This window comes from Brachycentrus maculatus, unplaced genomic scaffold (assembly GCF_059751285.1).
Source record: "Brachycentrus maculatus isolate JH-2025_06_01 unplaced genomic scaffold, ASM5975128v1 h1tg000071l, whole genome shotgun sequence".
NCBI classification, from domain to species: Eukaryota; Metazoa; Arthropoda; class Insecta; order Trichoptera; family Brachycentridae; genus Brachycentrus; species Brachycentrus maculatus.
The window spans coordinates 43,156-115,244 of NW_028280825.1; the positions used below are offsets into that span (position 1 = coordinate 43,156).

Genomic DNA, 72,089 nt, shown 5'->3' on the forward strand with positions numbered 1-72,089 from the left:
CTTTAAAAACGCTCTCCTGAAAAATCAAGTTTTTTGATTTATGACGTTCTTGAAAGGAGTGAGCGATATAGTCAAAAGTTTTTCACCAACTTTAACAAAAATATAAAAAGAAAATCTCGATTCCAAATTTAACAAAATAATAAACATAACTAAAAACTAACTAAGCATCACACCGCTTCCTCACAGGGGCAGGCAGAGAGATTAGAACTCCACACCAATTTGACTTTGCAAACAATCTTCGCTTCTTCCATATGTATGCATCACGCAGAGTATTAATAAAGTGTCAAAATTTTATGCTGCATTCACTTTCCAGTTCAGCAGATAGCTTTAAAGACACACTATGACGATTTTTTAATGATTCATTAACTGAAATTCAGTCTTTGCGACTTGAAGTGATCCCTTTTCTATTCTGGCAGTTTTGGGCAGTTTTCATAAAAACCAGATTCAAAAAATATTTAAAAAATGGTTTGGACCGCACACTGGGAGTTTTTAATTTTTTTTTTGACTATTTTTACCCTCGTCAACCCTTCTGAATTCAATAAAATTATTTGTGACCGCTCAGTTTCACTGAAATCACGTTTTGTTTGGCATTTTAATATAAAATAAAGAATCATTTTTTGACATCTCATCAAAGATGAAGAAGAATATGGAAGTCTGGGCATTTACGGGGCTGACGACCGTAATAGGCTGGTTTAAGTGATCACTTTACACACGTGTAACATTCACCAACTCTACCCATTATTGACAACCACACTACTCAAATTCTTGGAAATTCTATATATATGAACTTATTTAGAAACCTTGTTCTTGAATAACTAGAACTTCAAACATCATTCATTTACATCTCCCCAATAGATGTCTCTAGTGAAGTTCTAGTGATGACAAAAAATGGCACTTTTTCACTGATTGAAATAACTGGAGAACAATGTTTCACATATAAAACTGACCCTTGAAATTAGTAAAAAGAGTGTTTTGTAATAAACCACGCCCCTAACTGACGTAGGTCAGGAAAACAGGTAAAAAGTAGTACGCAATATCCATAAAAATACGATACAATCCTAAAAGATTGCAAGAATTCATATTTAAAGACATAAACCAATTCTGTAAGGGTCTATACATGCATAAAAATGGAAAATATGTAATTGTCCCCAAACGAGTTTTGTATAAACTCATAGGAATATAAAGCCGTGTATGTGTACTTTAATATTTTTTAAATAATTAAATTTGTCCGCCTCCGTAGTGTAATGGTCAGCACGCTCGGCTACCGTTCTGGAGGTCTCGGGTTCGATTCCCAAGGGGGGTAAAATAAATATAAGTGATTTTTTCACTGTAATATTTATTCAATATTACCATGGACTGGTACCTGAAGCGGAGGGCTGATCACCTTTCCTTCATGTGTAAACGATCAAGATAACACTGCGTTTATATGACACAGTGCCCTATGCACCATTGGGGTGCGGATAAGGGTTTTATTTTTATTATTATTAAATTTAAACAAACTTGTTTACGAAAGTGGTTCGAGATTAATTTCCTTGATTGTATCATATATCAATTGATCGCCAATCACTATCTGATTCCCATCAAAAGCTTGCAAGTTTTTTTTTACTTCTTACTTATAAAATGTCTCGAGAGAAACTTGTTTAAAAATAATATGAGGATAGAAAGACATAAAAAGATTAATCGGTAAATCGCCGACAGAATATAAATTTAAATAATAATAATGAAAAAACTTGTGATGTAATAAGAAGTATATCCATGTTTAAGTATGTAATGAAAAAACTCATATTTTGTTACTTTCTTCTTTAGACTGTGGTCGAAGAGGTTGATGACATTCGCAAAAAAATAACAAATAAAAAAATCAACTGAATATGTATGTAACATATGATACACTATATGTATTCAAACCCTTATCCGCACCCCAATGGTGCATAGGGCACTGCATCATATAAACGCAGTGTTATCTTGATCGTTAACACATGAAGGAAAGGTGATCAGCCCTCCGCTTCAGGTACCAGTCCAGGGTAATATTGAATAAATATAAGAGTGAAAAAATGGTAATATTGATTAAATATAAGAGTGAAAAAATCACTTTTATTTATTTGACCCCCCGGAGAATCGAACCCGGGACCTCCGGTACGGTAGCCGAGCGTGATGACCGTTACACTACGGAGGCGGATACACTATATACAATAATATTATGGTATGAGAATGGTAACTGGTAGAAATTGAGTCAAAATTAGTTTCGTGGTATTCGATATCTGGTCTAGACATACAGCGAAAAGATTAAGTGTTATACATAGTCTAAAAAAGTTAAACATACCTTCTGGGGTGACACGTTCTGGGGTGACACGTTTTTCGATCATTTTCAAAGACCGTACGATGCATAATGCATCGAAACATGTCGTTCACTCCTTTCAATAACGTCATATATCAAAAATCGTAAATTTTCAGTTGTGCATGTTTTCGCAATGACCAGAAAATGTACTATATCCCAGCAAAAGCGGCATATTTTTAACTCAATATTTACCCGCTACGGGATAAAAGTGTTGTTTTTGCATTTCGAAGAAAAGATATTGTTTAATTATTATTTTTTAAATATACTTAATATTTTTCAAATGGAGAAAAAACATTCAGGTTTCACCTAAAAAGATCTGTTGCGCAGTAAAAAGTTCAATAAGTGGCTTGATATTTATTTTTAATACATTTTACTATATTTTTAAACTTTACAACCGATCTCCTGAAATATCTAGTTTTATTTTATATTTGAAGTTGTTGAAAGGAGTGAGCGATATGTCAAACATTTAAAATACATGTACATATTTTTAATATATTTTTAATCATATATATTTTTCATACATTTTTTTATATTTATTTATATGAAAAAACTCAATTTTTTAAAATCTCGCTAAGGTAAATCATATAATATATTGTAAATTTTTATATATTTTTAATACATTTTATTACAATTTAAAACATTAAACCCGATATCTTGAAATATCTAGTTTTTTATTATTTATGACATTGTTCAAAGGAGTGAGCGATATGTGCGTACTGACCCATAATTATTTATTTATGAAAATGCTAAACTATGATCCTTTTATACCAAGATGGAAGCAAAAATTCACGTTAAACCTAATGCAGCAAAATAAATCATTTTGTAACCCACCCATAACATAAACGATAATAATGAATGATAATTAACTTATAAATCCATTATAACATTAATTATAATGTTTATCATTGTGAACATCTCAATTAATCATCAACCGACTTTCCCGTTCGATTACCAACATGAAATAAATATCCCTTCAAAAGATAAAAATGCAGGATTTGGGTCAATTGGTAAGATGCATTTATGAAATATATACACAATATTGATTTTATCTAAAATCTGAATCAACCAACTTAAAATAAAAAACGTGGCAATGCTTTATTGCAAAAGAATGGGTATTTTAAATTATCGTTATCTTAATTTTTATGACAGTTAAGACTGCTGGGACTTGTGTTAAATATTGCAGGTGCCAAAATAAAAAGTTTAGTATCGGGTGGTATTAAGTGTAGCAACAATTTAAATAAAAATATATAAAAATTAAATAAATTCAAGTTCATAAAAAAACGATTTTACATACATATATGTTAATTGAAATAGAAAACGAAAAAAATACAAAGAGCAAAGCCTATTATAAAATTTATTAAGTACAAACAATAAACATTCAGTGGATGTCCCTATCCACAAGCACTAGAGCTAAGTTCCTTTATTGGAGAGAACAACGTGACTAATATTTTATTATCTAATAATATGTTTTAAGTAGAAATGTCTAGTAAAATAATTAAATTATAATATTTTTGTAACTAAAATAAAAAAATATATATTAAAAAAACCTTCATTAACGATTTTCCCCACATTCCTCTGTGGAAACGCATTTCAACGGCGTTCACTCTCATTTTTAATCAATATAAAATATTTATGATTGAAATATTATTATTATTTTTTTTTTTTTCATTATTGAATATATTAAACGTTTAATTAAACACTTATTATTTGAGTCTACTAAGTTGTATTTTATTGTTTAAAAAATACATAAAAACCAATTTTGTGACAATTGTTACGCCTTGTTATGGCTTTTTCAAACGAATGTTTCAAACATTCGTTTGAAAATGCCATAACTAGGCGAAACAATTATCGAAAAAAATATTTTATGGGTTTTTTTAACAATAAAATACAACTTATGAGACTTAAAAAATCAGTGTTTGACTTAACATTTAATATATAAATTAAAAACGAGTTCTACAAATTGAACGCTAAATTTATAAATTAAAAGATAAATTTCATTAATTGATTCGGCAGTCACTTTGTGGTAAATTTTTCCCTTTTAAATTAAAGTTTTCCTTGGTAAATACCACTATTTCTTAAAATCCATTGTGACACGTGTTTCGATACCTTCCGCATTATTTTCAAATACCGTAACAAGGTAATTGAAAATGATACTGAATGCATCGAAACACGTGTCACAATAGATAAAAATAGTTTTATATTAATATTTAAAGCATTTACTTTGTGGATAGTCATTTTTACTTATTTATTTTTTTACAAAAATGTTAATAATATAAGTATATAACCACTCGTAACAATCGGTGGGTATGTATGAGGAGATGCATGAACGTGGAAGAGGCGAAGAATGTTTGCAAAGACAGAGTAGTGTGGCGCTTTATTCTCTCTGCCTACCCCTGCGGGGAAGCGGCGTGATGATAAGTTAATTAGTTATATAACCACTAACCGAGATTTTTATGTCTACCTGTTTCGAGACGTACCCTACCCCTGCATGCATGTTTAACTTCGGCTCGTAACGCATGTTTGTGCTGAAACCTTTAGTGCATGTTGGTCTTCGGTACGACCAAAAATTGAAATAGTTGTATTTGATAAATAAAACTTAAATTTAAAATAAATAATAAAATAAATTAGGTTCACCATGGGTTGTCCGTCATAATATAGAACATTTTGTTTATCATTAATCAAAATACGTTCAGTTACTGTCTTGTTATATAACGCAAGAAGCAATTTCTTTTCATACAAAATGATGTTCAAAAGTGTGAGAAAGATGTAATCTCCTTATTACGAGGAAGTGGATTGTTACAATATAAATACGACGACCTAAAAATGTACGGACTTCTCAACCATCAAATTTTGTTAACATCTAAATATAAGATCGAAAACATCGGAAAGAAAAAAAAATACTCGAATTGAAATACGGCATAGTATTATTTTTGTAATATGTTCATGTAATTGAAGACAATAGAATATTTTACCTAAGAAAAAAGTTTTGTGTAGTAATTTTGTTTTTTTATTTTTTAATATATTATAGGTACTAAAATATAATTTAATTCATTTACTAGATATTTCTACATACAACTAGTTACGCCGTGCCTCTCCAAAAAAGAAACTAAGCTTATGTACTTGGAGGGGGACCTAAACTAAATGTTTATTTTTATAATTAATGTTTATACTAAATAAATTATATAAAAGTGATATTATTTTTTGACATCTCATCAAAGATGAAGGGGAATATGGAAGTCTGGGCATTTGCGGGGATGACGACCGTCATAGGCTGGTATAGTGATCACTTTACACACGTGTAACATTCACCAATTCTACCCATTATTGACAACTACACTACTCAAATGCGTGGAAGTTCTATATAAATGAACAAATTCAGAAACATTGTTATTGCATCACTAGAACTTCACTAGAGACATCTATTGTTGAGATGTAAAGAAGCTTTTTACTAAGCAGAAACTCTTATATCACTATGTGAGGTCCGAATCCTGGATTATAATTTTCATCTTTTCATTTTTATTATTTTAGCTTATAATTTGACCAGTTAATTTATTTACAACATTTTGATTGTGTCCAAATTTGAGTGTGTGTACCAAGTATTTGGACACACTTAAAATGTTGTAGATATATGCTTCCTCTGCGTTAAGGCATAATATTGATGTGTCTACCTTATTTAAGTCTTACTCATCTAGTATATAATAATATAATATAATAATAGAGAATATTGCATATTCTTCTTCATCTTTGTTAAGATATCAGTATAATCATAAAATTTACGATCGCTTTTAATCACTTACACATTGATACGTTGAAAATCAATCAATATTCTTTCAATTTTAATTTGTAAAGTCTGATAGATATATCTCATGTCACAATCATTCCGAAACTAATATAAGAGGAGCAGACTCCAATAACATAGCGAGATAAGATGAATAGAATCGTTTCGAAAGAGAATATCGTGTATTGTATGAAGAAAGTGATAGTTGAATCTTGTATATTATGTTTGGGATTATTTCTAATTTAAAAGAGATTAATTTAATAACATATGACGAGTCATAAAGAGGAGAACGCGTGGGACTAATTATATATGCAGGTTTTTATACCATTTAGAAAAAATGATGAAAGAAAATTTAAATAATAATACTAGTTTAACATATATCGCTCACTCCTTTCAAAAACCTCATAAATCAAAAAACTTGATTTTTCAAGAGAGCATTTTTAAAGTTTAAAAATATAACACAATGTATTAAAAAGAAATGTCAAGCCACTTATTGAACTTTTTACTGTGCAACAGATCTTTTTAGGTAAAACCTGAATATTTTTTCTCTATTTGAAAAATATTAAGTATATTTAAAAAAATTATTTAACATTACCTTTTTTTCAAAATGCAAAAACAACACTTTTTGCCCTGTAGCGGGTATATATTAAGTTAAAAATATGCTTCTTTTGCTGGGTTATAGTACATTTTCTGAGCATTCTGAAAACATCCACAACTGAAAATTATCCATTTTTGATTTATGACGTTCTTGAAAGGAGTGAGCGATATGTGAACTTTTTTCAACGTATGGTGACTGCATATTCGATTTATACACGTTACATTTATTTGATACTGGCTGCATCTGGCTACACGATGCTGTGGCCTTAGTCCGGTTAGATAGAAAATAGAAAGAGCATTCTTCTAATACGATTTATTTCATAATGCTTGTAGAGTTATAAAAATAAATAAAATCTTTGAAAAAATAATAAAAAACGAAACAATTGAAAATGCTAAGTGGCAGCAGCTGTCAAGAAGCAGGATGTCCATCATGATCGTGTTATGCGTTGGGTGTGTTGAAGTAACATTCAACAAAATATTTGCAACAAAATCTTAATCTCTAAAGTTTTTCACAAGCAAAATGAAACATTTTTTTTTACAAAAACATACATATATATATATATATATATATATATATATATATATATATATATATATATATATATATATATATATATATATATATATATATATATATATATATATTATATATATATATATATATATATATATATATATATGTATATATATATATATATATATATATATATATATAAAAAAAAAATTTTTAAATAGTATTGTGGACCGAAACGACAGCGCCATTTATTGATCGTAGCACCAACTTACGAAAACTATACCTCCTCGTGGCAGACAGCGTGCTTCTTGACAGCTACTGTCACATGGCATTTGCAATCGCATTGTTATTTAAGAGATTTTTAATATTTTCATTCCTCCTCAACATTGTAGGATTACACACATTAGAAATGGGTATTTAAAATTTTTAAATGTTTTCCATTTACCAGACTAAATTTAAGTATATATATATATATATATATATATATATATATATATATATATATATATATATATATATATATATATATATATATATATATATATATATATATATATATATATATATATATATATATATATATATATATATATATATATATATATATATATATATATATATATATATATATATATATATATATATATATATATATATATATATATATATATATATATATATATATATATATATATATATATATATATATATATATATATATATATATATATATATATATATATATATATATATATATATATATATATATATATATATATATATATATATATATATATATATATATATATATATATATATATACAATATATATAAATAAATTTATATATGTATATATATATATATATATATATATATATATATATGTATATATATATAAATATATATATATATATATACATTTATATATATATATATATATATATATATATATATATATATATATATATATATATATATATATATATATATATATATATATATATATATAAATATATGTATATATATGCCTATAATGATGACTTATTTTTAATGGCAGCAAGCAGGTGTCACCAAATTTTTTTATATCTGTCAATTAAACTCTTATGGGATGTGCGTTTATTTATCATGCAACTAAAAGTTTCTACTCAATTATATTTTTAATAATACACTTAAACTCACCAACAAAATTAAACGAAATTTAGAAGCAACCACAAAACACAAAAATGAAATACGTGTATGAACTGTAGTTAACGGGTGATGGTACTAATAAATATACCACTTCCATGCGCACATGTGACCACAAAATATCGAAAAATTTATAGGATGTTTAATTTCAAATAAAGATATTGAGAATTAATATAACAGTTAAATTATCATGGCTGGCCGTCTATTGCATAAGATATTGTTGTATAAATTATAGTTTTATCTACTTTGAAAATATATTGAACGTTATATTTTATACGTTTATATAAAATATATAAACATATATGGTAATATTTTACATTATTTTTTATATCTCAACAAAGATGAATCGAATGATGAATGATGACCTCACATACTAATATAAGAGTTTCTGCTTAATAAAAAGCTTCTTTACATCTCACCAATAGATGTCTCTAGTGAAGTTCTAGTGATTCAAGAACAACGTTTCTAAATTGGTTCATATATATAGAGCTTCCAAGAATTTGAGTAGTGTGGTTGTCAATAATGGGTAGAATTGGTGAATGTTACACGTGTGTAAAGTGATCACTTAATCCAGCATATGACGGTCGTCGGCCCCGTAAATGCCCAGACTTCCATATTCTTCTTCATCTTTGATGAGATGTCAAAAAATAATATGAAAGATGAATCGCATTGACAGGGCTTACGACCGTCATAGGATGGTTTAAGATATCACTTTACAAACGTGTAACTCACGATTTACAACCACACTTTTCAAATTTTTGAAACTTCTTGATATATTGATCAAACTCGGAACACAGTGCTTGCTTCACTAAATCTTCACTAGAGACATCTATAGTAAAGTACCTGTAAATGCCCAGACATTCATATTCTTCTTCTTTGTCTAGTTGTTTAAAATAACTCCTTATTGGAGATAAACCAGATTTGTGAACAAGTATTTGGACACATTCAAAATTTTAAAAGATTATACACTCTTTCGATATAACTTTAAAAATATGTATCTACATTTTTAATCGCTTATTTTAATTTTTAAATAAAATTTCATCGAACCGATAATTTTCTGCAAGCTTGCTTTTTTTTAATTATACAGTATTAATTTTCATCCTAATAATTACAAAATGTATTTTTCAAACAGTATGTCAGAGATATTTAATGCCATATGAAGCGAAAGTAGATTTAATATATAATTAACATTTTTTTGTATGCAAAAAAATGTGCATTTAATCTAATAATTCACTCGGCTCATCGCAAAAGAAAAGTTGTACAAAATAAAGATATGGCGTTTCATAACGACACAAAAAAACATTTTCACTACAACTAATAATATTATTAATTAAAATTACAAAAGGCTCCATATTATTTCAATAAAAAAAATTAGACATCACTCAACATATCAAAGAAAATAATTTGCAAGTAAGTCAACATTTCGTCCGCCTCCGTAGTGTAATGGTCAGCACGCTCGGCTACCGTTCTGGAGGTCCCGGGTTCGATTCCCAAGGGGGGTAAAATAAATATAAGGGATTTTTTCACTGTAATATTGAATAAATATTATTATAATAATATTTATTCAATATTATTTATTCAATATTATTACCCTGGACTGGGTACCCGAAGCGGAGGGCTGATCACCTTTCCTTCATGTGTAAACGATCAAGATAACACTGCGTTTATATGTCGCAGTGCCCTATGCATCATTGGGGTGCGGATAAGGGTTTTATTATTATTTATTAAGTCAACATTTTGAGTGTGTCCAAATACTTGTTCACAAATCTGTATTATCTGCAATTAGGAGTTATTTTTTATATTTTTTTTTAACATCTTAACAAAGATGAAGAAGAATATGGAATTCTGGACATTTACGAGGAATGCCCAGACATCTATATTCCTCTTCATATATTTTATGATGTCAAAAATAATATAAAAAATAACTCGTGATTGAAAATAATCCAGATTTGTGAACAAGTTTTTTGACACACTCAAAATGTTATGGATAAATTAACAGGTAAAATTATAAGCTTATATAAAAATTAAAACGGATATTTTCTAGCGTTTCTCATGTATGTGATTACATTCCAGGATTTGGACCTCACATACAAATGAACGAGTTTCTCCTCAATAAAAAGCTTCTTTCATCTCACCATAGATGTCTCTAGTGAAATTCTAGTGAATTCAATCATTCTGTTATAAATTTGAACAATATATACATATAGAAGTTCCAAGAATTCGAGTGGTTATCAATCATGGGTAGACTTGGTGAATGTTACAGTATTTAAAATGATCACTTAAACCAGCCTATGATGGTCGCAAGCCCCGTGAATGCCCAGACTTCCATATTTTTTTCATCTTTGATGAGATATCAAAAATAATATGTCAAATACGAAAGTAAAAAAGATAAAAAATTAAACAAAACTAACACAGGGTAAAACTTTAAATATAAAACAACAAATCAACTACTACTTCTATTTACCTTTATTATAATAGTGCATAGGGCACTGCATCAAATTAATGGAACGTTAAGTGAATCTTCAACTATATGAAGGCAAGATAATCCAGTTCTGTGCGTCGAATATTTTCAGGATTAAAACTACTACCATCATGCAGTTTCTCTGTAGGGGTAGCTAGAAAAGGAAGGAACGCCAGACTTCCATATTCTTCTTCATCTTTGTGGATATGTCAACATTCACCATTCTACCTATGATTAATTAAAAAACGAATGTGAGTTAGTCAACAAAAATATGTGTTTTTTTTTAAATGGCAGCAGTATTCTATAATATTCCAAAATGTCTAAAATTACATGATCATCGCTCATGTGGAACACCAAAAGGTCACATAGATCGTAAGAAATCTGGTAGAAAATGTTAGAAAACGATTATGAGGTCAGCGGTACAACCCCCTCTCTTACTTCTTAATTCTTATTAATATTTGAGAAAATTTGATAAATTAAATTAACCTGTTTTTTTTTTTTTTTATGTTTTTCATATTATTTTTTGACATCTCATCAAAGATGAAGGTTTCGGTCCTCACATACTAACAAGTTTCTGCTAAGTAAAAATGATGTTTCTTTTCATCTCGGCAATAGATGTATCTAATGAAGTTCTAGTGATTCAAGAACAACGTTTCGAAATTGGTTCATATATATAGAATTTCCAAGAATTTGAGTGGCGTGGTGTGGCGTTCGATTCTCTCTGCCTACCCCTGCGGGGAAGCGGCGTGATGGTTAGTTGGTTAGTTTTAGAATTCGAGTAGTGTGGTTGTCAATAATGGGTAAAATTTGTGAATGTTACACGTGTGTAAAGTGATCACTTAAACTAGCCTTTGACGGTCATCAGCCCCGTAAATGCCCAGACTTCTATATTCTTCTTCATCTTTGATGAGATGTCAAAAAATAATATATTTCTACGAGTTAATGTATTACCTTTTACCGAAATTAAGTAAAATTACTGTATTTACAGTAATTCAATACCATTTCGTAAACCGAAGGTAATCTTTAAGAATTGCACAAGTTTTTTTTTAACAATCTTTTAATAGCCATCTCCAACCTTTCTCTAAATTTACTTCAAATACCAAATCATTTCTTGTGTAATATGTTATTATCTAAGTTAATTTCATATAAAATTTATGGTAAGTCAATTGAGTGATTTATTTATGGCATTAAAAGTTTCTGTTATTCCCTTCGTCGTTTTTTTTAAAGAATAACCCGCAAAGCGCCTTACTTTTAGAGGCTTGTCTGCAGGTAGGATAGTAAGGATAGGGTAGGTAAATGTGAAAACACATAACAAACACCCAATTCAATTGAAAATAAATCTTTCTTGAATTTATTTAGTAACTGGCGGGAATCGAACCCGCGACGCCAGTTTCGCAGTCGAGTGTCTACCCAATTACGCTACGGCGCCTGTGAACAACTAAGAGAAAAATTATAAAAAGTAAAGTATTCTCTGAATAAGGTATATATATATATATATATATATATATATATATATATATATATATATATATATATATATATATATATATATATATATATATATATATATATATATATATATATATATATATATATATATATATATATATATATATATATATATATATATATATATATATATATATATAACGTGGTAATATTTTCCTTTTGAAAATTAAGTGTAAATAATATGTAAAGTGGGTGTATAATAATAAAATAAACAATGTGTTGCTTTGTAATTAAAGTTTATAATTAAAGTTTATTCTTAATTTATCTTTATAATAATTTTTATATCTATCTATCTATCTATCTATCTGATTCTGACAGTTAATAATATTATCGGAAGTCTTTTGTTTTATTCTGTGCGACGCATGCGGCATCTGGTGGTAGAACTGTTTTATGTAGGTACTTTTTGTAAGTACTTAATAAAATGTATAGGTAGGTACCTAGTTATTTTATTACATCTCCCCCCTTGGGGATGAAAATTCATAGTAAAATTTTCACTCGTCCTCCGGATCATCTTCTTGTAGTGAAGGGACTGGTATAAGTTTAGTGATATGATAAAGTTTTTTTTTTTTTTTCTTTCATTCTTTTTTTTCCTTTTTTTTTCTTTTTTTTTCTTTTTTTTTTCTTTCTTGTTTTTTTTTCTTTCTTTTTTTTCCGTTCTTTTTTCTTTCTTTCTTTTTTTTGTATTTTTTTTCTTGACCCTTTTAAAGTAGACACAGTTTTTTTCAATCCAATTGTTTTTTTCTTTTGAATTCCTTCATTTTTATTCAGATCTCTTAAAGTATCTTCTAATATAACCAAATGTACAACTTTTAATTGTTCATCTGCATTTTCATTCGATTCTAAAACAGGATTCCTGCTTAGACAATCTACTTCTAAATTCTTCCTTCCTGGAGTATATTTTGTTTTATATTTTGTAGTATTTTTTTCTACTTTATTTTTATTTTCATTCTTCAAGCACTGTTTCTGTGTTATTTGCATGTCTTCATTTTTATTCTTATATTTTAAAATATCTTCTAATTTAACCAAATTAACAACTTTTAATTGTTCATCTGCATTTTCATTCGATTTTAATACTGGATTCCTGCTTAGACAATCTACTTCTAAATTCTTCTTTCCTGGAGTATATTTGATTTTATCTTTCGTAGAAGTTTTTTCTACTTTATTTTTATTTTCATTTTTCAAGCACTGTTTCTGTGTTATTTGAATGTCTTCATTTTTATTCTGATCTTTTAAAATATCATCTAATTTAACCAAATTTACAACTTTTAATTGTTCATTTGCATTTTCCTTCGATTCTAATACTGGATTCCTGCTCATACAATCTGCTTCGAAATTTTTCTTTTCTGGAGTATATTTTATTTTATATTTTGTAGAAATTTTTTCCACATTATTTTTATTTTCATTCTTCAAGCACTGTTTCTGTGTAATTTGTAAAACTTCATTTTTATTATTAATCTTATCATCCTCTTTTGTTTTAAACCAGCACGTTGCTTCAGAGTGATATCGAGTTCCCTTATTTAAATTTTCACAAATCTTACATGGACTTTTATCTTTAATTTTATCACTAGTTCTTAGATTTCCACGTCTTCTTTGATTATCTTCTAATCGTTTTCTTTGATCATCTTCTAATTTTTCTCTCTCACTCCGAACATATTGTAGTAATTGTTTTAATACATCTAATGTTTCATCATCCATTTCCAATTAACAAAATTGTCGTTTTATAACGTGGTAATATTTTCCTTTTGAAAATTAAGTGTAAATAATATGTAAAGTGGGTGTATAATAATAAAATAAACAATGTGTTGCTTTGTAATTAAAGTTTATAATTAAAGTTTATTCTTAATTTATCTTTATAATAATTTTTATATCTATCTATCTATCTATCTATCTGATTCTGACAGTTAATAATATTATCGGAAGTCTTTTGTTTTATTCTGTGCGACGCATGCGGCATCTGGTGGTAGAACTGTTTTATGTAGGTACTTTTTGTAAGTACTTAATAAAATGTATAGGTAGGTACCTAGTTATTTTATTACATATATATATATATATATATATATATATATATATATATATATATATATATATATATATATATATATATATATATATATATATATATATTAATATATTAATAGAAAATTAATGAATAACCTGTCACAAAACGTAGAAAAGGACTGATATTACGCTACGTAAAAACAAATTACAAAAAAATATTCATATAATTTAATTGAGCTTATATAAATATATGTATATACATATATATATAGATATATATATATTTATATATATATATATATATATATATATATATATATATATATATATATATATATATATATATATATATATATATATATATGTATATATATATATACAAATATAAATATATATATATATATGTATATATATATATATATATATATATATATATATATATATATATATATATATATATATATATATATATATATATATATATATATTACCTTATTCTCCATCAAATGGTGCATCCTATTGATGCAGTGTTATCTTGAACGTCACTCACATGAAGGCAAAGTTATCAATACCTACCGTGGTTCGGGTACCAATAAAAGGTAAATATTAGTATGAAAAATCAAACAAAATTATAAAAGTGAATGTGGTTTGTTAAGAGAAGAAGAGTAAGACCGAGGAAAACTCGGCATTATCAAGTATTTTAAATACTTGTGCGTGGTTAAGTCAGGAGTCGGAATAATCGGCGGGTACGTATGAGGACATTCATGAATGTGGAAGAGGCGAAAAATATTTAACACATAGTGGTGTGGTGTTCTCTCCACTTACTCCTGCATATGAATAAATCGTCTACATATCTGATAAACAATTATCACACGTATAATTTTAATGTGTTTTTAATAATAAAATACAATTTAGTAGACTCAAAAAATCAGATATTTTATTTCTTGTTTCGGCATTCACTTTATGGCAAGACATGATGAAATTGTAAAAGAAAAACACTTGTTTATTAACACTTAAGTTTATTTTTCCTCTCCCTAACTTACTCCTCTCCTTATGTATAGAACAGATAATTATTTGTTATGTTTCAGTTTATATTTAGAACTGAAGATGGAAGCATAGCTTCCGAAACTAGTCGTCATAATAAAATAAACTGAAGTGGTAAAAAACAAGTGTTTTTCTTTTACAATTTCAAAAAATCGGTGTTTATTTTAACATTTAATATATATGTATTTATATATATATATATATATATATATATATATATATATACATATATATTTATATATATATATATATATATATATATATATATATATATATATATATATATATATATATATATATATATATATATATATATATATATATATATATATATATATATATATATATATATATATATATATATATATATAAAAAACTAACTAAACTAACTAACCATCACGCCGCTTCCCCGCAGGGGTAGGCAGAGAGAATCGAACGCCACATCACTCTGTCTTTGCAAACATTCTTTGCCTCTTCTACATTCATGCATCTCCTCATACATACCCGACGATTATTACGACTCCTGACCCGTAATAATATATATATATATATATATATATATATATATATATATATATATATATATTAAAATGGAGTTTCACAAATTAAATGCCAAATCTATAAATAAATAACTCTTTAGTCGCTTACAAGTAGATTGCTTCGACACAGTTAAACCCTGTGTTTTATTTAATGTGTTTTATTTAACTTTTGTTTTCATTGAAATAATTACTAGTTCACATAACGTCGTAGTAACTAGTGAAATTTATTAGGTAAATAAATTAAATGGTTACCGTTTTGTAGAATTTCAAACGTCATTAATTTACCAATCGCGCTCGCCTCGAAGCTTATTTTGTTTATGGTGTATTGCTACGTTAATGACTTTGAAATATATCTCTCAAAAATCCAGGTGTCTTCTAATCCAGTGATCTTCAAAGTGGGGCACGCGGAAGCTTCTAGGGGTTAAGCAGAAAAAAAATGAGCTCCTTTCCTTTTAATAACTCTTTTCTTTTCAAAACCATATAATTATTTCGAAAACACAATTTATTTTTTCTTATTTATTTTTTCAAGAGAAAAACTTGGTTTTCCGGCTCCGTAGTGTAATGGTCAGCACGCTCGGCTACCGTTCTGGAGGTCCCGGGTTCGATTCCCAGGGGGGGTCAAATAAATACAAGTGATTTTTTCACTGTTATATTTATTCAATATTACCCTGGACTGGTACCTGAAGTGGAGGGCTGATCACCTTTCCTTCATGTGTAAACGATCAAGATAACACTGTGTTTATATGACGCAGTGCCCTATGCACCATTGGGGTGCGGATAAGGGTTTTTATATATATTATATTTTTTCAATGCGAAAACGGTGTTAAGAAAAAACAATGATGTTGAAAAAACAAAAAATAAAATGTTACCTGGATAAAGAAAAAAAAAGCTTGCGACTTAACGAATACTGGGCCTTAATGGTCCGCAGTTAAAAAAGTTTAAAATCACTGTTTTAATCTATGTTGAAATTTTACAATACCTGATGAAAAATTCAGGGCAGATAAATAACTTTGATAGTATATTCATTCATTTTACATTATGTTATATAAGATTAGATAAGATTGGGAAATGAGTAGTGCTTCTTTGGGAAAAAAATCATGGGCCCATTAACTAAATCTAGTACCTTTTAAGAAACGTTGTGCATTTTTTATATCCATCCTTCAAACAGAGTCTGAAATGAGGTATACAGGAAAGATATATACTTCAAACAGAGTCTCAAATGAGATATATTTTTATAAAATGAGATATACTTCAAACAGAGTCTCAAATGAGATATATTTTTATAAAATGAGTTAAACTTCAAACAGAGTCTCAAATGAGATATATTTTTTATAAAATGAGATATACTTTAAACAGAGCCTCAAATGAGATATATTTTTTATAAAATGAGATATACTTCAAACGGAGTCTGAAATGAGATGTATTTTTTATAAAATGAGATATACTTCGAACAGAGTCTCAAATGAGATATATTTTTTTATAAATGTTCGAAGTTGCAATGTTGTTGCTCTTACAGTAACATTTACGAATCTGATACAGAGGCTTCATGACAGACCTCTCTTGCAAAGTAAATATATTTTAAGAACGTGTTTTGAAAATTATTAAAATTGTGAAACAAAATTGTTTCCCGGTATTTCTGTGAATTTATATTTTAAATCTTTCAATGTCCCTGTCACTGCCAATCTAAATAAATATAAAACCATCACTAAAAGTGTCTAGAAGTGCCCTAGTGCGGGCAGTGAAAGGGGTCAGTAATTAGTAAGTTCAGTTAGTCAGCTAGATTTGAAGGATGATGATTTGAGGAATGAATTTTGACTGCATTCTGTTTACTTTCATCCTTCTTTTTCCAACTTCTTATCATTACTTCCTTCCTTCTCCTTCTACCCTTTTTTTTGTTTTTTTGTTTAATCTCTGAATGATTTCTAATAGTTTTATAACATAAATGTGGAATTGTTTAATTGTTTTTTTTTTAACGTAACTATTTTTTGTTAATGTAATGTAATGTTTATTATTGTTAATGTAACTATTGTTTATTATATCAATTTTTTATATGTAAGCTGTACAATTCCCGAATAAATAAAATAAAAAAATAAAATTACTGAAAATGTAGTAAAAAAAAGGCATTTTTTATCATTATAAAATAAAACAACTTTGTTTTAACCACTTTTTATTAGTACAATTTTTCCCAACTGTTTCGACAAGAACGTTGTCATCCTCAAGGTTTATGTACTAATTCTAAAACATTGAAACATTCATAGTTATTTACCCTTCCCTTAAGTTTTTGGTACCATAAGGGAAGGGTAATTAACTATGAGTATTTCAATGTTTTAGAATTATTAAAAGTATCTGCGAAAAACATTCAAGAAATGCATTTTATTATGTTTAGCTGGGCTTTAATATTATTTTTTGATATCTCATCAAAGATGAAGAAGAATATGGAACGCTGGGCATTTACGGGGCTGACGACCGCCATAGGCTGGTTTAAGTGATCACTTTACACACGTGTAACATTCACCAATTCTACCCATTATTGACAAGCACACTACTTAAATTCTTGGAAGTTCTATATATATGAACCAATTTAGAAACCTTGTTCTTGAATCACTAGAACTTCACTAGAGACATCTATTGGTGAGATGTAAAGAAGCTTTTTACTAAGCAGAAACTCTTATATTAGTATGTGAGGTCCAAATCCTGGATTATAATCACACACATGAGAAACGCCAGAAAATACCATTTTCATTTTTATTATTTATTTAAGCTAATAATTTGGGCTTTTATATGATAAAATAAACCTTATACAATTATAGTTTTAATTTTTAAAAAAATGTTTTGTTTCGAAATATGTCACGACTTTGAAAATATGCAATATTTACGAAAGTCATTGAACAACTCACACCTGTATAATAATTACACCATACTTGTATGAATTTGGTGCGTGAATGCTAAAAAAATAATATTTACCAAATAAATATTGGTATTAAGATGGGAGTTTTAATTTTCTGGCGATCATTAATTAGAATTCTATAAAAAGGAGGCTTACCCTGTCGACAAAGGTTCTTATTTCTTTTTTCAATCTATAATATACTTTTAAATAAAAAAAATATTTTTTATTTTTTCAAAATCTTAATTCTGTTAAACTTACACACCGAATGTTTTAAAAATTTTAATCCACTAGCATTGTACATTTACAACATTACAAAAATAATGCAATATGGACGTTCGAAAATGGGCAGAATTGTGAACGTTACACAAGTGTGTAAAGCGTTCAATTATGCCAGCCAAATGCCACTTCGTAATCCCCGGGATACTCATACCACGTTCTTCCGTATATAAAAGGAAGATATTTCATATTTTATTTGAGTTTAAGTTGGTAAACACCAAACAAAATGGATAGAATAGATATTACCTCAAAGTGACTACCGAATCAAATAATGATAGATTTTTCATCTAAAGGCGGAATAATCGATAGCCCGCAACTTAATTTTTTATTTTAATTAATTTGTTTCTTAAAACACTAACTAACTAACTTAAATTTAAAACACCTTAAAACACCTAAACTAACTTAAACTTAAAACTTAAAACACCGTTCTTTTATTTAAAAAATCTTCATCTTTACGTGTCGTGTCGACGTTGTCTATCGCGTGCGAGAAAATGTCCCTATTTTGGGCAGTCCGAAACATCTCTGTTTCCTGTCCACTCGTGTATATTATGGAGCCCGGAAATCAGCTTTTATTCCAATACCCCAGTCGATGATGATGATGATACCGAACCTTGATGACCACTTCCAGTAGCTTTTTGTATTGAAAAAATAAGTTTTTCTTCGAAATAAATATATGGTATGGAAAAAAATAGTTACGAGTTATTAAAAGGAAAAGAATTAAATAAAAATTATAAAAAGTATATTTTCAATATATATTCTAAAAAAAATCATACGAGTATTTTAAAATAAAATTTTGTGCGAACAGCACTTGTGATTTCTCTCGCCACTGGTCGCGTATTGAGTTTGTATATTTGAGAGTTAACCCTTAAGTTGATACACCTATAATATCAATTTATCATCTGTAGTATAAATAATCTAATGTCTGTCATAATACATAATAATAAATTAATAAAAAGTATTATTGAACATTTAGGATTTTTTACGGAGAGTGTGGAAGTTTTTGGTAAGGAAATGTAATTAATTAACTAACTAACTAACTAACCATCACGCCGCTTCCCCGCAGGGGTAGGCAGAGAGAATAGAGCGCCACACAACTCTGTCCTTGCAAACATTCTTCGCCTCTTCCACGTTCATGCATCTCCTCATACATACCCGCCGATTGTTACGACTCCTAACCTAACCACTTTCAAGTATTTGGCATACCTGATCGTGCCATGTTTTTCTCGGTCTTCCTCTGCTTCTTTTCCCACTAACATTCGCCTCATAAATTTGTTTTACCGTTCTTTCCTCACTCATTCGTTCTACATGTCCAAACCATTTCAACACACCTTTCTTAATTTTATCGATAATGCTTATCTCAGCTTTGCATTCCTTCCTTATTTCACTATTCGCACATCTATCATACATCGTTTTGTCGCACATTCTTCTGAGAGATCGCATTTCGACTGCATTCAGTCTACTTTCATCCTTTTTTTGCTAACTCCATGTTTCACTTCCATACATTAGAGTTGGAACCAGGACTCCGTTGTGCACTGCCAGTTTAGCTTTCGCTGATAGGTTTTTATTTGCTATAACTGATTTCAGTGCACCATTCACTTTGTTCCCAGCAATGTAATTAATTATGAGTATTTTAATGTTTTTAATGTTTTAGAATTTAATAAACCCTGATGATGGCAAGGTTTTTGTCGAAACCGGTAGGTTAAAGTGTACTTATAATAAAAAAGTAGTTAAAACAAAGTTGTTTAATTTTTTAAAGTATGATTGTATGGCCTAAATCTCTGAATTCTTAGATCGCTTCTTAAGACAAATGCAATATATCACCTAGTCAATATTTTCACGATAATGTCAAGGGTATGAACTACTAAGACTTCATTAGTTTATAATAATAAAAATAAAGTGCTTATTGATTTATTTAGTTTAAAGTCAGTAATTTATTTGACTCCATATACGTAGACAAAGGCACTTTAGAGGCCCAAATTATCTGCTAATGAGGTAAATCTTTTCATCCAACACTATTTCTCTTAATCAAAAGTGATTGTATTCATCAATGTGTTTTTCAATTATCTTGCATTCCATGCCATCATTAAATTCCTGGAAGGTTAGGCTGATTATTTTATGATACCGTTCAAAAATGTCATTACAATTAGCTACCATGACTGTGTTTGATTCAATATAAGAAAAGTAATGGTCTTAATTATGAAAATTAAATTTAAATACTGACTAACGTATTTTTTTGTGTATATATATATATATATATATATATATATATATATATATATATATATATATATATATATATATATATATATATATATATATATGTGTATGTGTGTGTGTGTGTGTGTGTGTATAGCGTATTTGAGTACAAAGTACTCACAACTATACGAAATATTAATCACATGCGTTTTTAGTCGACCCGAGGACCAATATGCACTACTTGGGGCCGAAGACTGTACTAATGAAGTGTGTGAATATTGTTATGGCAGTGACGTGTAGTGTTGTTTGTATTCTTAATTAGTGCTTGTCCTGGCGAAGAGACGGATAAATGTCGTACTATACTGACATGACATTTACTACCATTTTGTAAAAATGACTGTCCACAAATAAGTTCATTAAAATACATCGTTAACCAATCAATTTCAATTATAATCAGAGTATGATCTAACATCTTTCTTCACTTTATCAAAAATATCATAATGAGTTGACAATACTGCAACGAATTTCAAAATAAATTTTCAATGTTTTAAATCAGTTCCGTCATCTTCGCGCAGCACTTCAATAGTGATCGTGTAATATATATGTACGTATACACAGGGTGACGCAAAATGAATCACCCTATCGGAGGATGTTATAATTTTCGCAAGCGGCGTTGTATGTATATCAATCATATTTGACATTTGTGAACAAGGCAGCTGCAGAATACAAACATATTGATAAAATGCCACAAATGTGTATTAACACTGGCGGCAGCCACTTGATGGATATCATCTTTTCTAAATTACTGAAAAAAATGTAATGGTCCAATTAAATAATTTATTAACAACTTTTTTTTTATATTATCCACTGACACTTTGTGATGGAATTACATTTTAATATATTATTAGATTAAAACCAATATTTTTAGCTTTTCCACTTTATTTTTATTTGACCAGCAACCGGGTTTCGTCGTTACCGACATCATCAGACTGGTCTGATGATGTCGGTAACGATGAAACCCAGGATGTCAGTAACGACGGAACCAGACACCAGTCTGATGATGTCGGTAACGATGAAACCTGGTCGCTGGTCAAATAAAAATAAAGTGGAAAAGCTAAAATTATTGGTTTTAATCTAATAATATATTTATTAACAACGTTGTAATGTTATCACTAAAACCAGCCTATGACGCTTTTAATCCCCATAAATGCCCAGACTTTCATATTCTTCTTCATCTATGTTAAGATGTCAAAAAATGATACTAAGATTTTTATCACTAAAAATATTTTATTTATTTTACAAAAAAGTTATTTAAAAACGAAATTGGATGGTTAATTTTGTATTTTTCTAAATTTTTTGTTTTTTGCTGCTTTTTTAATAGCAAATATTAAATTTAATTAACGTACGACGCCAATTGCAAAAATTTCAAAATCCTCCTATAAGATGATTCATTTTGCGCCACTCTGTATATTTCATTACGAAAATTATATCAATCTTGCATACAATCACTGCATGACATTTAACATTTTTACTTTTTCTTGTGATTAGCTGAAATTTTAATCTCTGGTAATCTCATTTGCGAATTTCTTTTATTAATCGACCAGAAATCTGACAATTTCCATCGATTTTAATTCGGATTTTAATTCGGATTTTCGATAGTCGAATGATGATACAATTGGAATTAGAAAATGATAATGGTGCCATGTGTTTGGTACACGGTGCAACAGAAAATAAACAAAAACATTAAATATTTATTACTACTTTAACTACTACGCCGTTTCTCTGCAGGAGATGTGCAGAGAGGATAGAACGCCACACTCTTCTATCCTGACATACACTCCTAGCTTCCTTCACAGTCATACGTGCCTTCCGATAACGTAGACTTTTGACACCACCAGATTTTAGGTTCTGATTGACCTTTCTCTTCTCCCGTTGATATTTGCCAAAATATTAGTCATTCTTTCGTTATCCATTCGCTCCACATGTTCATAACCCCTTAAATAACTTTTCTTACATCTTCTGACATTCATCTGAGGGAGCGCATTGAAGGAAATAATTGTTTCATTTTGGACTAAGTAGAATCTACTTAGTCCAAAAATGCAAAAAAAAACGTACTTCAAAAATATGTCCCTTACTGTGTTTTGAGTTTGGACAGCCGAGGTGTCGTGTGAAGATAAGATATCACTTTATTATTATTATTAAAACCCTTATCCGCACCCCAATGGTGCATAGGGCACTGCTTCATATAAATGCAGTGTTATCTTGATCGTTTACGCATGAAGGAAAGGTGATCAGCCCTCCACTTCAGGTACCAGTCCAAGGATATATTGAATAAATAAAACAGTGAAAAAATCACTTATATTTATTAGACCCCCTGGGAATCGAACCCGGCACCTCCAGAACGGTAGCCGAGAGTGCTGACGATTACACTTCGGAGGCGGACATAAACTATAACTAAACAAAAATTATTTTCAAGACACCTACGAATTTCCAGACAACCAGTACTTTTATTATGACATCAATTTCCCGAGTATTTTAATTATATTATTAAAATTTTACTCTCTTATGTACTAATCAACAAATTGCTTTTTAAGTAGGCAGGTATTGAACGACTATAGTAAATTAGGATTAAAACGTTTCTAATTACACAAAATACTAATTAGTTAAATAGATTTACGCTCTCACCATTTACACATATGAAATAAAATAGTATTAGCGCCTTTTTTATAAAGGCAGTGGTTTGAAATCATTTTAATAGCGGAAATAATAAACCGTTGACATTTTGATAGTTTTGTACACACGAAATCTCAATCTTTCATAACCCATAATATTTAAACCCAGCTAGGCTGGTCAATTAGAAAATTGATCAAACTCATAATTGGCTTTATTTTTATTAATGTAACTATTTTTGTTAATGTAATATATGTCCGCCTCCGTAGTGTAATGGTTAGCATGCTCGCCTTCCGTTCTGGAGGTCCCGGGTTCGATTTCCAGGGGGGTTTAATAAATATAAGTGATTTTTTCACTCTAATATTTATTCAATATTACACTGGACTGGTACCTGAAGTGGAGGGCTGATCACCTTTCCTTCATGTGTAATCGATCGAGATAACACTGCGTTTATATGAAGCAGTGCCCCATGCACCATCGGGGTGCGGATAAGGGTTTATTTATTATGTACACAAATCTGGAATATGTACCGTATATAACTACCAATTAGAAAATAGTAGCAGAAAAAGACCGTGGAAATCTTGGGATGATCAAATATTTCAAATACTCGAAAGTAGTCGAAAACATGCTTGGAATGACATTGAGGTTTGGCATTCTATTCTTTCTGTCTACACCACGGGGAAGCGGCGTGTTTTTTTTTTAAATAATCTGATGGGTATGTTTCACCAACCATATAACAAAATCTCTTATGTCATCTCTTAAAATGACCATAGATTAAGAGAGATGATGTCTATTTGCTTATGGAAGGTGATATGGAATTGAGTCATAACATGTGATGAGATATTCGTGCGTATCACAAATTAGGCAATGTTGTATTTTAATATGTAGACAAGAATCTAACTCTACTTTCTACTTGGGCAGATATTTATACGAATTTGTTCTAGTTTTGGTGCAATGAATTGAGAATGTGCGTGTTAAATTAAATATATTATTATCTTCACAGCTATAATATTTTATTTCAACAAAAAACATTAATTTGTTGAGCGTATCATTTGAGAAAATTGTCATGAGAATGCTTTTATCCTTTCATTTCCGGATATCTAAAATTTTACGAAATATAACGAATAATTTTATATAATTTGTATGTATGCCAAATCAAAAATGACGCCATTTTTAAACATTAAACAGCTCCGATTTGGAGCGATTTGATAATAAGTGACCAAGAAATTGGACACAATAAAGATGTTTACTTTGCTTTTAATGTAAAAATAGCAACAAAAATAGAAACATACTTTTGACAAAAACATTATTATACCAACAAATTGGTGACTGCAAATAAAACAATTGAAAAAAAAACAAAACAAAATTATCATGAAACTATGTATTATATGACTTTATTTATGCATTCATTACATTACATGAAGAACATAAATTTATATATCGCCCACTCCTTTCAACAACGTCATTTATCAAAAAACTTGATTTTTCAGGTTTAAAGTTTAAAAGCATAATAAATGTATTAAAAATAAATATCCAGCCACTTATTAAACTTTTTACTGTGCAACAGATCTTTTAAGGTAAAACCTGAATGTTTTTTCTCCATTTGAAAAATATTCAGTTTATTTTAAAAAATACTTAAACAATACATTTTCTTCAAAATGCAAAAGCAACACTTTCTGCCCTGTAGCGGGTAAATATTAAGTTAAAAATATGCCGCTTTTTCTGGGATAAAGTACATTTTCTGGGCATTCCAAAAACATGTACAACTGAAAATTGTCGATTTTTTATATATGAAGTTGTTGTAAGGAGTAAGCGATTTGTAATATAATTAAATTTATATATGTAGTATATTTATTGTTTCATATTTGCATACAAATATACATTATATTAAAGAAATAAATAAAATTTTCAGTAGTAAACAAGTCACTGCATTTTTTGACATCTCAACATAGATGAAGAAGAATTTTAATGTCTGACTTTTACAGGGCTTATGAGCTATTATAGACTAGTTTAGTTGCTTTATCACTTTACTCACGTACAACATTCACTATTTCACCCATGATTGACAACCACACTACTCAAATTATTGGTAATCATGACACAGTACATATGAGTTCACAACAGCTATCTTTGTTGGATTAAGAAAACTTTATTAATTTAGCAGAGACCCTTTTATTTGGATGCACCCAGGATCCGAACCCCAGATTTTTCACACACTGGAAAATACCTGAAAATATGATTTTCAATTTTTATGCAGCTTTGACCAGTTATTTTCTTTCACAACAATTTAAATGATTCCAAAAAATAAGTAAATATAAAAAATGTTCAAATAAGTAAAAAAATCCACATTTGTAAACAAGTATTTAGACACACTCAAAATGTTGTAAAAAGTTACTTCTTCCATTATTCTACATAAAATAATTTTAATTTAATAAAATAATGTACAACGCCCTCTATGAATACGAGCGAAAATCATTTAAAAAATTCTTTAAACTTATCGACGTCATAAAAATGGCTTTAAAATCAAGCCTTGCATTAGCGCCTTAAATGAAAATCATTTTCATCTTTTATTTGCAGTCTGTAGATGGAGCTTATCTCGTCCTGACTACTTGAAGATGTATTTTTAAGCTCTGCTATTTTAAGTAGTATTTTGTTTGAGATTTAATATAAACATCATGTAAAGATTACTCAGAGAAGATCTCATTACGGCCAATCAGCTTATAAATGTTATTATTTGGCTTTACGAAGGCTTCGATAGGAAAACTTTTGTGGATTTTTCTAAAGATGGCGCTATGAATAATTGAATAATTTTAATATATTTTTTTATACATCCTGATTACATTTTTCAAATATTTTTCTGTACATCTATTGTGACACGTGTTTCGATGCATTCCACAACATTTTAAAACATCATGTGCGATATAAATTATTAAAAATGGATACATATGTATGTGGTAATATTACCACAATCAGTTTATTAATTAATTAACGAAAATTGAAGAAAAACTTTGAAGAAAATAATCATTATAATGTATGGAACTGGCATTTATTTTTAAGTTTCATTTTTATATTTTTTTATTTTGCAACACTTTTTTATGATTCTAGTGAATTTTTATTGATTTGGCGTTTAATTTGTAGAACTCCATTTTAATTTATGTACAAACACAGATTTTAGTTTGAACTTTCAACTCTTTCGACTCAAAAAAAATCTGTGTTTGATTTAAAATTAATACATAAATTCTACTGAATTGCTTGATTTTTGTAAAAGCTGTATCGCCTTGCATTATTTTTTAATGCGTTGTCTAAAAAAAGGCATGGATGACTAGATGTATGGTGAAGACAGCTAGGAGTGTATGTCAGGACAGAAGAGTGTGGAGTTATATCCTCTCTGGCTATTCCTGCAGGAAAACGGCGTGATGGTAGTAGTAGTACAGAATAACGAAACGAATTAGGACTCGGAAATCTTCTTTATAAATTTATGATGAGATTGTGTAAAATCCCCATTTTTATTTTCCCAGTGGAAAGTTCTACAACATACTGTATCTTTTTTGATTGCCATACGTACTTAAGATACCATATACGCTCTGTATTGGGATCACATTCATCCATAAAAGCAAAAAAAAAATATCAAGATACATTAAGGCTTCATTAATATTCTAAACTATCAAAATCTTGATGATTTTAACATATTCTTTACCTTTATTTCCTATTTTTTTGCTTCTAATCGTTCAATTAGGTATTAAAACATTTTGAGTGTGTCCAAATACTTGTTCACAAATCTGGATTATCTCCAATTATAGGAGTCATTTTTCGTATGATTTTTTGACATCTCATCAACGATGAAGAAGAATATGGAAGTCTGGGCATTTACGGGGCTGACGTTTCGAGATCTCCATATTTTTCTTCATCTTTATGAGATGTCAAAAAATAATATGACAATTAGGTATTCATTGAAAATGACTCTGAATGCGATGGGATTCATTCATCAACATTTTGGTTGTTAACGTCTATCAACCCTTCGGTGATCGATCTTGACCATCATTTGGCAGGCTGAAACCATTTGGGTGATATATTTTGGTATCTTCGACATTGAAGAAAACACAAATTTTTGTGGTAAAAAAATTGTCCGGGCTTTTTTACATATTTCATCGCTTTTAGAGAAGTATGAAACATAATTAGATTATTGTTTGATATCTGAAAATCGATGAAGAAGAATTCTGGAAAGAAGTCTGGCCATTTACAGGGCTTTTGACCGTCATTTGCTTTGTTAATTGATCATTTTACACCACGTAACACTCCCAGACTTAGACCATATTCTTCGTCATCTTTGTTGAGATCTCAAAAAGCAATTTAAAAAAACTCCTAATAAGAGATAGTTCAGATTTGTGAACAAGTATTTGGACACACTCAAAATGTTGTAAATCATTAGATTTATCAAAAACTTGCAGTGAATAATAAATATGGAAATAAAAAAAAATCATCGCTTTAATTCCTTCTCGTCTTCCATTCTCATACTACACTAATGGTCTTCATGAGCGTGAATTCATAGCAAAAAGAATAATGTTTGTATAAAAAAATACTTTGTTGGGATGCCCCTTATATGTTCAACATGTTTTTTTGTTGTTGTTCTTTTATACAAAGCTAGTGCTAAGTTTATGATTCAAGAACTGTTTTTTCATACTTGTACCTCTTTATCTTTTATTCATTGATAAAATATGATATATTTCATGTCCTTTCTTATGGTGAGAGTTACAAGTTCAAATACATATATTGTATATACAGACACAATAATAACTTCAGTAAACACAAATAATAAAAAAATACAAAAAAATACAGTATTTTATAATGATATATTTATTTATGTACAAAACGATAAATATTCAACAAAAATAACAAAAAAATATAATATGAGACAAAAGCATACAATGTTTCATCGAAATAAAATAGTCACTACTTTTTATTTATAAAAAAAAAAACAAATGAGTAATATAACAGATTATTCATAAATAAAATAATGAAAACAAATTGCTGCAGTCCTTACATCAAATAAAAATGTTTTACCAATAATTTATATTTTTTTCTAATTATTTTTATTTATTTACTTATAATTTATGTGCAATTACAAGCACGATTAATAAAAAATAAAGATGATTTTTTTGTTTCAGTTTTTTGACTGGCACGTAAAGCAAATTCCAACATTATTCATCTCATTTCTAAATACTAAATCTCCATTGTAAAACATAAGTGTTGCGCATGATTAGCGACGGAATGTCACGTTTTACTCTTCGTAAAGACGTCAATCAGAAAGGCAGATATTCACACGTTATAGATAATATGTAAAGTATTACATTTTTATTAATGGCATCATTCTATGATTTGATTACATTTTTCACGTGTCTTTTGAAATTCTTGTATACAACTCCGTGAGGCGTCGAGTACATTTGGTTCGGAGTGAATCCATTCTCAAACTTGTATCCCTGAGACGCTATGAGATCGTACGTGGCGAGAGGTTCTTTGCTTAATCCTCTTTTAAGATATTCAATCTGAAGGGAAGACGGGATGTATGAGTCGAGTAAGGAAGTGGGCTTCCTTCCGTATGAGTAGCTGTACATTGGCTTGTAGTCTTGCTCGATTCCATTGCTGTGGGGAACATAATGAGCGTCGTCATAGCTGGGGCTGTAACTGGGTTTATAATGGTCTTTTCCTAAATTTCCTGAAATATGGGAGTAAATCGGGTTCGAAACGCTGTGTGCGTATTGAGGTAGAACTTTTGGAGTTTCCTCTGGCTTCTTGAGGAATCTCAGAGCCGAAGGTTTTCTGTAATAGACTGGCTGAGGAGATATCTTGTAATCCACTTGGGTATATAGTTGTTGGCGTGGAGCTTCGTAAATCGGGGAGTATTTTTGTGATAAAACTGAGTATTTCTGGTAGTTAGATGAATGAGAAGGAGCTTCAGAGTATTGTGATTGGTGTTCTTGATATTGTGGAACCGTGGCATATTGCTTCTGAAGATGAGAGCTTTCATCATCGGAAGATTGGGTGTATTCTGGCTCTACCGCCTTTGCGGATTGATCATCACCTTCTGCAGTGATCGAATTATGTTGGCTAGCATAGGCGTCAGCTGGTTGATACACATACTGATATTTCACAGCTGGTTGGTTTTGATGGTACTGACCTGTGTACAATGGGATATTATTTGAAGCTGATGGAATTTGAGGAACAAGGATATACGCCATAGGTACTGCAACATGGGGATGTTGGGCATAGTGTTCAGAAGTAGATATTTGATTGTAAGTATCTGGTACACCTTGTGGCTGTCTGACTATAGCGCTGTACTTAGCGCCAGTAGGATGGTAGACGACGTTTTTCGATGTATAAACTGCTTGAGGTGCTTCTGAAGGGTTTGTCTCCTCGACAGCATACTGATTCTTGTCTGATTCAGTTGTTCCGTACTGAGAAGTTTGATCCACGTTCAAGTATTCGGTTTGGCTTTTTTCATCTTCCGTATTTTTCTCGCTTTTCAAATTGTCCCTTTCGATATCTTCTAAGTCGATTTTCTTGTCGTTTGCCAGGACCAAGCAGCATAACGCCAACATCGTGACGCCTCGAATCACCATCTATGAAAAAAGAAAAAAAATATGTTAGAAGGTTGGATGATAAGTTTTGTACTATCATGTTGTTAATTAAGCGTTTAGTTAACAAATATAAACAATTTAATTTAATTAATTCATTAAATAGTATGTAACTTCATAGTAATAAAATCGGATTTTTTATTATTATAATATAATATATTTATTTATTATTTTTGCTTAACTAAGCACTGGATGCAATACTTAGTCAGTCATATTTTGTTTACAACAAGTTAGTATTGTAAAATAGATTATTTTTTTACATACAAACATATTAAATAATATGACAATATTCTGGAGACAACGAAGGGTTGATGGTCCCAAAAATTAACAATAAATATGGGAATAGAACACTTCAATATACAGTTTTAAACATTTTCAATTTGCTGCCGACGGAAATAAGAGGTCAAAATAAAATATGGTCCAAAGGCAAAATAAAGGAATGGGTAAATAATCAAGAGTTAATTCTATGAAAATTAAAAATGGTTTTTAAAAAAATACTTCAGAGATCACTCTCCATATGGGTGGAATGCCTTATTTAAAAAAATATATATATTTTTTTTGTATGTTAAAATCTCTAACCCTTATCCGCACCCCAATGGTGCATAGGGCATTTAAACGCAGTGTTATCTTGTTCGTAAACACATGAAGGAAAGGTGATCAGCCCTCCGCTTCAGGTACCAGTCCAGGGTAATATTGAATAAATATTAGAGTGATAAAAATCACTTTTATTTATTTGACCCCCTGGGAATCGAACCCGAGACCTCCAGAATGGTAGCCGAGCGTGCTGACCATTACACTACGGAGGTGGTTTGTTAAAATAGATAAAAAATAATAATAATAAAAACGTATGTAAAAAGAACTCCACCGACAATACACATAAAGTGGCTTGGTGGATTGCAATGCAGCAAAATTGTTTTGGAAAATGGAATTAAAATACAAATATTTTCAAGAATATAACGATATTCTGGAGAGATGTATTGAGTTGAATATTATAAAATCCTCAATATTATTAATATTTAAAGCATTTACTTTGTGGTTAGTCATTTTTACTTATTTATTTTATTACAAAAATGTTAATAAAATTAGTATATAACCACTCACCGAGATTTTTCCGTCTACCGGTTTCGAGACGTACCCGTCTCTTCGTGTAAATGGTGCTATGGTGGTGAAGGGTAGTATTGTTTGCATGCTGTGTTAGTGATTGTCCTGACAAAGAGACGGATACGTCTCAAAACCGGTAGACGTAAAAATCTCGGTGAGTGGTTATATACTAATTTTATTAACATTTTTGTAAGAAAATAATTAAATTATAAAAATCAATCATTTGAGGTTTTTTTATAAATTTGAACACCCATTCCGTAAATTACCGAGAGCCCACGCATGTGGGAAAGTTATGTCAATTAATTTTATTATAACATCAAGTTTGATAACATTTGAACGCTCTGCCTCTTGCTTGGCATCATTTATCCGTGCCTCAGTTACGACACGTTGATCGGATGTTATTAATTATATTTACTCAAATCTTGCGAAAGATGTAATAAAAAATCACCGTAGGTGATTCATTTCTGTTCCTTGGGAAATATCAGAAGACAGGATGATATATTTTTAATGTAATAACTCGTATTTTTAAATTCAATAGAGAGGCAAACTGTTTCAAATTGATTGTAAAAAAAGTTTCTTTTATTTCGAAAGATATTTTCATATTATAGTAATATTTTTGTGAAATAAAATGATAGCTTAAATAAAAAAATAAGATATTAATTTTTTATTTTAAAAGTATTGTTACTTTTGTGGTACGGTTATTATGTCGCTCACTCCTTTCAAGAACGTCATAAATCAAAAAACTTGATTTTTCAGGAGACCGTTTTTAATGTTTAAAAATATAATACGATGTATTAAAAATAACTATCAAGCGACTTATGAACTTTTTACTGTGCAACAGATATTTTTAGGTAAAACCTGAAGGTTTTTTCTCCATTTGAAAAATATTTAGTATATTTAAATAAAATAATCAAACAATACCTTTTCTTCAAAATGCAAAAACAACACTTTCTGCCCTGTAGCGGATAAATATTAAGTTAAAAATATGCCTCTTTTGCTGGGATATAGTACATTTTCTGGGCATTCTGAAAACATGCACAACTGAAAATTGACGATTTTTGATTTATGACGTTCTTGAAAGGAGTGAGCGATGTATAATACTCCCTTTATTATTCATCGTTTATTTTGTGTAGTCTATAGTTAACCTGATGATGGAATGGTTATTCCGAAGCCGGTAATCATGAAGTAGTGTGAACGAACGAAAGTCCACGAAGAATGATCAGGAGAGTTTCAATATAAAATTCGTAATTTACCGCGTTTTTTAGTTTATTAATGTAATCACGGTTAGTTTTGAGAAATGCCTATGTTCTCATCGACAGGTGGAAATATTTTTTTTTTCACCCGTTAATGAAAAACCGTAGTTCTCAAAACTAGTCGTGTTTCTTTTAATAATATTAAAAAAGTGGATGTAAACATTTTTTTTTTATTTTAATAAATGAAAACTAAATGTTAATAATTTAACATTTGAAATATAAAAAACGCCAATTGTACTGAGAAGTGATAAATAAATTAATTAATTATCATTTCAACACATCCTTTTTTGCCTATTTCCAAAAAAAAACCTAAATAGATTTTAATATGAACGATTTGTCCAGTAAATAATTTTAATATTAAAAATACAACAAATCAGTTTGTATTTTCACCTATTGATGAGAACATCTAATGTTCTCTTACTTTCATAAACTCAAAAAAGGAGTCTCATACTAGTGTTATCCTTGTTTAAGTTTAATTAATATCCTTTGTTTTCTCCGTTTACTCCATAAGTTCCTTCATTCCACATTTAACATAGAACGAATGGTTTATTTTGTATTTTCCTTAATGGCAGTTAATTATTACTATTGTTTTTTTTACTCTTCTTTCTCTTTATCTCCTCTTACATATTTTATTATTATTTCAATATATTCTTTTTAACAGAATTTGCAAAGAAGGTATTCAGTTGACAAAAATTTATGTGGTAATAGGATATAAAAATCTATCGGATTTAGTGATGACTTACAAAATATGACAAGACGAATAAGATAATTAAATGAGCTATGTGACAAATCTTGATTGATATAAGATATGAATCCATTGTTTATATTGTATTGTTATATCTTTTGTATTGTTTATAGAGATCAATCTTTTTTGTCTATTATGAACTATACACATCCAGTATCGTTTTTAAGACATATAAACTAAGGCGAAGATAATTTTCTAAGGCAACTAATATGGTAAATATTTCAAAAAATTGTTTTGTTTGTAAGAGATTAATTTAATCTCAAACGAGTGGAGGCTTTTAAAAATAATAAAAAAGTTACTTCACGTTAGTTCAACAAAATAAATTAAACTACACTCCGCTTTTTGGTATCAATTCTCCAGCATCTGGTAAAAGTGTAATGAAAGTGGTTCTGAATCAAGTGATCGTACGAACAAGCTAATAAGTAAACAATCAAGTTATACTTTTAAGTATCGTTAGATCTAGATCCGTAAAAAACGTGTTAGGTAAACCTTACGCGAGCACAAAACACATCCAGTACATTTGCACAGTGAATTGTAGAAAAGAAAGTCATTTAAAATTAATGAGATGTTCATTCGCATAACATAGCTGCTATGGCATTTTATACATAAACTCCAGTAACTTGTTTTATAACCTGATCTCTTGAATAGAATAACTTACATGACTTATTAATCTAACCTGTATGTTGGGAATGCACAGGATTATTTATTGACATGTAAGAGATTCATTATAATTGACGGGCAATATCTATTCGCTATGGACCAATGTCAATGACTGCAGCAATGACATTTTTACTCTCGTTTGTTCAGTTAACATATTTGATCTCGATCAATACCTTTTACAGTATTTAGTTAAAGTCCAGTTTCTGCAATATTTACCTTAGGAATACATATCGCTCACTCCTTTCAAGAACGTCATAAATCAAAAATCGTCCATTTTCAGTTGTGCATGTTTTCGGAATGGCCATAAAATGTAATATATTCCAGCAAAAGAGGCATATTTTTAACTTAATATTTACCCGCTACAGGGCAAAAAATGTTGTTATTGCATTTTTAAGAAAAGGTATTGTTTTAGTATTTTTTTTAAATAAACTAATTATTTTTTAAATGGATAAAAAACAGTCAGGTTTTACCTAAAAAGATCTGTTGCATAGTAAAAAGTTCAATAAGTGGCTTGAAATTCATTTTTAAAACATTGTGTTATATTTTTAAACTTTAAAAACGTTCTCCTGAAAAATCAAGTTTTTTGATTTATGACGTTCTTGAAAGGAGTGAGCGATTTGTAATATTCATTTATCAAAAACAATTTTCAAGATTTTTTACTGATATCTCTTTTATTACGAAACAAAATATGGATATGTGACCATTTACATGGCTAACGACCATTTTATACACAGTGTGACTTCCACTATTCTACTTTCATCCTTATTTTGCCAACTTCATGCTTCACTTCCGTATATTAAGGTTGGAACCAGGACTCTATTGTGCACTGTAAGTTTAGCTTTCGCTGATTTTTTTTACTTAAACTGATATCAGTGCTCCATTCACTAAATTGTCAGCATTCACTCTCCTTTCTATAAAATTATCAATTTTTTCATCCCTATAAAACATACATATGAATACGATTTTTATTTTTTCTATCTTTACTACGTGTCTTACTTTTTTTCAAATATTGAGTATTTCCAACAATTTTATATCTTTTCATTTACTACATACATACTTAAACTATGTTTATTTACAAGCCTTTTACATTTCCCTCCCATACAATTTAATATTTTTTAATCGATAGGCTGCAACTTTATTTTCTTTACACGCGGTAAAATTTAACGTAGGTAATTGAATTTTTTCTTTAAACACCATTTTTGTATTTAAAAAAATAATTTTTTTTTTTCGAAATAAATGCATGTTTTAATAACAAAAGAGTAATTGAAAGGTATCATGTTAAACCCTTATCCGCACCCTTATGGTGCATAGGGCACTGCATTGTATAAACGCAGTGTTATCTTGATCGTTAACACACAAAGGAAAGGTGATCAGCCCTCCGCTTCAGGTACGAGTCCAGGGTAATATTGAATAAACGTTAGAGTGAAAAATTCACTTATTTATTTGACCCCCCTTGGAATCGAAACCGGGACCTCCAGAACGGTAGTCGAGCGAGCGGACCATTACACTACGGAGGCGGACGAATTGAAAGGTGAGGAATTTAAAACAATATAAATAATTATTTTTTTCATGTTTTTTTTTCAATCAAGTTTCAATACATATTCTTAAAAATGTGCGTTTGCGAATACCTCCTTATTATAAAACTCTAATTTTGCAACATTTACCCCCAGTTCCATTATTATGTTGAAATGTTTTATTATTTGTCTTGTACAATTTAATATTTAGTGTTACTGACGTTCTAATTTAAAGTGGGAGGAAATGGACCAAAACATGCCTCAAGTTGTAAGTCATTAGATGGTAATAGCATACAAGAAATTAACCCGGGGTCAAACAAGATGATTAACTATTTGTCTAGCATTAATACACTTGTTTCACGTAAGGAACATATGAAGTAGTTAGAATAATAATGGCAAACATAAAGCTCCTAAGTGCCAAAACTATAAAGTGTTGCAAAATGAGCACTCGGCGTGGCCTTAAATATATATATTCTTAAATCTTCGCGTAAAGTTATAAATGATTTTGCCATCATGCATGCAATATTTTTTATGTTTTACTTGAAATTGTATGTAATGTTAGTTTTAATTTTTTTTTTAATATGTAGGTACTTAAGTGATTATTTCGTTAAAGAATCTGCAAAAATTATTGAAATAGAAGGTTTGTTGAATTTTTTTTAAACCTAAGCAACATTATTCTTTCTTTGTATAATGACCAAAAAAAGTATTATTTATTATAAATCATTTTTAAAAAAAGGATATAAGCCGTGTTCAAATTTATATTTTCCATTTACAACGATGTATTATTTCTTTTTAATTTAAATTTTACTTAGTAAATACCACAATTTCTTAAAATCTACTGTGACACGTGTTTCGATGCATTCCGCATGATTTGATACCTACCTGTATTGTGATTTTAAGCAATTATGACATGTTTTCTTGAAAGTTTTTCACAGATACTTTGTGGCACATTTTATAAACTTTATAAAATGAAACAACTTCATAATGTTTTTGGACAATTCCATTCGTAGTTGTCATCCGGAGTTGACGTATTCGCTGCGCAATGCTCAATAAAAACAACATTTAGGAGTATTTCCCGTTTTTTAAATCATATTTTCATATGGTGTACGGAGTGCGTGTAAGTTTTTGGTATCGTAAGGGAAGGGTAATTAACTATAACCTAACTATGACTATTTCATTGTTTTAGAATTTAGTATATAAGCCCTGATGATGATAAGGTTCTTATCGAAACCGGGTGGATAAAGAGTACCAATAAAAAAGGGTTAAAACAAAGTTGTTTTATTTTATAAAGTTTAATTATGAAATTATTCTCGAATGCTATTCTTATGAACGAAGCGGACATAGTAAAGTTTCTATTCGAGTTGACCCTCACTACTTACAGTTTCTTTTATAATCCTTAACCATTACGTCAAAATTGTTTTAGCACTTACGGCATTTTGACCCCCCACCGGCGATAATGTAGACTACATGCTATTACCAAGGAGCATTATATTTTAAAGCATCATTATTTACCTCAGCGAAAGTGGCCTAAGTCTTAAATTACACTAGCTGTGCTTGCCTTATGACACGAGACGAAACAAGTGGATGAAATTACTTTTGCCACTTGCAGTTTTAGTACAGGCTGCTTAAAAAGACTTTTCAAGGTTTTTTTTATATCTAATTATGGTTATAAAACTCTAAAGATAAAACTTGAGGATTTTTAGCTCTTATTGTGTTTTTTAATCGCATCTTTAATGTGGTATATAATAATAAGTGCTAGAATTTTTTATATAGTTGTAAATTTTATTGCTATTTTGATATGTTTTACACCCCATTTGTTTTGTTACAAAATATAAAAGGCCATTCTTATAACAGTCGATATTAACCATCTAACTAACCATCACACTGCTTTTCCTCAGGATGAGGCAGAGAGAATAGAACGCCACCCCAACCTTTTGTTTGCAAACAATCTTCACCGCTTCCGTATTCATGCATCTCCTCATACATACACACCAATTGTTCCGACTTCTGACCAGACCACTTTCAAGTATTTGAAAAACTTGATTATGACAATGTTGGCTCAGTCTTCCTCTGCTTTTATTACAAACCACATTCGACGTTTGATAAATTACGAAATAAGTATGATATTTTTTTTAAGTAATTAAAAAAACTACATTTGTTATTTGTTTATCAGTCTTTTTTTACTCGCGCCATATCTAACTGCGATTAGATTCAAAATTTGATATTTATATTTTTGATGAGTAAAATGGTATTAATATAAAAAACACACAACACATACACCAATAAATTACTCAAAACCATTATTTTGAAAGAAAACTAAGCATGATCAAGTATGTCAAATACTAGGTAGTCAGCCGAGGAGTCTGAATAATCAGCTAGTTTGTATGAGGAGATGCATGAACGTGAAGAGGTGAAGAATGTTTACAAAGACAGAGTGGTGTGGTGTTCTATTCTCTCTGTCTACCACTGCGAAAAAGAAGTGTGCGAAAAAATGATTGGTAAGTTTGTTTGTTAGATATAAACTTGAGAGATTTATAATAAATATGTTCATACAAATGTTACATTTAAAAGGTACATTACCTTTGAACCATGGTGTAGATTGATAATGCAAGACATAAATCAGAACGAATAATCTCCCATTTTACCAGATTTGATCAAGATAAATTACTAAATTATTTTTTAAACAATACAATCTTTTCCGCATTCAACAATATCTTTTTTTATATACACGTGTTATAAGCCAATTTAAATATTAGTTCAACGTCATAATAAGAGGTTTGATGAACTTAATGATAATTTACGATGAAAAATATGTACTTTTCTTTGAAATTACTTCTGGGTCTAAATCAAAATCAAGTATATTGATAATTTATTACACTTTCGTTTTCTTATAAATTCGTGATACGATTATAGGTTATAACCATAATTTTAGCGTACATATCGCTCACTCCTTTCAACAACGTCATATATAAAAAAAAAAAGATTTTTCATAAGATCGTTTTTAAAGTTTAAAAACATAATAAAATGTATTAAAAACGAATATCAAGCCACTTATTGAACTTTTCACTATGCAACAGATTTTTTTAGGAAAAATATTTAGTATGTTAAAAAAAATAATTAAACAATACATTTTCTTATAAATGCAGAAACAACACTTTCTGCCCTGTAGCGGGTAAATATTCAGTGAAAAATATGCCGCTTTTGCTGGAATATACTTCATTTTCTGGGCATTCCGAAAACATGCACAACTGAAAATTGCCGATTTTTGATTTTTGACGTTCTTGAAAGAAGTGAGCGATATATGTAAATATGTATGTATTAAAATAATAATAATAATCTTGGAAGATATATATAACACCATTTTCGTAAAATACTACCTCAAGGACGCTTACAGATATGTAGGACTTTTCTTTAAACAAAATGGTTTCGGAATTCACTTAATCTCAAGCTTTTTACTAAAACAAAATAAATTCAAATGTCATTTAAATAAAATGGAAAGCAACTTTTCCTATCATTTTGACGAAGCATTAATAAAGATTGAGATTACTGAGACGCAAACATTATTTCGTCTTATTGATTTTGAAAAACATAATATCCGTGAAAATAGGTGCCGGAACGCTGATCCACCGCGTTACATGGAAAAAAAGCCCTGCAGATATGGATAATGATATGAAAATGATATTTAAAAATATGTAGATACATTTAGACATATCGTCCACTCCTTTTAACAACGTCATATATCAAATATCGTCAATTTTCAGTTATTCATGTTTTCGGAATGCCCATAAAATGTACTATATCCCAGCAAAAGCGGCATATTTTTAACATAATATTTACCCGCTACAGGGCAGAAAGTGTTGTTTTTTTCATTTTGAAGAAAAGGTATTGTTTAATTATTTTTTTTAAATATACTTAATCTTTTTCAAATGGAAAAAAAACTAAAAAGATCTGTTGCACAGTAAAAAATTCAATAACTGGCTTGATATTTATTTTTAATACATTTTATTATATTCTTTAACTTTAAAATGTAATGAAAAATCAATTTTTTTGATATGTGACGTTATTGAAAGGAGTGAGCGATATGTCGTCATTGTTGTTCTAATTTGTTCTAATGCGACAAAGTTAAATAAATTAACTTTGTATGAGGATCGAGTAGGATGGTCGGCTGTAGTGCGTTAGTGATGACCGAAGAAGAAACATAGATTTTTAACATGTCAATATGTAACATATAGACAGGTTAAAAAATCATGCACCTATTGATCGACATCTGCAAGAAATATTCTTAAAATCTTGCGTGATGAAATATTTACTTTGTAAAATTACCAATACTTAAGAGGTCTAATAGCGTTGGGCAATGCGGTATGTTTTAACAAATTCATCTTAATTAACGAAGAATGTTCTATCTTACATTTTTTGTTCTAGGCAATCGAGGAAAATTAAGATACTGTACATTTAAAAACCATTATCGCCAGCAACCGAATTTCATCACATTGTGTTAAACTCATTAAAACATTGATGTTTTCTTCTTTAAATACCTACATTATATCATATATTATGATAACCCACATTCTTTAGATCTTTTATGGTCAAATTGTTAAAATCTGTTTTGTTCATATTTTCATGTAATTATTACATCATTTTGGCATATGTAGAGTAATTATATCGTATCTGTATTTGCAGATTTTTTTCCATGTAACGCGGTGAAACGGCGTTCTGGTACCTTTTTTCACGGACATAATTTTTAATGAAGAAGATAGATGAAGATAGATGAAGAAGAACAAAGATGTCTGGGTATTTGCAAGGCCCTTAACAACCCGTCATAGACTATTTTAAATAATCACTTAATGAAGTGATCACTTTAACCGGCCTACGGAGAGTCATATGCCCTGTAAATACCCAGACTTCCTTATCCTTCTTCGTATTTGTTGAGATATCAAATTGTAAAATATAACTCCTGAAAAACCCAGATTTGTGAACAAGGCTTTGGATACACAAAGTTAACAATTACACGTTAGTTTCGAGAACTATAGATGTTCTTAGCAACAGGTGAAAAAACAAACTAGTTTACTTTATATTTACCGGAAAATGTAATTTTTTAAACTCGGATATAATTGTTTTCTTATTAATTACATAGTTATACTGAAATAAATGACTTTTTAATGGTAAACTCAAACAAAAACTGAAGATAATTACACTTGATTTAATTGCCGTGAGAATTGAACTTATATCTACAGATTTAAATAGACATTAGTCCGGGAGTACACAGCCAGCTTTGAACGGTCACAGTCGGTGTCATTTTTGGTTTCAATACAAAAAATACGGATGAAAATCTGCCTGCGTATTCCCGGACTTAAAGTCTAGATAAAAATGCTAATTACTAGCACAACTTCTTCACAAAGCAGTGTTCTATGCACAATTGGTGGTGATAAGGGTAAGAAGAAGAAGAAAATAAAGAAAACGCAAAAAATATATAATTTCTGTTCTGTTTCTACGAGATATGAAATGTTCAATGAGATTCTCTTATTCTCATTAATTGATTCGGCAGTAACTTTGTGGTAAAATCCATCAATTTTTTACTAATGTATTACTTAGTAACTACCGCTTTTTTGAGTGGTATTTACTGAGATTCTTTTAGGATATGGTATTAACCCTTGGTAAACTATAGTCCAGTGTTCCGCAAAGTGTGTGTCGCGGCACACTGGTGTACCGTGGTGATTAGTTGGTGTGCCGCGGAAAAAATCTTGTTTTGTGAAAACAACACAATTGCTCCTAATTTTGATTGCCTGTGCTGAGTTAAGTAGGGCTCATATTTCGCATTAAACATAACATGTTGAATATGTTACCATAATATGGTAAACATGTACCTGTAAAATTTCTTAATTTGGTAGGTATACCTTGAACAGAAAAAGTTTGCGGAACACTGCTATAGGGTATATCGAATTGATTTATTCAGTTAATATAATAAATAATATAAGAACAATATAATAATATACAATATTTTTACCCTGAGCTGTTTAATTCATGTTGAATCGATGTCATTTCAACAAATAAGGCTGTCGTTTTGATAGAGTCCACACACAGGACTCTATCAAGGTTCATTAAATAAAATGTTGTAAATTAATTATCAGGTCAAATTATAAGCTTAAATAATAAAAGTTAAAATGATATTTTCTGGCGTTTCTCATGTGTGTGATTATAATCCAGGATTCGGAACTCACATACTAATAATAGAGTTTCTGCTCAATAAAAAGCTTCTTTTCATCTCACCAATAGATGTCTCTAGTGAAATTCTAGTGATTCAAGAACAATATTTCAAAATTGGTTCATACATATAGAACTTCCAAGAATTCGAGTAGTGTGGTTGTCAATAATGGGTAGAATTGGTGAATGTTACACGTGTGTAAAGTGATCACTTAAACCAGCCTATGACGTTCGTCAGTCCTGTAAATTCCCAGACTTCCATACTCTTCTTCATCTTTGATGAGATGTCAAAAAATAAAATTACTATTTTTTTTATTTAAATTTCATAAAAGAAGAAGTCAAAATAATATTAAATAATCATTTTAAAAAGTTGGAGGATTTTTTTGTGTCGGAAACCGGTCCATTGTGAAGCCTACAGACATTCGATAATTTTCACATATTTTTTAAAGCACTTTCTACACTCTTACAACTTAATTGACGTGTAGTGTATATAAAAACGTGTTACGTTTACGGTATCGCACGTAGGCTTGAACGTTATACTAATAGCAACTAATCATAGGTTTTTATGTTTGCAAATCCTATAATCTTATATATATAGAAGTGAAACATTAAGATCTGAGAGTGAAATATTAGTTTATGATTGAACAGATAGATGATTTCGTATATTTGGGAAGTATGCTTTCTAGGGATGGAAAGATTGATATAGAAAGGAGAGTGAATGCTAGAAACAGAATAAAAGTTGGACTTAAATCAGTTATAGGAAATACAATAAAACCTATCACCGAAAGCTAAACTGGCATAACAGAACTGATCCCTGGTTCTAGCTCTAACGTATTGAAGTGAAGCATGGAGTTGGCAAAAAAACATGAAAGTATACAAAATATAGTCGAAATCTTTTATTTTTTAATTAATGAAGTTACATTTTTAAGTACAACAAAATACATTTTTTAAACATTTATACATAAGGCAAACTTTTAGTTTTAAATTCGCTGTGCCTCTCCGAAAAAGAGACTGGGCTCTTGTGCTTGGAGAGGGACTTACACTCATGGTTTAATGTTTTATATAATTAAGGGTATAACAGTCTTTTTTATATATTTTATAAAAGATTTATATGTAATGGTCATTAATTTTTTTCTTAAGAATTTTTATAACTACAATTTTTTAAATTTCTTTAGGGAGTTTATTGAAATATTTTATCTACTCTCAGATGATAGAGCGATAAACCGATGTATGATATATGATCGAATGATGATATTAGTAAAGAATGCAACGCTGAGATGCGCATTTTCGATAAAATTAAGACAGGTGTGTTGGAGATGGTTTGGACATGCGATAGAATAAATGTGGAAAGAACCATAAAACAATTTAATGATAATTTAGTTGGAGTAAAGAGCAAAGAAAAACCGAGAAAAACTTGGTAACACCTAATATCGGTAGTGTAAAGGCAAAGGGGTATATCTGTCTCAGACCAAATTTTACAGGAGAGCAAAAACAAACATCTGAAATTAAATAACTCATTTATTTTATGTATTTTTAATGTACATATCTTAATAAAACTAAATAAGCATTGCAACTACAGCTTTATCCTTTTGCCAGATTATGGAATACACTATTTTAGAGATTTTGTGGAACAAACTACGCAGTAAATGAAAAATTGACAGATATACCCCTATGCCATTACACCACCGATATATAAGTATTTTAATACTTGAAAGCAGTCAGGTCAGGAGTCGGAATAATCGGCGGGTATGTACGTATGAGGAGATGCACGAATGTGGAAGAGGCGAAGAATATTTTTCAAAGACAAAATGGTGTGACATTCTATTATCTTTGCCTACCATTGCGTGGAAGCGGCGTGTTGATAACTTAGATGGTTAGCTACAATTTAATATAATCTAATATTCGGCGAGAAAAAATCCGGTAACTGGTTACTCTCGACCAGCAACCGGATAATACACATTGGATTGCAAATATTCGGCAAACACTCGTATATTTTCATGCATAATGACGGCAGTGTATTACTTTTTGCATCAGAAAGTGAGAGTTCCAGTTCTATAATGCCCACGATTTCAGACAATGTTTGAATTACTACCGAGTTTCTTTTCTCATTGCAAAAAAAGAAGTTATGTTGCTCTTCCATTGTATTGCGGCTGTTATGAAACGTTAGGCGTCGATTAGTGCATTTAAAATCAATATGCAAATAAATAAACAATGGTGTTTTTCATAAATTTATATCCCACATTATAATAAAAACTGTTTCCTTAAACACACCGATAGTTAATGAGAGAACTAATGATTTATTTTATTATTTAGAGCAGTCGTTCTGTAACCGTTATGTGTAATGGTCAGCACGCTCGGCTACTGTACTGGAGGTCCCGGATTTGATTCCCAGGGGGGGGATCAAATAATTATAAATGATTTTTCCACTCTAATATTTATCCAATATTACCCCGGACTGGTACCTCAAATAAGCAGCGTGATGGTACGTTAATAACTTTATTTATTATATAAATAAAGTCATGCTAACCTTTGTATTGTAGTATTCATAGAATACACCTAATTATGTTAAAATGATTACAGCTGCTTCAAAATAAAAATTGTGTTTAAAATATATTTATGACTTTATTAAAAACGTTGTATAAATGTCAACAATAAATTGATTGAGTCATGTGGGGTCCGATGTGAAAAACAATTTCTTAATATTCAAACGACTCACACATATGGCTCACTCCTTTCAACAACGTCATATGTCAAAAAGCTTGATTTTTCAGGAGATCGTTTTTAAAGTTTATGAATATACTATAATGTATTGAAAATAAATATTCAACCACTTATTGAACTTTTTACTGTGCAACAGATCTTTTAAGGTAAAACCTAAATGTTTTTTCTCCATTTGAAAAATATTTAGTATATATAAAAATAATTAAACAATACCTTTTCTTTAATATGCAAAAACAACACTTTCTGCCCTGTAGCGGGTAAATATTAAGTTAAAATATGCCGCTTTTATTGGGATATAGTACATTTTCTAAACATTCCGAAAATTGACGATTTTTTAAATATGACGTTGTTGAAAGGAGTGAGCGATATGTACATATATTAAATATTCGTATACATGTATTAGCATATTAAAGTTTAAAACAATATTATATATACGAATAGTATTTTAAATATTCAAATTAATAGTAGCCATAGAATAACCATAAAGATTTAAATAAAGAAACCATAAATAATATGATTATCTGTTAACGAAGCGTTATGTATTTACACTGTATATCTATCTGCCTTGACCCAGAAAACTAAATAAATCTAACGAATTTATTTGGACAAACAGAGAAAATGACTTTTTATTTTATTCCCACGGTGATTTAATATAAAATGTTATGTGAATGCGTTTAAGTCGTGTAATTTAGATAACATTTCTTTATAACGTGTTCATGTGTGGACTGAATGTATGAACTTAAACCTAAGGCGTATTTACAGATGAAAGCAAGGGCTTTCTCTATGTGAATACCGAATACCTATGTTATTATTGTTCGATTACATACTGCGAAGATGATAATATGTTTTTTCTATGTATGCTCATAGTAAAAGCGGTTGCATGAAATCGAATCTATGTTTTTTTAAACTGTCTTAGCTGTACACACATATATTTATTCTCAATGAATTTATACAGTTTTAACTCAAATGTAACTTTGCTTTAAAATCAATTAAAATTTATAGTGATTTTAAAACACTGCTGCATTTTAATTATAAAATGGAAAATCACAAAGTTAGTGCTTCAAATATAAATTGTACTATACAGTTTTGTTTTACTTTGTATTTTTTTATTATTGCCGAGATAGAATTTATGAGTAACGAAGATCTATGAACCATAATAATCGGAAATCGTAAAAGAAAACTAATCATAGGCAAGTGTGCCCATTTAACATAATTCGGTGTATCTATATATATACGTATATATATATAGATATATATATATATATATACGTATATATATATATATATATATATATATATATATATATATATATATATATTATTTTTTGACATTTCATCAAAGATGAAGAAGAATATGGAAGTCTGGGCATTTACGGGGCTTACGACCGTCATAGGCTGGTTTGAGTGATCACTTTACACACGTGTAACATTCACCAATTCTACCCATTATTGACAACCACACTACTCAAATTCTTTGAAGTTCTATATATATGAACCAATTTAGAAACTTTGTTCTTGAATCACTAGAACTTCACTAGAGACATCTATTGGTGAGATGTAAAGAAGCTTTTTTATTAAGCAGAAACTCTTATATTAGTATGTGAGATCCGAATCCCGGATTATAATCACACACATGAGAAACGCCAGAAAATACCATTTTCATTTTTATTATTAAGCTTATAATTTGACCAGATAATTTATTTACAACATTTTGAGTGTGTCCAAATACTTGTTCACAAAATCTGGATTATCTCCAATTACAGGAGTTATTTTCATATTATTTTTTGACATTTCATCAAAGATGAAGAAGAATATGGAAGTCTGATATATATATATATATATATATATATATATATATATATATATATATATATATATATATATATATATCTATATATATATAAATATATATATATATAAATAAATATATATATATATATATATATATATATATATATATATATATATATATATATATATATATATATATATATATATATATATATATATATATATATCTTATCTCAATAATTATCACGCCGTTTCTTCGCAGGAATAGGCAGGGAGAAAAGAACGCCATATCACTTAATTTAAATACTTACATTCAGGGCTTTTTCCATAATATAACGTGGTGGCATGACCTTCCGGCACCTTTATTCACGAACATATATATATATATATATATGTATATATATATATATATATATATATATATATATATATATATATATATATATATATATATATATATATATATATATATATATATATATATATATATATATATATATATATATATATATATATATATATATATATATATATATATATATATATATATATATATATATTTAAATCAATAACACATAATAATATTCTCGCGTACGTAATTAGAATCGTAACGTACAATTTGTTTTGTTAAACGTCCAATTTCATTAACAAGGGGTTCAATTTGATTTGTATAAAGTGAAAACCCTGTATAAGAATATTATTTTAGAAAAAGTTTACAACAAAAAAGTTTGAATTTTTTCATAAATTTAAAGGTTTGTATTAAATATTATAATTATGATTGGTTTCCTAGAACAATTCTGTCGCATAAATAAATTTAAAAACTTCTTTTTTTTTCATTAATTTGGTATAGTTTAACTTGAAACTTTTTAAAAATTAGTCCAAAGACAGAATGTGTAACTGAAGAATATCTATGAATCATAATTATTGTCAATTATCCAAAAACAAAACTTCTCGTATAAAAGTGTAACAATTTTACAGAATTCAGTGTCTTAAACCTCTTAAAAGATGAAAAAAATCAATTATTTAAAAATAAAACAATTAAAGAAATAAAAAGTTAAAAAAATAATCAAAGATAAAAGAAAAAAATCCAGTTATGTTACTCAAATCTAGATGTTACATCCACGAATTGGTTAAAAGCTCTAAGTGCATATTATACCTTTGTACAAATGGTTTCAGGGCATCATTTGAAATCACCCTATTGAATGTGAGTTATAGAGAATAGTAAATTACACACATTAGTAACCTATTACACTTACTTTGATCGACCGCAGATCAATCACTAGTACAACATTTAATCATTCATTTACCTGTTGCATATAACGCATATGATTAGCCGATTTAAAATTTAAAGTTAGACTCACAATTGAGCATGCAAGTATTTACATTAATATCTACGTTTCTTTATAGTCATACTTTCAATTAGAATAATTATTGTGATCATTTTTATTCTGGCTTAACTAAAGGGTGGGTACAGTACTTAAACAGCCATATTTTGTTTACAACTTCATAGTTGTATAAATAATAAAATAAGGAAGATGTAAATAATAAGATATTTATTATTCACATCACTCTTATTGAAAAATAAAATAAATAATAATAAGTGAATTTGTTAATAATAAGATAAGAGAGATGATGTTTATCTTGCTAAGGGGGTACTCGCAAACATACAATTCAATAAGCAAACGGTTGGGTGAGGAGCCATATAAAAAAAAACATAGAATATGTATTGGAATTTGATTTTTTAAAATAATTTCTTAACTATATACTGAAAAACTATTTTCATATTTTCATGAACTTGTAATAACCCTTTTCTTTTGAAAACCATATATTTATTTCGATGATAAACGAATTTTTTCAACACAAAAACGGTGTTTTACGAAGAAAAAAAAAAGACAAATGTTAAAAAACTAACTAACTTACTATCACGCCGCTTCCCCACAGGGGTAGGCAGAGAGAATAGGTCGCCACACCAATCTGTCTTTGCAAACATTCTTCGCCTCTTCCACGTTCATGCATCTTCTCATACATACCCGCCGATTATTACGACTCCTTACCTGACCACTTTCAAGTATTTGGCATACCTGATCGTGCCATGTTTTTCTCGGTCTTCCTCTGCTCCTTTTTCCAATTACATTTGCCTCATAATTTTTTTTTACCGTTCTTTCCTCACTCATTTGTTCTACATGTCCAAACCATCTCAACACACCTTTCTTGATTTTATCGATAATGCTTATCTCAGCTTTGCGTTCCTTTATTATTTACTATTCGACATCTCGGCTGTCCAAATTCAAAACACAGTAAGGGACATTTTTTTGAAGTACGTTTTTTTTGCATTTTTGGACTAAGTAGATTTTACTTAGTCCAAAAATGCAAAAAAAAGTACTACCAAAAAATGTCCCTTAATGTGTTTTAAGTTTGTACAGCTGATCTATCAAACATCGTTTTGTCGCACATTTTCTGAGAGATCGCACGCATCGACTACATTCAGTCTACTTTCATCCTTCTTTTGACAACTCCATGTTTCACTTTCATACATTAGGGTCGGAACCAGGATTCCGTTGTGTACTGCCTGTTTGGCTTTCGCTGATAGGTTTTTATTTAAGTAAAAAAATATAAAAATGTATGTGTACGATGGGTTTAACAAAGTGAACGTAATACGGGTTATTTTATAATGAAAAAATAGTCTTTTTTATGAGTGGAATTAAACTATAAATTGTAAGAGAGATAAACGGCGTAATCGTAATCATCTTGGTGAAATTTCTCCTTTAGAATGTAAAACTAATGATTTATGCAAGTAGTTTGACATCATCGCATAGTATACACATGTATGTATATTATCTTGTCAAATTTGTTTTTACTGGGAGGTCATTTTGGATGAGGTGTTTTTAGTTCCCACCATTCATTATTATTACGTAAAAAACATAATTTTATTATTTGCTAGCTGTGCCCGATCACGCGTTGCTGTGACTCAGGCTGGTTAAATGGAAATAATAATTATAAATATAAAGCACAAATTTCTAATTCGTTTAATGTAACAATGCTTGTAAAAATATTAAAATTAATTGAAACAACTTTTTTTTAATTAACAGCTGTCAGGAAGTACGCTATCGCGTGTGTTGCCTCGCCTCCTAAACATCCATTCATTTAGTCATACATGCCCTCCGATTACGCAGACTTTTGACTCCACCAGATTTAAGCTTCTAATTGATTTGATTCTGTTCTGTTTTCCCGCTCACATTCGCTAAATATAATTTCTTAGTCATTCTCTCGTTATCCATTCCTTCCACATGTCCATACCACCGTAAAGAACTCTTCCTAATCTTTTCAATTATTCCTTGTTCAACCTTACATTCCTATATTATATCTTTTTAATTCTTCGTTTTAATTCTGTCATACAATGATTTTCCACACATTCGTCATTCATTTCAACTACGTTCACTCTGGAAAAAACATCGTCACAAGTAAAAACGCCAGTCAAAGGCGTTTTACAAGCAAATTTTTTATCTGCAATGCAACGATACGTCAAAATTTCAATACAATCAGTAAATTACCTAAGAAGATTTAAGATTTTGAACAGCAAATATTTGCATTTGTAATTATATAGATATTTATTAAATTTATTACTATCGATAATGATATATTAATTATTTTAAATCGTTTCTACGTTTTAATCCTACACCCTGTAAAAACTAATATATTCATCAATTCGAGCTCACATCAGTAATTTAAGAACAGTAATAATTAATAGATCTTTCAACTACGACTTGTTTTCGTTCACAACATTTCATTAGTAAACACTGCCACTTCTGGGCAGATTGGAGCCGTTGACCTTTAGGTTCGTAGGTTAGCCAACACCAATCGACCGCGGGTGTTTGAAACAATCAATCATTTGACTGATGAAGTTTTCTTCTGACGTTTCGTTCAGTAGCCGTAGAGAGAAATCCAATGCCTACTGAAAACCGTAATATATCGACTGAGCTCTTAAGGCCCAGTATTCGATAATCTGCAAACTACATGTAATTTTCTTAACATTTTAAATAATTGAATTTTTATCTTTAAACATAAATTTAAATTGAAAAAATTAGTTTGTCTTTGATTTGATTTATATGGTTTTGAAAAGAAAAGAGTTATTGAAAAGTAGGTGTAAAAATAATATCGCCCGCTCCTTTCAACAACGTCATTTATCAAAAATCGTCAATTTTCAGTTGTGCATATTTTCGGAATGCCCAGAAAATGTACTATATCCCAGCAAAAGTGGCATATTTTTAACATAATACTTACCCGCTACAGGGCAGAAAGTGTTGTTTTTGCATTTTGAAGAAAAAGTATTGTTTCATTTTTTTTTAAAATATACTAAATATTTTTCAAATAGAGAAAAAACCTTCAGGTTTTATCGAAAAAGATCTATTGCATAGTAAAAAGTTCAATAAGTGGCTTGATATTTCTTTTTAATACATTTTATTATATTTCAAAACTTTAAAAACGTTCTCCTGAAAAATCAAGTTTTTTGATATATGACGTTGTTGAAAGGAGTGAGCGATATGTAAAAAAATTCACTACATGTTTTTTTTTTTATATCCAATATATTTATACTACATTCTTAAAAAAATGAGCGTGAACAAACGTCCAGCCCTGAGCGAGGCCGGGCGCGTTATGATTTGAACGCTTGAGATCTAGGCCTTGACTGGAAAAAAAAATGTTCGTTGAAAAAACCAAACTTACTAACCATCACACCGCTTTTCCGCACGGGTAGGCAGAGAAAATAAAACATCACACCAATATGTTTTTTTATTTTTATTTTTACAATCAATCTTCGCCTCTTCCACATTCATGCATCTCCTCATGCATACCCACCAATTATTCTGACTCCTGACCTGACCACTTTCAAGTATAAAACTAAGGCACTTTTATTGAGGTCATATATTTAAATTTTTTGATGAGTTATGAGGTGAGTTATGAATTATTGTCCGCCTCCGTAGTGTAATGGTCAGCACGCTCGGCTACCGTTCTGGAGGTCCCGGGTTCGATTCCCAGTGGGGTCAAATAAATAAAAGTGATTTTTTTCACTCTAATATTTATTCCATATTACCCTGGACTGGTACCTGAAGCGAAGGGCTGATCACCTTTCCTTCAAGTGTTAACGATCAAGATAACACTGCGTTTGTATGATACAGTGCCCTTTGCACCATTGGGGTGCGGATAAGGGTTTGAATATGAGGTGACCTAACACCCCTTAAAAGGGATATGGGACACCCTGTAGATATAGAAACACATTCTCACAAGTGATATTCAATGTCGGGAAGACTCCACATGTCAATACATAAATATAATCCAAAGTATTCGTTAATTGAGGGCATTTTCAATGATAATTAATGCTCGTATTTATGCAGGCGATATTTGTTTTTTTTAATAGATGTATTCACCAAGATATATTTTTTACCAAGAACCATCTAAAAAATATGGGAGTAGAACGTTTTAATATATCTATCCAAACATTTTTTATTTGTTGCCGATGGAAGTACGAGGTCAAAATAAAATATGGAACAAAAGCAAAATAAAGGAATGGGTAATAATCAAGAGTTAATTCTATGAACATTTTTAAAATAGTTTTTATTTTTAACTTTTTTCTGTATTTAATTTGTGTGTTTATTAGGTTAAAATGGATAAAAACAATAAAAAATGTATGTAAGAACTCCACTGAAAAGACACACAAGGTGGCTTGGTGGGTCTCTCCAAAAAACTATTTTATAATTGTTCTTTAAATAAATGTATCCAATTAATCTTCTTCTTCTTCTTCTTCTTCTTCTTTTAGGACTAGGTCCTGTCATTCTCGCTTCTGGGAGGCGGAAGACCAGGTATCCTTCCATCGTTTAGGTGGTCTTCCTGGGGGTCTGATCCCGCCTATGCTGCTGTCCGCTGCCACCCTCACCACTCGATCCGAACTCGCTCTTCTCACATCTTCTTTCTCTTCCCCATCGCACAACATCTTCAACATCGCAGATATTTCTTATATCTGAGTTTCTAAATCTGTCGCGAAGTGTTAGGCCTGCAATGGGTCGTAGAGTCTTCATTTCCGATAAGAAAAATTCTAAATAAAAATAAATCTTTCTTCTGAAATTAGTATGCAAGGTGGCAATTTTGAATTTACATTGACTAAATATTAGATACCGCATTTGATTAGTGAGGTGAGAGTAAAGAAACAATGCCAAGTTTTGTGTAATTAGATAAGATATACGTAATAAGATACTTGAATGAAATAAAAGAAATGTTTAGTGTAAGAGTGAAAAATTCACTGTGTACTAAAAATACGTTAGAAAGTACTATACATCAAATAAATAATCTAATTGATTCCAATTCCCAGTGAAAGTCGAATCATTTTTTCCGTCAGGCGTCATCTTTGCAATCATTAATTATAATTTTATTTTATTTTTTATCTTTCGCTCAACGGACCTGTAAATATACTCCGTTTTATTGATTAGCAATTATTGATTTTTAACCTTTTTTAAACGAAGTATCTAGAAATTGCGCGTGCCATTATAGAGGAATATTTGAAAAAACACAGTTTTTTTTTTACTTAAATAACGAGAAATATTTGTATTTTTATTATTCACACAAATTTTTAAATTTCGTACTGTTTCTGTGAGTCTAAGCGGCTCATTTTTAGAAATAGGTATCAAATTGTGGTAGAGTGGGTTTGAACCAAGAAACTCTGACTTAAGAGTCCGCGACACTACCACGGGACCAGAACCGGACAGTTATTCTTAGAAATATAAACCAAACAAAGGAAGTAAGCTAAATAAATACTTCACCAATTTCTTCGATGGCGCTACAATCAACCATGTTTTCAAACGTATCGAAAATCATACCGACATGTGGAAGGTTCTGAGGCCATTATTGTATACAAGTTTCAAGAATTAATGCTATATGGATATTCAATAATGGGCAGAATGGTGAACGTTACACGTGTATAAAGTGATCGCTCAAGCCAGCCATAAGCCAAGTCGTAAACCCTGCCCTTCTACATTCATACATCTTCTCATACATCGCTCACTCCTTTCAACAGCGTCATTTATCAAAAAACTTGATTTTTCAGAGGATCGTTTTTAAAATTTAAAAATATAATACAATGTATTTAAAATAAATATCAAGCCACTTATTAAACTTTTCACTGTGCAACAGATCTTTTAAGGTAAAACCTGAAGGTTTTTTCTCCATTTGAAAAGTATTTACTATATTTAAAAAAATAATTAAACAATAACTTTTCTTCAAAATACAAAAACAACACTTTCTGCCCTGTAGCGGATAAATATTAGGTTAAAAATATGCCGCTTTTGCTGGGATATAGTACATTCTGGGCATTCCGAAAACATGCGCAACTGAAAATTGATGATTTTTGATATATGACGTTGTTGAAAGGAGTGAGCGAGTTGTGGCGCGCAGTAGTCAGATTGAAATAAATAAAATTTGTCAGGTAAACATACAGGAATACATACGGTAACATGGACCGTCCGACCATTGGATGTATTCATATCAACCACACTTTTTGAATATTTTAAAACAAGAAATGCTGAAGTATTCTTAAATATTATTTTTAAAATTACAAAAATATGGATCAATTGCTCGAATCACCAAGTTCTTCAGTGAAACGATGGTTAAGGCGAAATTCAAATCCCCCTCTAAAGTCAGGGAATATCAAAGTACTAATAAATTTAAAATTTGAGCATTTAACGTGTGTAAGTAGGAATATCTTGAGATTTGCTCTCAATTTACACAACGGCTAAGAAATTTGATAAATCGAATCCGCTTAAAACAGGAAATTCATGCAAAGTGCACGTAATATCAAAACACAAAAACGTTTTAAATTTAAGCATTTTACGTGTGTTAACTCGGAATCTCTCGAGATTTGCTCTCAATTTACGCAATATCTAAATCAAAGTGATGGAAATTTGATAAAAGGTTGAATTGAATTCGCTCAAAACAGGAAATGCTTCACTAAACAATGGTAAGATATGCTACCTATAATTATGTTATTATATTACATTACGGGCGGGTAGGCACCTCTACAGGTAGGTACGTATGTCTGCTGTATTTCGCCATTACAACATAAGTAAAAATTACACCTGATGCTGAAGGAAACTTTCACATGATTGTCCAATATTTAGGAAACATAAATTGTTACTGTAACGTTTACTACGGATATTTAAATTTATGTATCGCATTTATTTGTATGTTGGACAACATGTTATTTTTTAAAAATACGTATTCCATCTGTGTTGCAAGCAACAAAAAATAATTATATACTTGCATTCATCTTCTGATTAAATAACGACAGACTATTTACAACGAATCCATGATGAATTAACATATTTTTAAAGAACAATTATTTAAAAAATATATCAATTACTCGAAAAATACTTAATTGATAAAAGATTGCACTTCTTTTGAATTAAAAAAAAAACAATATTAACAACGATAAACTTGTTCAAAGTGAAAAAAAATAAAATAACAATAAAACTAAATCCTATGTATCAGTATGTATGTGTGTATATGTTTATATATATATATACATATATATATATATATATATATATATATATATATATATATATATATATATATATATATATATATATATATATATATATATATATATTATATATATATATATGTATATATATAATTTACAATTATACCTCCATATTACTTGTAATATTTTATAATTCCTAAAATAACATAACCCTCATCTGTTTGGAATTATGTAATTTTAGATTCTTAAATGTTAGTACTTATTTTCATTACTTTTTATTAAATGTTATATTTTCGTATGTTTTTATCAACTTCCACTTACACAATATCGTCGCTCACTATCTTAACGTTTTATTTAATAATCCATCTATTTTTATATGAAAATAAAAGATTATGAAAATAATAATGATAACAATACCTTATTGAAATACATGTTGACAGCCCAGGAACGATGTGTTGTAATACGAAATTGTCCAATTTAATTCACAATATAAAATCACGATGCACACGCGTGTAAGACAAAAAACAATTTTCTCTCCTTGGGTGAAAAATGCATTCTTTACTGTGGCAACATTATCGTATTTTCCGCGGTCACGTTAAAAACAGAAACATTAAAATTTTAAAACATTCGTTCGATTCCACAGACAAATACAAAAATTAAAAACGTTCAATTTGGCGGGTGTTATTTTAAATACAGTTCAAAGCGTTCGATCTGACAGCTTATTTCGATTTAAGAGCGGCTTATGGCGGGAAAGTGTTTTAATCCAACGCGTTGCGACCAACGGTCACTGACGGAATGGTCATATTGTAGGTTATGTAGTAACGTTAAATACGAAGCATTCGAGTACAGCGGCGTTTCGGATTAATAGGGAAGGCTGTGCTCCTCTTTCGGGTATTATCTAAGCGCTTATGGTAATTAAAGCTAGGAAATTATCTTGATGGATGAAACAGAGCATTTTTTCTGATAACCAGCCATCTGTAAAGCAAACAAAATGTAATAAGCGGTCTCGGCCGAGAGGAAACTTGATTAATATCTAAGTTAATAAATAATTCGGATGAATGACCTAATCACTAAATGCATCATTTGTAAATTCTAATTTGTGAAACAGTTTAATTAAACTGCAGCAATCAATTTCAGGTAATGATAGATTTGATTGATTCAACACTTGTATTTATTTATTTATTTTAAACGGGAAATAACAAATACATTTAGACATTTAAAAAGTATACGTTAGAAAAAAAAATAAACAATGAAACTAAATACAACATTTTGAGTGTGTCCAAATACTTTGTTCACAAAATCTGGATTATCTCCAAATACAGGAGTTATTTTCATATTATTTTTGACATCTCATCAAAGATGAAGAAGAATATGGAAGTCTGGGCATTTACGGGGCTGACGACGGTCATAGGCTAGTTTAAGTGATCACTTTACACACGTATAACATTCACCAATTCTACTCATTATTGACAACCACACTACTCAAATTCTTGGAAGTTCTATATATATGAACCAATTTAGAAACCTTGTTCTTGAATCACTAGAACTTCACTAGAGACATCTATTGGTGAGATGTAAAGAAGCTTATAAAAAGCTTATGCTTATGCTTATAAAAAGCAGAAACTCTTATATTAAGTGTCGTCAGCCCCGTAAATGCCCAGACTTCCATATTCTTCTTTATCTTTGATGAGATGTTAAAAAATAATATGAAAATAACTCCTGTAATTGGAGATAATCCAGATTTTGTGAACAAGTATTTGGACACACACAAAATGTTGTAAAAAGTACAGGTTGGAAAAAAAATAACAATGAGACTCAATGATTCAGAACCAATTTTCCACTAAAAGCACAAAAAGAATTATAATAATCAGAAAAAAGAATAGAAATTGATAAGTATAGATAGATTAGAATAAGTAGAATTATAAGTAGAGATTAGTATATTGGAAAAGTTTTTTTCAATATGAAATAATAGTAGTATTGAAGATATCAGCATGGCTGCACACATCGCTCACTCCTTTCAAGAACGTCATAAATCAAAAAACTTGAATTTTCAGGAGAACGTTTTTAAAGTTTAAAAATATTATACAATGTATCAAAAATAAATATCAAGCCACTTATTGGCATTTTTACTGTGCAACAGATCTTTTAAGGTAAAACCTGAAGGTTTTTTCTCCGTTTGAAAAATATTTAGTTTATTTAAAAAAAATTAAACAATACCTTTTCTTCAAAATGCAAAAACAACACTTTCTGCCCTATGGCGGGTAAATATTAAATTGAAAATATGCCGCTTTTACTGGGATATAGTATATTTTCTAGGCATTCCGAAAACATGCACAACTGAAAATTGACGATTTTTGATATATGACGTTCTTGAAAGGAGTGAGCGACATGTTTATTATAGAAATTGCAAGCCCTAAAGATAAAGCTGTTTTTCAGACAATTAGTCCTGAGGGTGGTCAAATAGAAGATGGTCTGTAATCTTGTTCTTTTGGGAACAATAGTATTTAGATTAATTACTGTATATAAATCCGTAATACCGTGTACGTTGCTATTTACCATTGTATTTTAAGAATTAACATCGATTTTATTATGTTATCAAGCATTAATATCGATTTCCGTATTAATGACACTCGGGCCTCGTATAACACGGTAATAAGGTTTCACAAAAACCCGTGTTATACAAGGTTTAAAGTTCATACAAAATAAGGGTATGCGTTCCAAAAAATAAACTAAGACAATTTATATGAATAAGTACATAATTTTTTTTAATAACAAACATACTATTTAATTCATTTATTTTTCAGAAACCGTATTATAAAAAGCGTGTACAATACATGCGCATACAACCGTGTTATAGGAGGACCAAGTGTACTAAATTTTTGTGGCCTATTTTATTAATTTACATTATATTACTATGGAGTGTTACCTGAAGCGTTAAGCTGTTCACATTGTCTTCATGTTAATTACAAAACTTACAAGATACTAGAGGGTGTATTACGCTTTATTGTAAAAGAAAAGAGGTTTCTTTGTACAATGGGATCTCAAAAATTGTGAAAGATGTAAAGTAATAATAAAAGTTGTAAAACCTTGTATTCTTAAGATAAAATGTGTCCGCCTCCGTAGTGTAATGGTCAGCACGCTCGGCTACCGTTCTGGAGGTCCCGGGTTCGATTCCCAAGGGGGGTAAAATAAATATAAGTGATTTTTTCACTGTCATATTTATTCAATATTACCCTGGACTGGTACCTGAAGCGGAGGGCTGATCACCCTTCCTTCATGTGTAAACGATCAAGATAACACTGCGTTTATATGACACAGTGCACTATGCACCATTGGGGTGCGGATAAGGGTTTTATTATTATTATTATTAAAATAAAATTAAAAAAAGTTTTTCAAATATAATAAAACTAATGATTTAAACTAATAAATAAAACTAATAAATTTAATGAAGTTATAGTTATTTTAAACATAAAGAGTAAACCCACTCACAAGTTGGAAAAGGTTATAAAACTTATAAAGTTGCAGACTATATAGGGTCATGATAAGCGGTGTTGCATAAGCCGTAGCTGGGTTTCAGTCACTTGGACGTTAGTTAAAAGAACATACACAAAAAAGATACAATTTTATTAGGTTCATTTAGAGATGTTTTAAATATCAAAGTCTTTACATTTAAAAGAAAATAATTAAAAACTTGGTTGAAAAGGCAATATTTGAAAACCGAGTTTCATAAAAAATGGCACGTTTATTATATTTCCATATATTATACAAACGTGAGCAATACTGTGTCCTGTAAATCCAATGGCGCATTGGGCACTGCATGCAATTGGTGCAGTGCTAATTTTATTACAATTATCACGAAATTAAGGTGATCATTCTCTCGCTCATATACCAATCCAGGAAAAAATTATATATTTGTATAATAATTTCAGATTTACTAAAGAAATACCACTTGTTCTTAAAATCTATAATGACACGTGTTTCACTATATTCGGTTTCGCTGCATCATTTTCAAACACCGTATTACATTTTATTGACTGAAAACTTTTACTTCATTAATCGATTCTGCAGTCACTTTGTAGCTATCCATTTTTTATTTTAGTGTTACATGGTAAAACACAACTCTTTCTTTACTATTAATCCAAATGTTGGTATTTTACCGAGTAAAACTTTAATTTAAAAAAATACGCCTTTTAACTGGAACATCTCTTTATATAAGAAATTAAACATCAACTCAATTGTTTTTTATTTAAAAAAAAAGAGAAATTAATAGTATAATTTTATGAAAATCGTATCAGGGAAACAGAAATCAGGAAGGTGGTTGGTTGAGCAACTCTGAGTGAACTGATTGTCAGTTCATTTAGCCTAAAGGGCAGTTTAAGGCATGGAGAAAGAGCAGTGATTGCACAGCTGTCACCTGTATATGTTCGAAAAGCAGTTATCATAGTGCTAAGGGCGATGAAGATGGCAGCTGTATATTATCTACTTAAGCGATTTGAAATTGTTTTTTGGTATCATCTTTCCATGTATTTCCCATAGGAGAGGATTGGGTTGTAGAATATCTCATATCTCATTTTAATTTTTTCAACTAAATGATACAATGGTTGCACAGTTATAGTCCATTGTAGAGTTATGATCCATTCATACAAGCGCATATTTTGAAATATCTATAATCAAAAAAATCAAAATATAAAATAATATATTTACGAATATTATTTACAGTTTTCTTTTATTTTATATACAATATGTCTACGAAAAATACAAAAAGATATATTTATTGTTACTGCAGATAGTTGGTAGAATTCCATATTGAATTGTTGGGTAATATACCAAAAATTAAACACGGTTATAGGATTGAATTGTACTTTTATTTACAAATATGTATGTATATGATAATATGTGATGCGTTTCGTCTTATTACGATATTATCAAACACTGACTAAAAATATTTACAAAATAGCCTTTTACATTACAATATATGTAAATAAAAGTAGAATTCATCCAATAACAGTGTTCATAGGCTGATTTAAGTGATAATATTATATACACGAGTAACATTCACCATTCTCGTACCATGATTAACAGCCTATGACAGATCGTAAGCCCTGTAAACACCCAGACTTCCATATTCTTCTTCATCTATGAATGTAGAGATTTAAATTTACTCAAAATATTTCCGTATTTTTCAATCCATTTAAAAATGGTCACATACCATGCTGCGTTTTCCACAAAATGCCTGTAATCACTTCTATACTCTTCACGAAATCATTTTCCATTAAAAACCTTCCACCAACTCCTTATTAATGACTAAATGTCGGAACACTTCGGTACGCAGTACCGAAAACCGATCGCATCTTGGTTTATTAAAAAAAGGTACTATTGACTTTCAACTTTCACCGCGCAGGACTCTGCCGTGTTAAAACATATCATTACGCTCGAGTATGGAGTAGGTACGTAGGCTCGCAATACCTGGAAATTTAAAAACTGGTTTATTTTGTAATTCGTGCATATATAATACAATATTACACTCTTCTTTTGCATCTCCATACATCATTATGACCCATTCAACCTGACTCGGGTATATTGTTAAGAAATATTTTGACGCACGTACTGTTCGCGTCGTGAAAAGAAAACTTTTACGGGGAAGTAATAATGTTATCAAATTTATTTAATGACTTTGGAGAAGAATTTTTGAACATTGCTGTCTGTAAGCTAACATTGATAAAAAGCAATAATTTAAACCATTGAAAGCTGTCCGCATTCTCGGATCTGATATATTAGCATCTAAGCTTCCTGAGAGACTTCTCTTGCAAAGCTTTTTGCAAGAGAAGTCTCTCAACTAAGTTGCGAAATTTATAGAAAATGTATAGCAAAGTTATATTCCGATTTTACTTTATTTTAAGCTGAATTGTGTACTGAATTTTATACTGCATTTTATAATGAAATAAGTGTCGAAAATTATAGAAAATGTGAAATAAAACTATATCCCGTTATTACTGTGTTTTATATTCAATAGCTTTCAATATCCCTGTCACTTCTTCTTCCTGGCTCCATCCCAACTTATCGTCTTTGTAGACTGTTAGGGTCAGCTCTCCTCGTCCTCAACTTGTAGGTCTTTCTATCATATACAACGTCACCTAGGTCATGCCTTTGAAACATTTTATCTTTCTGTAGCATCCATGAATTTTTTGGTCTTCGCATAATTGTCTTTCGAAGAAGATCCATGGCGATCGGCTGGTTTACAATATGTTAAGAATATACACACATACACTTGAATCACATTTCAAATGCAGGCCACTTAGATCACGAAAAAGTGTCATAAAAAGAAAATACTAATATTTATTTTTAATATAAAAAACGAAGTAAAGTGTATTGATATGTTTTTGCATACTGCTTATATGTATATTTGGATATATCCAAATATACCATTTATTTTGTACTAAATGATACATATAGGTATATATTTCAGAAAAAAAATATTTTTTAATGTCAGTAATCAATTCGACAGTTACTTTATGGTAATATCAATAAAGTTTCAAGATAAATTTTACCATTATTCTAAAAAATCTATTGTGAAACGTGTTTTGATGCATTCTTATCATTTTTTAACAAAAAGCTACCTCTCGTTTCCATTTTTTTTTATTTAAAGCCAATTTTTACTCCAGATTCTTATGTAGGGACAGATTTTTTGTTAAAGCGAGAACTTACCACTACGCTACGGATTCAAGAACATTATTTTATGAGCAATGTATAATAACTATTGAAAGTTATGAGAGTTGGAAGACATCATATTGCATAATATATATGCTACGCGTCCGCTGGCGATTCCAACTTCTGACAGTATAAATTTCTTTGAAAACGCCGTCTTCTGAATCCGCCACGTTTCCACAAACGCCTTAACTCAGTGGTTCTTAACCGGTGCTCCGCGAACTTGTTGCCAGGGCTCTGCGAGATTATGAAAACGAAAATTTACTGTGAGATTTCAGTTGCAAACATCATGTCTTGAGGGCAGCACCCTTGCAAAGTGAAGTTGTGTGCGCTCATCTCACAACAGCGGTCACAATATCTTTGATTCTATATCATCATACTTAAAACAATTGAAAATATCATTGGAATTATGTGTAGAAATATGTACAGACGATGTTCCATCAATGGTAGGTTCATTGAAAGGATTCGTGACCCTTGATTTGTGAACATTGACTTAGCAATTTGCATGAAGAAATAAGATAGCTATATCAAATATTAGACCTTATATCGCTGAAATTTGTACAAGCCGACAATCTCAGGGGTCACATTGAATAATTTTCTCCGCGAGATGTTTTATTGGAGTATTTAAATTTTTATGTACTTATTTTTTTATTTAATGAAATTTTTAAGTTGTCTGTAATAAAATAAACAGTTTTATTTTTATATTATTTCGAGAAATAAAAATACTTTGTATTCTGATCCACTCACATTTTTATTAACCAACTAGTTTCGGCAACAACCTGTTGCCCTCTTCAGGGTTTCATTTATTACTAGTAATAAATTAAATTAGTAATAAATGAAACCCTGAAGAGGGCAACAGGTTGTTGCCGAAACTAGTTGGTTAATAAAAATGTGAGTGGATCAGAGCACAAAGTATTTTTATTTCTCGAAATAATATATCAATATGATCCTCAAAGTTAATGCTTTCAATATTCAAAACAGTTTTATTTTTAATAAAAGTTTTTTTGTATGTTTCTTCGATGTTCAGTTTTGTTGTACCGCGAATTTTTCTGATGATCAAAAGTGCTCCCTGATTTCAAAAAGGTTCGAAACCACTTCCTTAACTAATAATTCTTCCTTGTGCATTCACTCCATACATGTAACTGCTGCAAATTAATGTCTGAACTGGGATTGATCTAGATTGCCCAGTGCCTAAGCTAGCCTGACTGTTTAATGACAAGTTTTCTTTCACTTCGCTCGAAACGAACGATTAATAAAATAATATAATTCAACTTTGACCCAGCAGTCGTAAGGTACTGCTTTAATAACTTTTGTTAATTGTGATGGACAAATTGCTTAAAACGAATGCGTTCGTGTTACCGAGGTTTAACGATAGTCTTACTCAGCGCTTTTCAAACTTAGATAAAACTCTCATACGTTTTTCCATAATAACGAAAAAAAAATATTGGGATAAACCCTTTTTATTCGAATTATATAATTTATTCAAAAAGTTTATTTATAAGGAATGTTAACAGGAAAGGAAACACACAACAAAGGAAAGACGGGAAAACGAATTTATTTTTACGGTGGATGATATTTAATATATTCTTATCTAAACCCCGATCTAAACCAAATGGTGCATAGAGCAATATATCGCATCGATAGCTGATTACGTTAAGATTAAGTTAACAGTCCTGCTTCATGTACCATCCAGGGATATAATTTAAAACATTTAAGATTAAAAAAATACAAATATGTATTTAAACCCCCTTGGCAATCGAACCTAGGCCCCATAGCTGGTTACCAAACGCTCTAACCACTAGACCGCCCAAGCAGGCAATAAACAAATAATAATCCAAGCAAAAAAATCCATCTTTCTTTTTCTTACCCTCATACGCAGCCAATGGTACAAAGGGAGCTGCATCCAACTTTTTTTTTTCACAAATACCTTGAATGTACTTTAAGTATCTTGTTTTTGTATTAGTAATTTAGTATGGTGCAAATAGAAGGGTTATTCATACACCAAAAAAATGGCTACTTGATTTTGGTCACACCACAAAAGTAGTAGACTAGTTTTAAAAGTGTGTATTATAAAATAAAATAAAATAAATAAAATAAAAAATAAATTAAAAAAGAATGAAAAAATAATTGAAAATATATAAATGAACCCCTTGACACTGATCGTACTCTGTGAGATTTTTATACTGTAAAGAAATACTTTGAATAAAATATAAAAATAAATAAATAAATTGAGAGATTGAACAGAACATCATCATCATTATAAAGTTTTTTTTAAAGATCCCGTAATGCTGGTCTCTAACAAACAAAGAATAAACATGGATCGTGCACAATTTGAAAACAATGGAATCCATTAACATGAAACATATAAATGGTTATTGAGTTCAAACCAAATTGATTAAGAAATGTCCCAACAAAAGCGGTCCAAGTCAATCCTTTCTGCCAATAAATAATATAAATTTTCGCCTGGCGTCTTGCGCAATATTTGTCTCGACTCCTACAAGAATAAGTTTAGTGTGCTCCATTATTCCGGTTTTTTTTCAGACTTGCATAACATAAAGAAGATATTGTCAGTTACATAAGAAGAATAATCAATATTGCTGCCGATTCAAGCGTTCTATGCAACAATGGTAGATTCCTCTACTGTACGAACTAGATCTCAATTAAGTTGCTTACGAACGCATGCAGCAATCTCCACATTCAATTACCTTTTAATATCAAACTATTTTACAATTGCCACGCCAATTGCAAAATAAATTTAAGAAAAAAATATTTACAATTGGTCAGGGTGTTTGTGATATATTTTTCACATTTACTTTCCATATCCTTACTTATCTACATCTAAAAACAGAGGCTTACTTGTTTTTTTTTTTTAAATAATGTTATAAAAATAACATTTTAAATCTTTTTCATGCAGAAATTTCTCATATTATCTATTGAATGTTTAGCGAATTCTGAAAAAATATTATTTTTAAACATAATTCATGATATAATTTATATTTGAAGCACTAACTTTGTGATTTTCCATTTTAAAATAAAAATGTAATTTTGTTTTAAAATCACTATAAATTAATTATAATGTCCACCGGTTTCGAAGCTAACCGCTCCTTTATCAAGACTGATAGTGTTTAGTATTAAACAGTCTTGATAAAGAAACGTTTAGCTTCAAAACCGGTAGATATTATAATTTAGTTATAAAAAAAATAGTGATTTTAAAACAAAGTTACATTTTAATTTTATTATATTATATAATTCATGTTCCCTGGTTCCTGTTTTGAATTATCTGGAAGTCAAACCAATGTATGAACTTCCAGGATCGTAGTTGAATTTATATTTGCCACTGTTTAATATATTTCTACTATTATTTTGTATTTTAAAATTTTGTTTTTAAATTACTTTTTATGTAAAATGCTGGTTTTATATTAGCAGAGATTTTTTGGTCATTCTATATGATATTTTATTTATGTAAATAATTATTTCCCATTTGGTTTTTACATTTTCATTGCACGTATCGTAATTACACTTTTTATTATCCAAAATAATTTTTAATATTATGGAAAAAATGGAGATAAATGCATTAGATTAGACAAATCATCTTAATTCAATTTCGAATACATATTATGATTGTATGCAGAGTACCTTAAATACTTTTTTAGTTCCGCGTTCCACGTCATACACATGTATATGAACTAATCTCCATTTAGGCGTACATTTAGATACATAATCTTGTTTCTAGAAAGTGTATTGTTATCTACGGGTTATTTATGAACAAAACTATGAAATCTCAATTTAAAAAACCACATCTTACCGCATTTTTTTGTGTAAGAAAAATTTACAAAAGGTCGAATAAAGGGATTTTTTGAAATACACAAAAATAAGCATGGCTTTTATTGTATTTTAAATTTATTTAGAAAACGGATAAAGAATGTTTTTGAAAAGATCATTATTTTACAATGATTTTTTTTTTTGGATGTTTCATATAGCGCCATTTTCGTAAAATATTTCTTAATAATAATATTACGCTTATTTACATACATTATGCTATTTTTAACCAAATATCGCCTCAATTGCTTTTTACATTTACGACTCCTGATCCTAGCCACTCTCGAGTATTTGATATATTTGATCATAACAAAATTTTCTCGATCTTCCTCTGTTTCTATTACCAACCTCATTCACCTCATAAAATTGTTTTACTTTTCTTTCTTCACTCATTTGATTTACATATACATACATATATGTATACGGTGGCGTACACACAGAATTAATTAGGGTGCTTCTGTCTTGAGACGTGAAAATCTACTTTAATTTATATTATTTTTTGACATCTCATCAAAGATGAAGAAGAATATGGAAGTCTGGGCATTTACGGGGCTGACGACCGTCATAGGCTGGTTTAAGAGATCACTTTACATTCACCAATTCTGCATTTTTAATAGATGTCTCTAGTGAAGTTCTAGTGATTCAAGAACAAGGTTTCTAAATTGGTTCATATATATTGAGCTTCCGAGAATTTGAGTAGTGTGGTTGTCAATAATGGGAAGAATGGTGAATGTTCCACGTGTGTAAAGTGATCATTTAAACCAGCCTACGACGGTCGTCAGCCCCGTAAATGCCCAGACTTCCATATTCTTCTTCATCTTTGATGAGATGTCAAAAAATAATATAAAAATAACTCCTGTAATTGGAGATAATCCAGATTTTGTGATCAAGTATTTGGACACACTCAAAATGTTGTACTCTAATTAACACAGAAACAGCAATATTTTTCATTCCACTAACTTTTTTTGCAAGAGTAAAAACGATTGAAATACGTAAATACATTAATTTTAATGTTGCCCGAGTGAAGATTCTATATTCACGATCGTGATTAATGAGTTCAGAGAGGGAGACGGAGAGAGACTCACTAATTTGTAAACGAAAAACACTTAAATTCATAAACATATCTTGTCATTGTTTTAAGTTTCGAAGTAACCTTAAAGTCACATCGCTTATTACGTCAATAATGAAATAGTGACATTGGACAAATAGATTAAGGACAAGTATGTCCGAAAATAAAGTACAAATTTGACCTTCCGGTAACGATTTCGAGCAAACTAATGATGCTCGTTTACAAAATGATAATCGTTTCAAATGTGCGGTGTTCTTTGAAAAGACAAACAGTATTCAATACGGGGATAAATATTACACTTTAAAATATCAAGGAATTTATGGCGCGTCACTAATTCGAAAATATAACCCGTGATGGGTACAATTTCGAACTTACAAGTATGTTACAATGATTAAAGAAAACACTTTTTTTTACCACTTGAGTTTTATTATAGACTACATGTTTCAGAAGTTAAACTTCCATCATTCAAATGATGGAAGTTTAACTTCTGAAACATGTAGTCTATAATAAAACTCAAGTGGTAAAAAAACAAGTGTTTTCTTTAATCATTGTAATATGTCTTACCACAAAGTTAATGCCGAAACAATAAATAAAATACAAGTATGTTCATTCAAATTGCTTTATCTCAACTAGAAAATATGACCTATTATGGGTACAGTTTTTAACATACGAGTGTGTTCTTATAATACATTATATTTTCTCTCAATAAGAAAATACGACTTGTGCCGAGTACAATTTTGTACATAAATGTATGTTCAAACAAACTTCTTTCTCCCCTGAATAAAATTTGACTCGTGGTACAGTTTCAAACATCTAATATGTTCGTATAATCTATTTTGTCTCAACAAGAAAATATGATCTATAATAAGTAGCTACTATTTTAAACATACAAATATGTTCATAGAATCTGTTTTATCTCAACGGGAAAATATTACCTATAATGGGTATAATTTTGAACATACAAGTCGCTCACTCCTTTCAAGAAAGTCATAAATCAAAAATTGTAAATTTTCAGTTGTTCATGTTTTCGGAATGCCTAGAAAATGTACTATATCCCAGCAGAAGAGGCATATTTTTGACTTAATATTTACCCGCTACAGGGCAAAAAGTGTCGTTTTTGCATTTTGAATAAAATGTATTGTTTAATTATTTTTTCAAATATACTTAATATTTTTCAAATGGAAAAAAAACCTTCAGGTTTTACCTCAAAAGATCCATTGCACAGTTAAATGTTCAATAAGTGATTTGATATTTATTTTTAATACATTTTATTGTATTTTTAAACTTTAAAAACGTTCTCCCGAAAAATCAAGTATTTTGATTTATGACGTTCTTGTAAGGAGTGAACGAAGTGTGTTCTATCAATAAGAAATGACCTGTGCTGAGTACAATTTTGTACATAAAAGTAAGTTTATACGATCATTTTGTCTCTTAAGAAGAAAATATGACTTGTGATGTGAAAATTTTCGAACGCTGTAGTATGTTGATTAAATCTATTATATTTTCTCGATTATTTTTCTATTAGTTTGCATGGAAAAAAATCTAAAGTTCTTACAATAGTTTTTCTTCATCTTCTCTATAAAGATCCTAAGGATCTGTCTATACCTTTTCGACTTGGAATATCGACTGCCAGATGGCTATCTCTCCACCTTTTTAGAGATCTGCCTGATGGCCTACGTCCTTCGAAGTTTCCTTGAAGTTCGATACGTGGAAATCTGTCTTCTAAAATTCTTTCATTAATTGATTCGGCAGTCACTTTGTGGTAAAATCTATCTATTTTCAATTAAAGTTTTACTTAGTAAATACCACTATTTATTAAAATCTACTGTGACACGTATTTCGATGCATTCCGTTTCATTTACGGTGTTTGGAAATACTAAAAAATACTAAAAATAGAAAAAAGTACAACTTAAATTTAAAAAATCTAAAATTCTGTTTATGTGCTTATTGCAGTATCGCTTTCGTTTTCGTCCCCATCCCACGACACTCAATGATCTATTATTATATTACCGGATTTTCACCGTACCAGGTTATATGCATTCCACATTTATCTACCAAAAGTAACATACACGCATTAGCATACAATTTTTAATTTTGATAACATTCAATATGTTTTATTAACTGTTTGAACCTGTAATTTTCACCATGTTATATATATATATATATATATATATATATATATATATATATATATATATATATATATATATATATATATATATATATATATATATATATATATATATATATATATATAAATATATATATTTATTTATATATATAGTGTAATGGTCAGCACGCTCGGCTACCGTTCTGGAGGTCCCGGGTTCGATTCCTAAGGGGGGTTAAATAAACAGAAGTGATTTTTTCACTGTCATATTTATTCAATATTATCCTGGACTGGTACCTGAAGCGGAGGGCTGATCACCTTTCCTTCATGTGTAAACGATCAAGATAACACTGCGTTTATATGACGCAGTGCTCTATGCACCATTGCGGATAAGGGTTTTATTAATATTATATATGTTTATATATTTATATATTTATATATATTTATATATATATATATATATATATATAAATATATACATATATATATATATATATATATATATATATATATATATATATATATATATATATATATATATATATATATATATATATATATATATATATATATATATATATATATATATATATATAATATATATATATATATATATACATATATATTTATATATATATATATATATACATATATATATATATATATATATATATATATATATATATACATATATATATATATATATATACATATATATATATATATATATATATATATATATATATATATATATATATATATATATATATATATATATATATATATATATATATATATGTATGTATACATACATATTTATGTACATACACAAACAATAGTACCCAAAAATGATATCAATCACACCACCCATTATATTATACGGAAGTTTAATACAAATGGATTCATTTTTGCTCATTACTCTATAACGTGCGTAAAATACTCCTTTTAAAACTCATAATAAAAAAAAATGGTAATCATTTTTCTTAGCACGTGTTTCTACTTCTAATGACCAGCTTCGATCGCCAGACGATTACGTATTAATGAAAGCACTCGCATACACCTATACGCGCTCTTTGTTATTTAATTATTTATTAATTACTTGTACGTATGCCTGCAACTTACGTCCATATTACCAAGAAAGAACTCTTACTCGATGAAGCTTGAATTCTGTCATAGAAAATAAAATAAAGAAAGATAAATTAATGGTAAGAGTGCAGTCTGAATCAGTAATTAATATAGCTAAGACTGGCCGAAGTAGAATCAACGATTTATCATAATTGGCATGTAATACGTGCCAAGATAAAGGTAAGTTTCTATTTACAACATTTTTGAGTGTGTCTAAAATCTGGATTATCTCCATTTTCATCTCACCAATAGATGTCTCTAGTGAAGTTCTAGAGGTTCAAGAATAATGTTTCAAAATTGGTTCATATATATAGAATTTACTAGAATTTGAGTATTGTGGTTGTCAATAATGGGTAGAATTGGTGAATGTTACACGTGTGTAAAGTGATCACTTAAACCAGCTTATGACGGCCGTCAGCCCCGTAAATGCCCAGACTTCCATATTCTTCTTCATCTTAGATGAGATGTCAAAAAATAAGTTTTTATTTATTTATGTATAAATTATGAAATCAACATTAAAGTCATAAAATAAACTCTGAAGAGGGTGACAGGTTGTTGCCGAAACTAATTGGTTTTCATATTATTTTTTGACATCTCATCAAAGATGAAGAAGAATATGGAAGTCTGGGCATTTACGGGGCTTACGACCGTCATCGGCTGGTTTAAGTGATCACTTTACACACGTGTAACATTCACCAATTCTACCCATTATTGACAACCACATTACTCAAATTCTTGGAAGTTCTATATATATGAACCAATTTAGAAACCTTGTTCATGAATCACTAGAACTTCACTAGAGACATCTATTGGTGAGATGTAAAGAAGCTTTTTATTAAGCAGAAACTCTTATATTAATTATACTCTTGTAATTGGAGATAATCCAGATTTTGTGAACAAGTATTTGGACACACTCAAAATGTTCTAATTGGTTTTAATAAAAATGGGAGTGGATCAAAAAACAAAGTCTTTTATTTCTCAAAATAATATAAACTTGACATTATTTATAATAAAATAATGAGTAAAAGGATAATTTTTTTTGCAGTGTTTTGAGACTGAATGAAAAATGTGTTTGGAAATAATAACTTAATTCAGCGGATCTTCTCTTACGATAGTGAAAATCAATTTCATCTATATACATTCATCTTCAATACCTAACATCCGGCCTCAAAATGGCCTACCTATAATTTATTATTATTTTTACATTCACATTTATCTGAAATGTGTATTTATATTGCTTTGATAGGAAATACTTAATCTTTTCAGTGTACGTCGGTGATACTAAATTATTATCGATATTTATAAAAACGAAATGAATGTGAATAATAAAGAAGTGAAATAAGGAAGGAATGCAAAGCTGAGGTAAGCAGTATCGATAAAATTAAGAAAGGTGTGTTAAGATGGTTTGTACATGTAGAACGAATGAGTGAGGAAAGAACGGTAAAACAAATTTATGAGGCGAATGTAAGTGGAAAAAAGAGCAGAGGAAGACCGAGAAAAACATGGCACGATCAGGTATGCGCAATACTTGAAAGTGGTCAGGTTAGGAGTTGTAACAATCGGCGGATATGTATGAGGAGATGCATGAACGTGGAAGAGGCGAAGAATGTTTGCAAAGACAGAGTGGTCTGGCGTTCTATTCTCTCTGCCTAGCCCTGCGGGGAAGCGGCGTGATGGTTAGTTAGTTAGTTAGTTATAAAAAAAGAAGATTATTGATTTGTTACGTAATTCATTGATTTATTTTTCATTCTTAACTAAATGTTAACTTGGTTAAATACTACTTTTTCTAAAAATCTTTTGTGACATGTGTTTCAATGCATTCCGCATCATTTTCAAACACAGCAATCCGCAATGATGGATAATGCATCGAAACACTTGTCAAATAGGTTTTAAAAAATAGTGGTATTTACCAATAAAAAATTTATTAAATAATGTATAGATTTTACCACAAAGTGATTGACGATTCAATTAATGAAATTTACTTTTTTCTGTTTTTTTCTTCTTCTTCTTCTTCTTTTTAATGGCTTCTCACCCATCTTGGGTGTTCTAGCTAGTGTCAAGTTATTATTCTGCTTTTTTATGACTCTGTATGGTGACAATGATGTTCTTTTTGCCGATAGCAGGGAA

The 72,089-nt window shown here is 29.6% G+C and overlaps 1 protein-coding gene across 1 annotated transcript; it reads right to left on the minus strand.

Annotated features, from left to right (window-relative positions):
* Positions 1-29,062: 29,062 nt before the first annotated feature.
* LOC148311139 (uncharacterized) lies at positions 29,063-55,935 on the minus strand. The gene is made up of 2 exons (XM_088257108.1): positions 55,552-55,935; positions 29,063-30,606 (listed from the first exon to the last, which is right to left on the minus strand). Exons 1-2 carry the CDS (start codon positions 55,564-55,566, stop codon positions 29,359-29,361), a joined length of 1,263 nt encoding a protein of 420 aa, XP_088113234.1. The 5' UTR covers positions 55,567-55,935; the 3' UTR covers positions 29,063-29,358.
* Between the last annotated feature and the right edge of the window lie 16,154 nt (positions 55,936-72,089).